General features: G+C 50.1%; 1 protein-coding gene and 1 long non-coding RNA gene across 2 annotated transcripts; both read left to right on the plus strand.

Moving 5' to 3' along the window:
* The first annotated feature begins 15,361 nt into the window (after window positions 1-15,361).
* On the plus strand, window positions 15,362-21,089 carry LOC122153182. Its single transcript, XR_006165035.1, has 2 exons — window positions 15,362-15,604; window positions 17,878-21,089. It is a non-coding gene; the product is annotated as an uncharacterized LOC122153182 (long non-coding RNA).
* Window positions 21,090-30,905: 9,816 nt separating this feature from the next.
* NKX2-2 (NK2 homeobox 2) lies at window positions 30,906-39,605 on the plus strand. Its single transcript, XM_042789642.1, is given in 4 exon segments — window positions 30,906-31,123; window positions 37,758-38,306; window positions 38,308-38,539; window positions 38,870-39,605. Coding segments are annotated over 3 exon segments (819 nt in total). The 5' UTR covers window positions 30,906-31,123; window positions 37,758-38,279; the 3' UTR covers window positions 39,430-39,605.
* The last annotated feature ends 30,705 nt before the right edge of the window (window positions 39,606-70,310 follow it).

A 70,310-nucleotide genomic window follows, 5' to 3' on the forward strand; every position in this document is an offset into this window, starting at 1 on the left:
AGTTCCCCTTGTCTCCCTGAATCTACAGGGCTGGCAAGAGATGAAAATAAACAAAAAAATAGTTATTTATGTCCCTATGCGTTATTTTCATTGAGTCTCATTCCAGCAAGGAAAAAAAAAGTCCTTTGAGCAAAGCGGGTCTCTTTTTTGCAGGGGTATGGGGTTAAGTAGAAATATTTTGAGATGCAAAAGATGGTTTTCTGACTGTGTTTTTTTGACAGATGAGATAAGATAAAATGACTAGTCCTGTATGTCAGGAAAAAAATTATTTTCATTTCAGGGAAAAGCCAAAATAGGTTTTGATCTCTCTGGTTTGGGTTTGATGGGAGGTGTTCTGTTACTTTGCTTTGAAAGAGGAAAAAAAAAAAAACCTCCTAGCTTGTTTCATTACAAATTCTTCCTGGAAAACAGACACACCATTTTGCAGTAAGCTCTTGTAAAAATCATATTTGTGGCACCGGTCTGCAGCTGTGAGGGCATATGGAGTGGGAGAAGAGCTGCTGAATAACATGATAGAGTTTTCACAGCCACTTCTTCAAATCAGGACCTCACTTTGTGCCCCAAAACTTTCCATCTCCTCCCGACCCCTCATTGCCTCTGCCTCTGTGTTGAGCCCTGCCAGGCAGAACCCAAGCCCAGACCTGGTTTCACTGGCACGCATTGGGATCTAGATAATACAGACATCATTTGAAATCAGATGCGGTGTGAGACTTGTTGCAGCAAGTCAGATAAAAGATGCACAGCCCCCTGTCCCCAGAAATGGGCACAAAAAGGCCCTTTCTTGCTCTATACCCTCCCAAACAAACTCCAGAATAGAAGGACTTTCTGATTTTATTTTTTTTTTGAGTAACACACCAATGGGTTTAACCTATGTAAATTTGTCTAATTGTATGAGCATCGGTGAGGAGTGGGGAGGGAGCTGCGAGATGAAAGCAGACCCAACCAGAACCTGACTGGGACTTGCAGTAATTTCATCGTGTAGTAAGCCAGGCATCTTCCAGGGAGCCTGCACGGACCTGTCAGCTCCTTCTTTCTGTTGAACCTGCACCCATGATATCAGGTCCAAAAGATATTCAATAAGAAATGAAACATGTTGTATGTTATGTGAGCACTGCCGCTGCTTTCTGGTAGTTTCCCTGGAGCAGCGGCAGTGAGAAGGAGCGGCGAGCCTTGGAACGGGAACATCTGCATCGCTGGCTGCCATCGTCGGGATGGGGACCACGGACCGCAAACAAAGAGCAGCTCCTTTCTGGAATTCCCCCCTCTAAATCAAACGCCGCTCCTGTAAGGAAAGCGTACGGGTTATTTGAGTTATTGTGTGTTATTAGACATATGCAATGCCAGAAGCAACAGCAGTCCAGCCATTTGCTGTTCCTGAATCTAACCTGAACAGCTCTGCTCTTGATGTTAAGATTTATTTGTGCAGTACGTACAGTCCCGTCTTCTGGCACAAACCTTATTTCCCTCCGCGCTCCCTCTGCCTTTGTTCCTTTCCTCCTTTTCCAAAAAGGACTTAGTGGGGTTTAATAGCACCCCAACCTCGCTACCCCCATCACCGCCAGGATCAATAGCTGCTGGCTTGGGATGGGCAAGGCCACCCCCAGCCCCCATGACATGCACCAGGTGCCAAATCCTGCCCTCACCCTTGCACCCCAAGGAAATTCAGCACTGCCATCACAGAGTGGGGCTCCCCCTCAGCCCAGGACTGGGCGAGCAAGATCCTCATGGATGGACAGGCCAGTAATTCGGATAAAATGTAAATAAAACAATGTAAGAGGAAAATGGAAGTACAATTTGGAAAGGCTGCACACAAACAATGCTTCCTGCTATTAATTCAAAGGCATCAATAGCTGAGTGCTTTCAGGGCACAGTATCTATTCTGTTTTCCATTTATATGCTAGGATTGTGGTAGATGTCAGGAGAATTTAATACACATGATGTAGGCATATGAATAAGCTGGATCCTTTTCTGGGAACAAGTATTCATAAGTCTCCATGTGGTTCCACATCTATAAAGACATGGGTATTTATTTCATGAGATCTGGACTCCATTTCAGGCAAGAAAAATCCCACTAAAGCCAATGGGGAATCTTTCTGTTCACGTCAATGGATCTCAGAGCCCCGATTCAGGAATGCACTTAAAACACATGCTTAACTTGAAAGCCAGGCTTAAGTCTCACTGAAGTCCATTAGACGTAAGCGTATGCTTTTGCTGAAAGATGAGGAATTTAAACAAGCATTTATGCGCTTACCTGAATCAGAGCTTGGCTCAAGCTCACAGCAGAGCAAAGCTGAGACTCGTAAAAGAAATATTACAGGAATAGCACGCATCTGAAGTTTTACAGGACCAGGTTGTCGGTCTGAGTTATCTGGCTGGCGTGGGGGGAAAGGCTTTTTCGCAGATGAAGACAGGGCTCTGATTTCCCAGGATTGTCTGGGTAAACACGGCAAATTTGCATGGCCAGCACCAGCCTCTCATGGTGGCCCCATGCACTAGCCAGCAGCCCAGCCAGATTTTGGGGAAGTTGCCCTGCTTTGCCCTTTTCTTCTCAGCCACACGAGTGAAGCTTAGTGGGTGATTTTCAACACCCCCCACCGCAGCCCTCCACTGTCCTCTTCAGTGTTTATTTGTGGGTTTTCATCAGAAGAAGGCCAATTTGTCCATATGGGTGCACTCCCCTACAAAATGATGGGGCTTTTGGGGGCTGGGGGGCAGGGTAGGGGGAGAAGGTCCTACTGACCTGTGGCTGAATGTGGGCTGATGCCTTACCACTGCACGGCCGAGCACAGAGCCAATGCTGCCCCCCCCAACTTTAAGGAAAAAAACATCTCTGCCTTCCCCCAACAAGCACTCAGATGTCCTGGGTTCACTTCTTGCTGGCATAAAACCACCAGATCCTCCCCAAAATCCTTCCTCCAAAGCAGACTGGCTTTGCCCAGGAAGAAGCCCCAGCAGGTGCCACAGTCCCCCCCTCCCCCCAGGGAAACAGTCTGGACCAGGTTATTGCTCCCCCCCATGTACATGATATATTTCTGAATGAGTAAATGAAAGTCTAACAAGAGCTCAATGGCTTTGCATCCCCACTTTGGGTACAAGCTGCTGCCAAGCAGGTTGCAGGGAAAAGGGACATTATCGCTACCAAATAACACTGGCAGATTCAAAAATGAGTCTCCAGCTCAGGCAGGGAGAGGAGCAGATTCCCTGGGGTGGCTGTGGGGTGGGACAGAGGGACCAGGAATTCCTCTAGAGAGATGGACTTCCCCTTGTCTACTTCTGCCATGTATTTATTTTCCCTCTCCCAAGCCCTCACTCTGGCTTTTAGCAACCCACAGCTGAATGAGTGACCTGCTCTAGGCTCCAAGATTCAACATCTGCAGTGATTAATTTCCTCAGGATTAAGTTCCTCTGATTTAAAACAACAGATAATGGCTAATAAGGGGAAACATCCCTATCATAAACACTGCTTTGGCATTTACCATTTGAAATAATTTACATTCTCTGGTCTAGTGGGTTTGTATCACCAGACTTAATGACTGTTTCTGTTTAATTTTCAGATGCTTAATTGCAGTAGAACACTTCAACACCATTAAATTAAAACAAGCTACCAGCTTTTCCTTGCCTATACTGCTGGCCTGTCTCCAAGTGACATTTAAAGCGATCTCAGATGTTTTATTCCTGCCACACAGGCTGCTCACTTACCAACAAAAAGTGTGTGTGTGTGTGTCAGGGCTGGGGGGGTACCTAAAGCCACTGACACGGGAGCATTAAAATTGATTTCCAGGCAGAAGAAAATTGGGATGAAACTTGGTAATCGCAACTTCTTTCCCTCCTCTGGAGCAGATCTGTCTGTGTCGATGGCTGAGCTGCCGCTGGGTAAAGGGTTTGGGGGCACGGGAGGATCCCAAAATGGGAGCAGACCCCAGAGAGTAGCTGTCAGCCTCCAGCCTTGTCAGGCCCCCCGTCCTTGGCCTGACACAAGCTCTGCTGGGGCTTTGCTGGAAAAGATTCTGTTAAGCAGCTTTATCTCGGGCAATTTCACATCTTTGAGTGAATTTTCCAATGTGGAAGTACTTTGGGTATCAGGTACCTATTAAAAAGGAGTAAGAGGAAATGGAGTTCCTCTATAAGTTAATATTCTTTGGTAATGGATGTTTAGAGTTAGTATGTGTCTTTACAACATCATTCATAGGGGTATTGTTTGCTTCTGACAGTTTTTCTTTTAAGATTAATGTGCTTATGAAAACCTTGTGCACTGCTCTATGAGGCAAGCTTGAAATCCATCAGCAATACCATCGCCATGACACAATGCTGGGAGAGCAAAGCAAATGACAAACAGAATCTGGTTTTTCAGAGACCAGTGTGTGTTGAAGAGAAATGATCTGAAGCAAAATTTGGCTTCTCTCCAGCCACCCTTCCTGTTCTGCTGTTGGCACTACCAGAGAAGAGGGAGAGAGTAAAAATACATGTGAGGGAGTGAAAGAAAACAAAATTAATTGGGGGGAAAAAATAACTCAAACCTGCTAGTGTTTGGTCTCTTTTTAGCAAACAAGCATATGGAAAATTCATATAAAGTTTAAAGACTATTTCAGCCAAACATGCTTGTTATACATATAAATAATTTCATCAGAGATCAGCGGAAACAATGCAATTAGAGGCGAGTTGCATTTAGCATGTTGGGATTGCATCCAGTTGACGTGCATCCTTGTGAAAATTCAAACATCATGGACCAGACCCTGAGCTACTCTCAACTGCCAAAGCTGTGTTGATTTTATTTAATTTTTTTTTTTTTTCATAGTTTTTTTACATTTGCTCGCCTGACCCTGATTAGACGAGACAAGGGTCTGGCCTCACTGCTGCAGGAGACAAACCAGCGTGCAGCAGGAACACGCTGGGTTAAGTGTTACATGCTGTAGTTGGACGCAGGGGAGCTGGGAGCCTGGCAGGAGGTATGGAACCATCGCTGGCAGGCGATGGTGGGACTCAGCCTGCCCTAACAGGGAGCTGCAGAAATATGGGGTGCTGATGTGCTGCTCTGGGGGGTCATGCCTTTCCTGCAGCCACACAGACCATTCAGAAGCTTTGCAGAAAATTGGGTGAAAATGGGTGATATGTGGAGGGGGAAAAAAAAAAAAAAAAGTTAAATGTTGTTCTTAGATGTGCAAAGGCAGCTTTGTATTCACAGCTGCGTCCTGGTCATCTGGAGGAAGGAGAAGCCTGTCCATGTCCCAGACAAGCCAGGGGCTACGTGAAGGCAGCACCCTCTGCTCAGGGCTGGGAGAGACTGAAAAAGCCTTAAAACAACATTTGTGCCCGGTTACCTGATCCCAGCGCTAGGACGAATGTAAGAGCAGCCTGGATTCAGCCTCTCTCTCTCCTGTTTTGATCATTATCTCAAAAGGAGACACGATGCCCTATTTTTCTTTCTTTTACAAACATCTGAAAAATAACACTTAAAATTAATTTAATTCTCCCTAGTCCTTTAGCAGAGCAACGAGCAAACACAGGAGGCACAGACCTAATCCTGTGCACCTCCTTGCATTGAATCTGTTTTCCTGATGAAAACTTGTGACGCTGTATTTAATAAAACCTCTTATAACTCTAATAGTTAGAATGGGATTGCCTTCCCATCTCTTCTAGGAGCCCGGGAAAGGTGAGAGAGTGCCCCAGGATAATCTATTAGAGGGAAGAAAAAAAAAAAAAATACAGAGAGAACACAAGCACCCTGGCAGGGAAAACTCCCTTTCCACCAGCCTGTTTTATCTCTCCATGGTCAGCTGCTACTGCCTCACACAGCACCAACATCACTGTCTCTTATTTAAGATGCTTGAGTCCCAAAATACAATTTGGTGAAGCTGCAATGTCCATTTTCCTGGACCCCTTTCCAGGGTGGATCGGCTGCATGAGGGTTCTGGTTCCCCCGTTATCACTTCTCACTGTCACCATCGTCATGTCTAGGAGGGATGTTTGCAAAGCTGGACTGGCAAAGGCAGGGGAGCACGAGGAGATGAGAGCCACCACATCCCCACCTCCAGCTTCTGCTGAAAAACAGCAGCAAGCAAATGTCGATTTGGTAGGAAAGAAACTCCTGAAGGGGATCTCTTTCACCTCTTTGTGACTTCTTCCACAAATACATCATCCTTCAACACCTTTTTGTTGAAAAAAATCTCTGTCAATACAGCCTGAACTTCAAACTTGATACCATCTCCGTGTCAAGAGGAACCGGTTGCACCAGAAGTGCTGTTGTAGGAGTGTCTGCGTGGAAACCCAGGCCCCTGCCCCCAGCCCCACTGTGGAGACCTGGAGCCTGCCGTTGACTTTGTTTTGCATTTCTCATGTGCAACCTCAACCAGCCTGGGTACAGGGTGGCCGAGGCTCTCAGGAGAGGCAAGTGATGCTGAGCTGCTCCGTGAGGGTGTTTCTAACACAGAATGCCTTTAAAGTACCCTGTTTCTTTGACGCAGCAGAGCACGGAGTCAAAGCCCATGGCTTTGAAGATCCTATTACCATGGAGGCATTTTGCAGAGCCCCAGGATGGATTCTCAACCTGCTGGCAGCACCCGGAGCCTTCCCTTCAAAAGACAAAAGCCAGCAGCAGTTCAAATGCATCCATGTAAAGAAGGAGGTAGCAGAAAGCTTATCCAGGGAAGAACAGCCTTCAGCACACCAAACACAGTGCAATACATTAAAAACCAGGCTCTAACCTGCTGCTTGAGACCATTCTGGAACAAAAATACCTGTATGCTGCAGCACCTGCATTCCTTGGACAGATCTGGGTAGTTTTAAGGGAGGCACAACCCACTCTGTACCTACAGGAGCTTGGGAAATCCACGGCTGACGACAGGTATCTGCTACACATCTGAAATCTTGCACTGACCTCAGTGCACACTGTGGCCACATACCCACGGAGAAAAGTTTTTGCCCAGCAAAGCATGTGTCTCTGCTGGACCCCAGCCTATTCAGTCCAGCAGTACAGGGGAAACCTCATTAACCAGCCAGTGACAAGATCAGAGTGAAATAGCCATAGCTTGGTGCCCAGAGCCAGGAAGGACTTCTAGGAACTGGGACACCCCAGATTTCCTATCAAGATTTGCCCAGGAAGCATCTCCAAGGAGCCACAGGTGGTGTAAGACGACCTGGCTCTCACCCTGCATGCATTTTGTCACAGGTAGTATGTGACAGCCTGGAGGCAGCCACGTGTTGGGGGGACCAGCTCACAGTGGCCTAACACCACAGCGAGCCCACATCGACGGGAGCAATGCCAAGGGAAAAGTCCACAAGAGCAAAAAAATAAAGTTGCTCATTTCTTTCAACCCTTATTCAAAAGCTCGCTGAAAAAAAAAAAAAGTATATGTATTTACATTAAAGCTTTTTTCTTTTTGGCAGTGTTACGGGATTTAAGGGGAAATGACAAAGCAGAGATGAAGGAGGTGCTTTATCTTATCAGCCATCGTTTTTAGAAAGGTAAAGGTCTGAAATTTGAAAACAGAGATACAGTTCAGCAGGGTTTCTTTGGCAAAAATTAGAAACATTTATGGATTGTCAGCACTATCCCCCATGTGCATATTAAGCAAAGTTTTAAATTTTTCAAATAAGGAAAAAAAAAATATATTTTCTCAAAAAATAATCTCTCAGATAAAAAAAAAGCTTGGGGCTGTGGTGGTTTTTTGTCTGGGGGAGTCATCAGGATGGTTACCAGCCCTGCGAGTCAGGTTGTCTCCACGCACATGTCTCCAGAGCAGGTCAGGGCTTGCCGAGCTGCTTGTCAGAATTGACCAGAACGCCTTCTGAACTGGGAAAAGAGAAAAATATATGGGCTCACAGCATGGCCTGGGGCTTGTGCAGCCCAAGGCTGTGCCGGCGGCTACTCCCTCTAGCCCGCTCCCCCAGAGGTGCTGGGCTGCACTGGGTACCAGGGGATGCTCTTGCCCCACATCTTGGAGCAAGAAAACTTTCTTTGGGGGCAGGGGAGCAATAAGCAGAGCTCATCCCAAGGTGTGTGCAGACGCAATTGCTCTATACAGCTGGTAACGTGGTTCCATTCCTCAAACACCCTTTCATTGACCCATTTGTCAACTAGTGCAACAAGGTCACCTGGACTAGGGTCTGCAGGGCAGCTCCTCCAAGAGGAGGACTCCCTGCCCTGGTCTTTCTGTGACAATTCCAATAAAGTGTTAAAAACCATAGGAAATGAGAGGTCCAAGCCCCGGTTTGCATACCTTAATAATACCTGTGTACTTGCCAACACACACAGCAGTGCTACATGTCAAATATTTGCCCAGGGAGTCTGATTCAGTTCATCTACAAAGAGGAACTGAAATAAATGTGAAGGGCTCACGTGTGCTGTCAGTACAAACCGCAAGCACTGCCTGCACCTAAACAAACCCTGATTTACTGCTATGGGACTCAAACCCAGCGCCCAACGAAAGCAAAGGGGGCTGCATTGCCCTGCCCTGCACGCGGCCTCTTCAGACCCATCAACGTCCCCTCTAAGGGAGAATTTCACAGCCACCAAGGCCACCACCTTGGAGCAAGGGATGGTGTGAGGTACTAAAGCACGAGCCCACCAGACCATGGGCAGAGTGTTTGGCCAGCAAGTCAGAGATTGCCACAGATGCTAAATCTCCTTCCCAGTGAGAGGCAGCCTCAGCCCACTGCACCCTGGATGATTCTGTCACAAGCCACCACCTTTCCCCGGTCCAAAAAGTGCTCCTGCTCTCTCCCGCTGAGCCCGGGGGGCATCTGCATACACACAAGCAGAAAAGCTTGTGGGTAGAACACGAAGCCAAGAGGAGAAACAAGGGGCATCAACAGAGCTCCTCGCATCACGGAGATAAACACAACTGTTTGTGATGGGTAAGGTTAAAAAAAAAAAAAAAAAAAAACAAAACACACAACACAGGAGAGGGATGCTGAGTTCTCCTCAGACCGTTGGGGCGGGGAAGGTGGGTGCCCCAGGGGATGTGGGCCCTGCAAGGGTGCTCTGCCCAGCAGCGATGCTGCAGCAGCACCGTGCAGCTTCACAGCGTGCCGGGAGATGGCAATCTTCATCTTCCCTCTTCCTCCGCCCGGGAAGGGAGCTGCAGGCCTGCCACCGAAACACGCAGGGAATAAAGCTATTAAACTCAACAGCCTCGCAGATAAGTCCTGCACAGGGAAACACCTCTTAAACATTTTTAAATGAATGGGGATTTATTTTTGTATTTAAAGCAATAACGTGTATTTGCCCTGCAGCACATTATCTCTCTCTATATTCTCAAATAAACTACAGAAAATTAGAGTGTCTCTGTTATCTGTTTGCTATCTGCGGTAGGATTAGAGGCGTCATGAACTAAGCTTTGAATCAACAATGTTTTATTGGTTCATGTCACTAAAGACTGGTTATGACCGAGCTAAATAAGACATCAAGCCTCCCTCCCTCCCTCTTGCCCGCAGCCTGGGCTGAAGCACTGTGGATGCTCACATGGGAGGCCATGGCTCCTCTTTTTGGGGAGGGGAGGGGAGAGGAGAAAGGAGATTGTGCCATGATTTCCAGGATTCCCTCCCTTCTGCAGGGGTCAAAAGAGCAGACAACGATTTTCCTCCTGGGGAAGGAGAAGGGAATGGCCACGATGCGCTTGCATCTGCCATGGCCAGGCTGAAAAAAAGCTTTAGTTTAATCACTGCTTCTCTATTATGTTTCTAGAAATAGACTTAAATACAAAAAAAAAAAAAAAAAAAAACAACAAAAAAAAACCACAAACAAAACTAAAAACCCAACAACCTGGGAATCTGCAGTCCACCTTGCAGAGGTACCCCATGATGCCAGGTCCCTCCTGCCTTGAAGCTGGAGGAGGGGGACATGCCGCTGGCACAACTGCTCTAACTGCAGCAAAACAGGAGGGCAAAGGGTGGGGATTTGGGACCTCTGGACACCTCTCTGACTGCTGGCAGCCATCAGGACCAGCAGAGTGGGTCTGCCAAAGCCCAGAGCTGCATGGCAAGCTGGTGGTCTCACCCTGCTCAATTCAGAGCAGGATTTGGCCATTTTTTAAAAAAGATGGTGAAAGGGTCATCCCCCAGCAAGGCACCAGCCCTGACTTACCTTTAGCAAGCAGAACTCCTAAGCAGGCTGCTTTTCTCCACATAGCAGTCATGCTTGGTTTTAAAGGATCATTTTTAACTGCCCAGAAATGGGAAGATGGCCCAAAAAGGGCAGCTAGGTCTGAGCCAGGATGACTGTGGTTCCACCAGTACCACACAAGCTTCATGGTCCAGGAGTGAGGAAGTGATAAAACCTTGTGTTTGCTTTATTCAGCTCTATTTGAGCAGCAGCGAGGCTTGGCTGCCTATCCCAAGTTTCTGAGGAGAAAAGAAACATGGAGATTTGATCTTCCAGAATTAAAAAGCAAAAGCTCAAATTTTTAAAAAGGGAAACAACATCTCTACAAAGGAGGCCCAAATTGCACCCCCAGCTGGACTACCAGCCCATTCTGATTCCTATGATGCTCTAAAAGAAATTCGCTTTATAGCTCCAACAGACACAGCCCACCTCTGCACATGAGAAAACCCAGGGATGTGTTTGATACAAGGTTTGGGTTTTTTTCCCTAGAGGCTCCCAGAGCTGATGGCTGCAGCACAGCAGGGAAAGGGACCGAGGACGTTTGGGACAGGAAAATGAACAGCTCATGACAAAAAGAAAGGAGAGAGGGAAAAAGAAGAGTGAGGAAGGAGATGTGCCCGACTACCCCATTAACCTGGCAGAGCTGCTGCCATTTCAGTGCGGATTCCAGCTGGAATCTTCCTTCCTCCTCCCTCCTGGGCCACACTGGTCCCATTTTCAGGCCCAAAGAGGACAAATGATGCATCAGGAGTGTGGTAACTCATTTCCTTGCAGCCAGAGCATCTCCCTCCCAGCAAAATGAGATTTACGGTGGTTGCAAACGTAAATTACATCTTCCTTACCTGACTGGTGAGGGGAAAGGGAACACTTGTCCCCAGAAAAGTTGGTGTGATTCTCCTTTCCTCCTTCCTACTCCTTTTTTTTTTTTAATTTTATAAATGCTGTTTCATGACCCCATAAACCACCTGGAAAACAAAGTCAATTGAGGGGCAACAATCATGCACAGGAACCGCAGTGTTACTGTTGGGGTATCTGTGCTCAGCGCGTTGTACTAGATAGTGAGTTTTACTTCGCACTAAATAACCTTTGGTTCTGTGCATATAAGAAATGCAGCCGGGCTGTTTCCTCAATAAGATGTCCTTACTTAGTTTTTCTATTACTGTTATCAGAGAGGATCAAACCAGACAGATGCATTTACTGTTTTCCATCAAAAGATAATAAAGAGAAACAGTTTATAAAATCAGATTATATGAAAAATTGCCTAATGATTATAATTTCTAAACCCATTGCTGAATAATGATGTATTCAAGAGTTGTCATCGAATGATGAAAGAAACCTAATATGAAAGATTTTCTCTATGAAGAATGACTACAGATGAATTGCACAGAGATACAATCCTCTGATAAAGGACAATAAGAGCCTCTAGAACACTTAATAATAGACTACTCGGGATGAATTGAGTATTGCAATAAAAGCCCATAAATTAAAAAGTTTCAAAATGATTTCTGATAAAAGACATGCCAAGGTGAAATAAAAAAAAATCCTTGAAATCAACAGATATACTGGCTACAGCACATTAGGTAATAGAAAATGCACTTTGTAAACTCAAAATAATTGATTTTAAAGAGAATGCTATCGCACCCTATACACATCAAGCTTTTCCTTGCAAAAATCTTTTTGATACAAGTCAAACCAGGGAATTGAGGTACATGAGCTGGCTGCCCGGGAGGTCCAGCAGCTCCCAGGGGTGGGAGTGGATGAATTTCTGTTGTGCTGTCGAGCTACCAGCCTGACCTGGGAGCTCTGGGGCTCTGCAAGGAAGAGCCCAAGCGTGAAGTTTAAATCTGCAAGCAATGAGGAAAGTGTGGTTTAGGCATCTACCAGCCTCTTCCCAACCCAGGGTCCCCAACGCCCCCTCACCGCTCTAACCTGCCCTCAAATCACTGAAACCCATTAGGCATCACTGGCTTTTAACATTAAAGAGCTTCCCAGCTCCCTAAATCTTTTCAGTATCATCTTAGGCATCGGGTGGGCTCCCTCAGCAGCTCTGGGATGCTCCAGGCCATGGTCTGCCCCAGCACTGGGGAAAAGCCAAATGCAGCCACATCTGTGACCCCACACACACCAGTGATGGACCCTCCTGGCTGTGACAGCCGAGGAAAGGCCAGTGCTGGATGAGGAGACAGAGCCAAGTGCCCACGCTCCTCAGTCTCAAAGGCAAAGAAACCTGAAGAACGGGGTTGGAGATTTACCCCTTCCTTGGGCACCTCCTGCCAGGCTGATCCCAGCACAGCGGGTCTGGAGGCACCCGGCTGCAACCTGGCTCAGGGAGGAGGTAGGAAAAGGTTTTACGGTGTTAGACGTGGTCTGTAATGCAGATGGCTGTACCTAAAATAGCCCTGCTCACTCGCTGTTGCACAGGGAACCAAGATGATTTATTATAAGCTGTGCCATATATTATTCATGTTGGACGCAAGGAAAGATCTTTGATATGTATCTGAAAAAGCCTCAAATCCATAAAAGAGATAAACTTGTATGAAGTGTCGCCCAGAGTATAGATGAAACTCTCAGACACATCTTCATATCACATAACGTAGTGTAAGACGACTATACTTACACAATCTGTGCATTAATTTCACTTAGAAGAGAAATTCATTACCTCTACAGACGGAGAGCTGACCCAGCCAGGGCTTCCCGGGCATGTTATTAAGGCTTTGTTTGCTTTTGACACACACCACAGCCCGCACTGGTGTGCGCACCCTGGGAGCCTTGCTTAGTGCAAACTTCCCTGTCAAAACCACCAGTTTGGGCTCAAAATGACATCGGTCCGCCCCAGGCTCCACATCATTTAGGCAGCAAGTGAGGGAATGAGAGGATCTGTCAAGGAACCCCATGCTCCAGATTGTGTCCTTACATCCCCACAGGTCTCCTGCCAGCACTGGGATTAGACTGTGACTAATTACATCTTTATTTCCTTTATTAAAGAGACACCCAAGTGTTCGGCACAATTGCGGCAGAAAACAATAATCATAAAGTGTCCCACTAAATGTCTGCAATTAGAGCATTCACTATTAATCGTGCTAATTAACCTCACGCACAGAGCAGCTGCTGGAGAGGGCGCAGGGAGAAGCGGCTCCAGGGAGCTTCCCTGGCCAGCAGCACCACGGAGCAAAGCTCCCTGAAGCATCCCACTGCCACACGAGACCGTCCCAGCCCACAGAGAGCGATGGTAGCGGCTTCCCCAGGCTGCACAGACAGAGCTGGGGAGGGAGGGAGGGAACAGGACCGAGGGGGATTTTGGTGCTTCTTATGGCTAGGTGATTTTTGCCATCACTGGTTACATGGGGAAAATGATCACTTGCCTGTGAGCGTTTGATAAAAAGCAATTATTTATGGAAACAAACTCAGGCCTACAATACCTGCAAAATGGGCTGGAGGCCCTTACAGAAAGCAAGCCCCAGGGGAAGCAGAGTAGGGCAGTGCATCCCCACCCAGCCCAAACCCCCGTCAGACACCCCACAGCTCCAGCTGTCTTTTCATAGCCTTCCTTTCCTTCAATTTTGGTTTGCTTGGGTTTGTTGTGTTTTTTTGTTTTGTTTGTTTTTTCGGGGTTTTTATTTTTGTTTTTGGGGGTTTTTTGTGTGGTTTTTTTTTTTTTAATTTCTCTCAAATTATTTCTATTTTTAACTTTCTAAACTCCCAGAAAATCCCTTAACTTTCCTGTAGGCTCTCCAATTCTCACAGCTCATTTCCAGAGTATACAACACAATAAAAAGACGACAAATGAAAGTCAGGGAGACCAAGAGTCCAAGCATCTCTCTCAGTAAAGTAGCTGTTGTACTTCGAGTGAGAGCACAGCCCTGCTTCATCTGGCAGCCAGGGTCAGAATTAGAGGAGAAGGAACCGTTTTCTAATTTTTCCTGTCTCCAGAAGAATCTATCTTTATGTCACCTCATTATTGCTCCTGAACAAAACTGCTACCAAATCACACCACACTGAGTTGCAGGCAGGCAGCAGAACAACACGGAAAGGGAACAAGAGAGCCCATAACTTTTCCATCCCACACTTTTTGCCCTTTCTTGCGCTACCAGACTTAAGTCACAGCACACAGCCACAGGATTTGCTCCAGCCAAACGCTCTTAATCCAGGGGTGCCCGAGACACAGATACCCCCACACTTCCCAGTCCGGGGGGCAAGGCACTCCACAAACAGTGCTGGGCACAGATTTCAGCTTTCCAGACTGCACCAACTCCACCACGTCCCTTCCCAAGCCCCCAGTGCTCTGGGAGAGGGGCTGCCCTGGCTCTCCAGCTTCAGACCAGTCTCAGAGCCATTTCTGGGAGAGCTTCAGTCACTTTCTGCTTGGATTTCTTAGCCAGAATATTCATATTTTCCCAACGGTGCCTTATTTTAAAGCCCTTTCTCTCCTTTCCTTCCTTTTTGACAGCAAACGTGATGCTTTTGTTCCCATTCTTTCTCTGCCCCTGATCCTGTGAAAAAAAAAAAAAAAATGCCACAGCATCTGAAGTGGCTGCACAGTGGGTAAAATCCTGGCTCCCTTGAAACAGAGAGTAAAACACCCATTCATTCCCCTCTGCCGTGGCTCTCACCCCGTGACTTCAATGGGACAAACTCACAGGGCATAAAGTTGTTTGTTGTCCCTTAAATGGCTCCATTGTCTATTGTTGGGGCTCTTTCCTGAGCTTTAAATCTTCTTTTAGCTCTTCTCTCTGCCTGTCCAAGGGCCCTAAGAGGAGAGGCACCCTCCAAACACAGCAAGCGCCTTCTCAGGGTCCTGGCATTGCTCTGAGCAAGGGGATATTTGTCCTAAATACATTTTATGCCCTGAGAGCCATATAAAGGTCTCCCTCCTTTTGGTAATGGTTTTGTGTTGCAGCAATAATGAGTAACTTTTTTGTGGTTTGTTTTTCCCCCGCCCCAGGAAAAATAAGGACTGTATTTCAGCAGCCAGCTCGGAGAGTCCCTCCCTGCTTTGCTGTCCCCCTGCCCCATCCACCTGCAAACCAAGGCAGGCTGGCTGCAGCGGGGCTGCGGGGGATTTCCCTGCTCCAAGGGCCCCAAAACAGGCAAAGCTGAGATTTGCAGTGCCAAGTCCTTGTGACTGGAAAGGACTAAGGAGAAAGAGCTTTTTCTAAGAATACACATCACTGAATACATTAGGCATGGTTCCCCTCCGGAGCCTCGTGCCTGCCGAAATTAGAGATAAAAGGTCCCTGTCCTTCAGAAATAAGCTTGCTTTCAAGACTGTGGCACTTGTGATTACTGCAAGGAGGGGGAAATAAAAATACCTCGGATCAGTTGAGATGATCCAGGCAGGCCTTTCTGGGAAATAGCTGGATCTGATTCATTTCAAGGGACTCAGGAAGCTGGTAGAGCTGTTTTCAGTACAGCTGTTGGGGAGTGGGGAGAAGAGAGATCCGCCGCCTGCATCCAGCACCGCACACTCTGTCCCTCCACTGAATGACATTTGTCTGCACTAAGAAGGTATTTGGAGAAGATTCAAGGCTTGGATGTTTGTGGTTGGGTTGTTTTTTTGGTTGGGTTTTTTTTTTTTTGGTCGTTGCTATTATTGTTGGTTTTGGTGGAGGGTTTTTTTTGTTTGTTTGTTTTGAGGGGTTTTGGTGTTTTTTTTTTTGTTTGTTTGTGTTTTTTTTGTTGTTGTTGTTATTGTTGTTGCTATTGTTGGGGGCTTTTTGCCTTTTTTTCAATCCCCATTGTTGGGCGGCCGCAGCCGCCGGGCGGAGATGCGGGGACCTGCCACACGGTGTCAGCGGAGATCGCCGCATCCCCGGCCCCGCTCCCCCACAGCCCCAGGACCACCATCGCCGGCTGCCAGGGGGTTTCGCGTTGGTTTCAGGCTCCCGATAAGCCTCCCCGGCCCTACCTGCCACATCTTCCTCTGTCGTCCCTTCGGCTTTGCTCTGCCTGCGCTGGAAAATCCCAGGGTGCCACTGATGTCCTTTGCCCGCGTCCAGGGGCAGATGCTGCTGGCAGCTTCCCGGTGCCCAGTCCTGCCTCAGGGAGTGCCCTGTCCCAGGGAGCCCCAAAACGGAAAGGATAAGGGACCATTCAAGGTTGTCCCAGACAGCTTTTTGGCCCCAGCCTGTGCCACACCAGTGACACGGACGGGGGCCAAGTGGCCCCAGATCAGGTAACAGGCATTTAGCAACGCACCAATAACCTCTGCTACTATTGTCTCCTCTCTGGTGGTTTTTTTCCACCCTCTTTCCCTTTTTCTTCCCACTTCTTTCTACTCATCCCTCTCCTCCATGCTTCTTTTTCCACCCATTTTCCACTGCCAGCATCCCCAGAACAGCCCCCGCCCCAGCCTTCCCTCCACGCACCAAAAGGCTCCTCAGCGTGGGGACACAGCCCACGTGGCACAGCACAGCGTGGGCTGTTTATTTGCTGGGCAGTCTCACTTCAGTGCTTAGCTTTTAATTCTTGGGTACTTACATTTTAAACTGGCTGGTCAGTTAGATTATTGAGCCTATTTTAATGGTGCTACACCAGCATGCTGAGTGCTAAAGATGCAGCCCTCTTTACATCATCACTGATTTGCTCCAGGACTGCATGGAAATATAGGTTTGAAATATAACTTCCTGGTATTTATCCTTGCCAAACCATAAGAGAAGCTACCAAATGGACAGAACTTTCTAAGCAAAGTGTTGCTTTATGCACTGGCTTTATTCTGACACCACTAAGGCAGCATTAAGATGAAAGGTCAAATGTTGCTGTGATACCTTTTTCTAGGCAGAAAAAACTACAGTTGCGAATGTGAGTTTCAGTGGATATTTTCCTTAAATAAGATTTTTAATAGCACTGAGCATTGTCTACCACAAGCACTAACTCAGAGGCCTACAGGAAAACTCTCCCAACGCCAACATTTGAAATGAATAAAATCTTTAATTTGATCAGTGAGAGCCAGGCCCCCCTCTGCCATCCAGGGGAGATGTTCAGAGAAGCCCCCCGCCAGCCAAGGCCTCCTTTGGCTTTGCCACATGGGCCAGACAGTGGCTGCCTTTTCCATCCCACTTTTCCAAACAAGTAATAGAAAGCCCTGAAAAATAATGAGTTCTGCTTCAAACATAATGCCATTTTTAAAATGCAGTAGGTTTCTCTACACTCATCTTCAGGTGTCCATGCACTTTGAATGCACCTATTTCAGCTTTCCTACTACAGGCAGCAGAGCTAGCAATTTTTATCCCCCTTTAAACCAGAGGAGAGATCACACAAGAATGTAATATCAAGAATTCAACAAATGAGGCTCTAGAACTAAATGCGTATTCTGGAGTTTCCAATAAAAGGGATCAATAAGCCCCAAGTATGATTTTTATAGCCTTCTGGAATATGAAACTGGCTGAGCTATTGTATCTAAACAGACACTTTGCAATTGTAGAGACAATTCCTAAGAACAATTTCAGAGATTAAGTAAAGGCAATGACTCCCTTTGGCCAGAACTGCACTGCTTCCAGCCCAGCAAGGTCCCAGTTCATCATACCTGGGTTCCCAAGTGATGACAAATACAAAAGCCATTAGAGCAAATGGTGACAAATGGCAATTGGCAGCACAACCCCCCACTTTGCTATAGTGAAGCGGCACACATTTACACCAGGTAGGAGTGATTTGTGGACTTTTCTTGAGGGTCTGGAGTTTTCCTTCAATTCAAACTCCCCTTTCCATGCCAGCTGCCTTCTCCTGTCCTACAGGCATTTTTGGAGTCTGGTATTGACCAAAACACCATTTTCCTCCCAAAGGACCTGAACTGCTTCATGGAGGAGTGAAACATTGAGATCCCAGCCCACCCCTCACCAGCCTGGGAGCAGCCAGGGCACTAAAGGCACTTAAAGACTCCTGGGCACAAAACATGCCGTATCACATCAGACCCCATCAGCCATTCCCCTGTGTTACTGCTGCCCTAGCCATCCCCCAGAGAACTCTGTTATGGACTGGGACCCATCCTACAGCCACCAGACACAGAGGTGGGCTGTGCCAGGATTTCCCTCCTGCCTCAACAGCCAGGATGCGAGAGCACGGCCACTGCCAAGGGCTCCCCACCTAAGGGCAGAGGGAAAGGTGACCAGTCTGCTCTGAAGCATTCGCTAGAAACCAAAATTAAAAAGACTGTATAACTTTATGGAAAAAAAAAAGAGAAGACGTTTTGCAGAAGAACAACTGTTTCAATCAAAAAAAAAAAATTTTGGTTGGAAAGTTCTCCCCACATAAATTGGAATTTTCATCTTGGGGCAGGCAAGTGGTCTGGATGGTGTGAAACACTGCAAAAGGAGACAAGTGGAAAAATGAGCTAAGCCATGGCAGAATAATCTTGTGGTGTATCCACTGGGACTCTCCTCCCCGACGCCAGCATAAACACACTTCACATGATGCTGTTCTCAGGCAGGAGATTATCGGCATGCTCACACGGGCATGAAGAGGAGGTCTGCTCCACAATGAGACACCTTGAACAAACAGCACGCTGAACCCTCACCCCTGCCGAGGATCGCTGAGCGCAGGTCAGCCCCGCTCCGGCTCCACCAGCACCACCTCGGCACAGAAGTTACAGCTCTGCCCTCAGCAGAGCCAACCGGTGGGAAAGCGTTTGTACCAGCGAGCATGAAAACATCTGCACTCGTGCAGGGGAGGCTGGTATTGCTGTGATTGGAGTTATACCGTTGTGGCCATTTCAGTGTGTGTGTCCCCCCCCCCGCCCCCGAAAAGTGCTCTCCAAATCAAAGTTGTTATAGCACTACAAAAACAACATCCAGAACATATACCTGTTTATAGGGGGCAAGAATTAAATCAAAGTGCACTGCCTTCGCCTTGCAGAAAGCTGTTGATGTGCTGGAATTAAACCCAAACAATCTCCCAGGCAGTAAAACAGTATCTTCAGTTATTAAGGAAGAATACAGCTTTCTAAAGCCTATATTATATGACAAAGCATTGAGGGTAGAAGATGGCCAGAGCCAACGGCAGGAGATTCATGCCATCTTCATGGACCCCATACAGCTACTTACAGAGCAATTACACGTCTACTAGAGGGAAAAAATTTGAATGTGCTGTAATTAAGAGGCAGCAGGACTACTATTGGTTTTCTTCTATTTACACGAGTGGGTTCCCAGTCACTCTCCATCCATCCTCTTTCTCCCACTCCCGGCCTACGTCTGAGCCCCTCACTGCCCGCCCCCCCCCTCTCCCCACCGCATTCCCAGTGGCAGGGACTTACGGGGAATGTGTCAAAACACATTTCAGAGTAATATGGCTGGAGAGCTGCATTCAGATCGGCATGTTCTAATGTGTCTGACAACATTATATTCCGATCCAGCTCTTCACGTAACCTTCAATTTATTTCTAAGCCCCTGTGTTTATTTAACCGAATCTGTCTTCCGTCGTTTGGAGCAGTAGCACTCAACCTTTAAACAGCCCAAGAGCCACTTCAACCTCGAACAGATGCAGAGAGCTCCCGAGTCAGGGAGTCACAAAAGAGCCCGGCGCATTGTGCCGCGGGCGCTGAGGCGCACCGAGCCCCGCTGTATTCACTGTGCCGGCACCGGCACCTCGGCAGAGGTTGTGGCTTTGCTCAGCGAGGGAGCAGGTGTTTTGCAGCAGGAGAGAGTGGGCTCCAGCACAGCAGGAGCTGGGGGGGGCATTGCGAGACCTCTGGAGCCAGCCGGTTGTAAGATGGGGCTTCAATGCAGTGCCATGGCTCTCTGCTGCAGCCTCGGCGAGCCAACCCTTCGTGTTTGGGCATGCTAAGGTGTCCTTCGCATGGTTACAGCTCCGGTTGTGCACAGACAGCCCCGGTGTACCAGCACCAAGCCACAGGCAGCTTTCGCAGAGGTGAGTTGCAGCATCATCGCCTCCCTCTAACAACAGAGGAGATCGCTGCTTCCTCAATCATTCACGAGCATCACCGCATCCTTGCGATACGCTTGTCTCAGGAGAGGACCCCTTTCCCTAGTATTTCTGCTACCCAGTATTTCCCAGCTTCAAGACCAGTGGGAGCACCCAGTGGGCCTCACCGATGTGCCGACATCCAGGAGCTCCCCCTGTCCCTGCCAGGGCACCCGGGCACAATCCGTCAGGATTTCGGTCATTTGCTGCTACATTTCCTGAGAGCACAGAATCACCAGGAGGCCCAAAAAGCTGGGAATCCTCCCCAAGTGTTTTCCAAAGCCAGGGGTTTTGGGCACTGGGATCAGCCCTTCCTTCCACAAGAGGACAGGAAAACTTCAGCTGTGACAAACGCACCCACCCGTGTCTGCGCACTTGTCACCCTGAGAAAAAAAAAATGATGATTTCCTATTGCTTCTTCTTTCAGTTCACCCAGGTTTTGTGCTGGCTTTGGGTTCACTATGTATCATTTAGAAACCTAATGCAATTTATAGGAAAAAACCTTGGCTTGCTTTTCTGTTTACTGTTCCCAAGCATAATGAAAATGTTAAAATGCTAAGTCACTTGACACCTGCCACCCCAGTAATGCACTTGCTTTACTTTTTTTGTAGTTACAAGAGTTGGTGAATATATTTAAAGCTCTTCAATTCACTTAAGTTGAGAAAGACATGCTGCATATTCAATGAATTGCCACAGTTGTGACATGTTCCATATCCTCCGCTGTGTTAAGTCTCTTCATTTATTCTTTTACAGACAGTCACAGAATTTATTCTGTTATGAATAAAATTATCTCTGATGTCCTTCAGAAAATAATGTAAGGCTTTAGACTGAATGCAAGAAGTTCAAGGAAAATATTCCAGGTGTCCAGGACATGAAGAACAAGTCATTGAACCTCTTTCATTGAGCTGTCATCTCTTCCTCCGGCTTGCGTGCTGCACCCCCGGTTCCAGACAGGCTTCTGCCTTAGTGAATAATGATTAACAGCACTGAAGCCTTTAGCCTGCTGAATTCCAGTCCTGTGCACTGGAGTCATGTGGGCTACTGCTTAAAAAAAATAAAATAATGCCTGTGGCTCAAATTCTCCTCTGGTACCAACGAAGCAAGTTGCCCTGTAAAACCACAGGGACTGGTAAAGAGGAGGAAACCATCTCTGTTACCCCACTGCAGAGGACACCTGATGTTTTGTGTGAAAATAGTGCTTTGGGTTGGCTAATTTCTTCTAGATCTTTTCAAGAGGCAGCCTGATCTTCCTGGCCAGGGGTGGGAGCCAGTCATTTTGCATCTTTCCCCAACGTACCACTCTCCTTTAGCTTTGGTTTGGTTTTAGTACTAGCACAAAACGAAGCGCCCTGAGAACCAGAGGTGGAGGGGAGGCACCCTGAGGCTGGGAGCAAACCCCCAGGAAGAGGAGGGAGTGGGAGCAGGGTAGCAAGGGGAAGGCTGTCAGCTAATTTAATTAGCCATGCTAATTACCACTCTGTTGGTCAGGTAGTGCAATTCACCAGGGACTCGCATAAGCTTCTTTCTCCCAAGGAGGGGACACCACATCACCTAGTGAGGTACCTACCCGGGGAGTCTGGGATGGGGGAGGAAGCAAACGGCCCTGCTCCCCAAGGACTATAACCCCTGAGCTTTGAGCGTGGTCACCCAAAATGTAGGGATTGCAAGAGGGAAGAGGCCAATTTTGTGTAGTTGTGCTTCGTTCAGGAGCTCAGAGCCCTGCAAACACGAGCACAGGGAACTCGGGGTAAACCTTGCCTGGTGACTGCAGAGGGTGAGGGGAGTGATGGTTTCACTTGAGTTTCTTGGGGGTTTTTTGTTTGGTTTGAGGGTTTGGGATTTTTTTCTTTTTTTCAAGTAAGGATCCTGATCCTGTTTATAAGTTTGGTGTCAGCCAGGAGGGTTGAGAAACTCCCCGAACAAGCACCTGCATCCCCCCAGGGTGTCCCCACTAGGGATGCACTGGATGAAACAAGTGCCTAAACATCTTTAAGCTTGGACCAGCTTTATAAACAAGAAAAGTGAAGCTTCCAAGTACGCTGATGCCTACAAGACTTGCTTTGGTTGAAGCACTAGCAGCTACAGCCTCCTGGAAGTCAGAGCAAGAGTGGCTGGAGTAATGGGAACCAAAGAGCCTGAGTCCTGGGCTTTAGAAACATTTTTGCTACTGCCTGAAGCATCCCCTGTCCCAGAGAGCCTCTGCTTTACACACTTGCATTCATGCGCTTTCCTACCTGAGGTCACAAGTCTCATGGTGCTTCTAATTATTGTGAACATATACTTCTGTCTTTTGTAAAAATCTGAGCAAAAGTAGCCTAAAGAGAAAGTTGATCATTGTATTAATTTGGACTACAGATACATTAATGCTCTCTGAACAGCAGAATAAAGATGGGAATATGGACTCGTTTTTCTGTGCCTCACAATGTAATTTTTTCCTCTATTGTCAGCATCATTGTTGATCCTGAAATTACAGTGTCTGAGGAGTTATTCAACAGGAGACGTTTGACATGAAAAAAGTCTCAGAAAATAACTGCAACAAGAATATTTAAATAAACCCAGAGATTACAGAGGCAAAATACAAAAATTACTCCAAGAAGCTCATTTGGTTTAGTTTCACTACATTTGAGTGTTATCTGAGAGTGGGAGAAAAAAATCCCAAACTGGTTAGGTACAGTGAGAAAAAGCCCAGGCATCTCCCTACCTACATCACAGCCTATTAATTACCTTCAGATTATAACATGGGTCAGGCATTCAGCATTCAACTAAACTGCTAGTCAAAAGCTTTATCAGCTTGCCTGCATTTCTACTCTATGCAAGAGCCAGGCTTTTGTAGAAGACTAGACTAGAATTGCTCTTGTATAGCTCAGAGTGGTGGGGGGGCTTTTTTCTCCCCCCTTTTTCAGCTAATCTCCTAATTTTTAAGGCCTGCCTGCTGATTCTCTTTGCATGCTTAATAGTGGAAGTAGAACATAATTCCCATTTTCCCCCTACACCCCCAAATAGTTGCAGGAAACATAAAACATATTTGGTGAGCCCTGGAGACAAAGCTGGGCTTGCCTATGCTGCTCTCCTCCCAGCAAAGACAAGCAACGAGCACCTCCACACACCCAGCAAGGAGCATTGTAAAGGCACCCAAATTTTTGAAGAACCCCTAAACCAAAGTCTCCAACTTGGCCAATTTCTGCCCAGCAGCAGTTTTGCTCCTTTCTGCTTCTTACTTGCATCAGGGTTTTTTTTAGACTACAACAGAATACCTTCCAGTCTGCTGTGGGGGAGGAAATCAGACTGCTGCCATGGGTGTGAATAATATTTTGTGATAAGTAAATCTTTTAGGTTTATGTCCAATTATTTTTTTTAAACATCAAGCTTTTATCTTAAAAAGAATCAACATTTCTCTGCCTTTGAAGAGCAGAACCCTCCTGATATTCATTACTTGACTCAGCTGTTCACTCAGGTCTTCTCCTTTGATGAAAAACTTCGGTTTACAGACAGTATTTAGCATCCTGATTAGTACATAATGTGACCTACTATTGGAATATGTGGAGTATGTAGCACTATCTCATAAGCAAAAGAGTTTACTTAGTTGTACTAAGAGGAAAAAAAAAAATTACAAACAAACCCTTGAGAATCATTATCTAACATAGGTACTTTTAAAAAAGGGGGGGAACAACAACTAAAATGGGCACTTTCTCTGTTCCATCTTGCTTGAAAGAAAAGGAGGCTCACACCAGAACTTGCTGCCTGCCCAAGACCTGCCAGCCAGTAGCTTGTCCTACTTCTTCCTGGGCTTGGAGTCCCAGTTACTTAAGTCTTAGTGGGGGGGGAAGTGCAAATCAATAAAGGCTTCTCTACAGCAAGAAAAGTCAGAGTTTCACCAAGGAGAAGGACCAATCAATGTATTTTTTAATTATTACCATGGCAAGGCTATGATTAGGAATAGCTACAACAGTGCTATTAGTTTCTATGTGCATATAAACAATAACGATGCAGCACCTTGAGCCTCAGCATCCAGAGGAAGCAGCACAGGTCCACTGCACCACTTGCAACTCCAGCAGCTCAATGTTTGCAATTCCCACCAAAGACATGACCCCACAGGCCAGGCACCAGCAGCCCAAACATCTCAAGCAGTCCAGCCGAGCAGGTGGGGGAAACACTAATATCTCATTAGCCAGGTTTTACCAGGAAAACAGACTCAGTATAAACTGATTTCAGTGCAAGAGCTCCCCAGGGTTGCTTTATGCCCACAAGGAAATATTTAGGGGCACCAGAGGAATATTTCTCCATAAAGATCAAGAACATCAAATACTCTCCCCTGCACATGCCACCTACCTCCATGGGCACAGCCCCCACCTCACTGAGCCACCTTAGCTACTGGGACATCCTCATAGAAGGCAGCAGCAAATATCTGGGATTACACATTAGCCAGAGCAGCCGCACCAAGGTCCCTGGTAATAGGAACAGTCACAAGACAGAAGGAAAAAGCAGCCGGTCACACTGTTAATGTGTAACATTCATGCCACCTTTACCTTGCCTTCCGCTTGCCTGCTTTCAGGTATCAGCATCTGCCAGAAACCCCAGGGATGGAGCAGCCTGGGCAGCAAAGCCCAAACAAGCCCCCAGGCAGGGCTTATGTAGCCCGGGGGGGGGGGCGTGGGGATGGGTAGAGGGCAGGGCAGGGCAGGGCAGGGCAGGGCAGGGCAGGGCTGGGCTGGGCTGGGCTGGGCTGGGCTGGGCTTGGCTTGGCTTGGCTTGTTTGGCACCTAGCCATGCACCTGCCTGCAAGGAGGACCCTTTTCCTGGGCTCAGGAGGGGCCTTGATGAGGAGAACCTGGGGAAGGAAAGAAAAAGTCCTTCAGATATTCTTCTTGGGATGGTGCTGACGGTGCAAACTCCTGTTGGGGCTATCATAGACCTCGGAGCCCCCTCTCACCCTCTTCCTCCTCTTTGCAGACCCTCCAGCTCCCCAGCCCCTCCCCAGATCTGCTTTCCTAGTGTTGGGTTTCAAGGTGCAGAGCTGTAGGTTTTGCCTGTCCCGCCTCGTTGGGGCAGCCCCGACAAGAGCTGCACTGTTCCACTGGGGACAGAGCTTGACTTTTCTTATCACTAGATTTTTATCCTGTTTCCAGGGAGACGAAAGAAGCTGGGCAGTAAGCCCCCTCCCAAATCCAACTTTGAACAACCCTTGCAGTATCCTCTGTCACACTGTCACCTCGGATGCATCAGGTTTTTCCCAGGGAAGTCCTTGAAGCTCACGGTGCTGCTGACCTGCTCCAGCTGGGGTTTCATTGCTGCACGCCGGCATGTCAAGCACCAGACGTACCTGGGAGCATCGGCAGCCAGTGCTTCCACTGTCACTGGGGTTTTGCGTAGGGAAGCCCGGGTAACATCATTAGTGATGGGCCAACTCAGCTGAAAAGTGATGAAAACAGATTAAATATGAGCTAAGCAGCACTTTATTTCAGCTCCCAGATCATCCAGAGTAGCCCTGTGGCCAATGAGTCCCATCTCCATCAGAGTATTGGGGATGATATCAGGTCAAATCCTCCCCGGGCACTTCCAGGGAGGACACTGAAATGGGGGATCCTGCTCCGCTCCTGCGATTTCTCCTCCCACACCAGCCAGCACCGCAGCCCGTGTCAGCAGCATCCCCGCCAGCAGCCTCCCTGATCCCAAGTGACAGTGATGCCACAGCCACGCTCCCGCCCGCTCCCACCGCACCGGGGTCCAGGCGCCTGGAGATGGACGAGTGATTGATGGGGTGCCCGCGATACGCCACGATGCACTCCTTATCTGTGGCTTCCCAGTTGGTTCCCACGTCGCTTGCAGGGTTTATGGCATCAGTGTCACTTTCTTTCCCTTGGTTTCCTTTTTTTTTTAAAATCTGCTTTGGTTCATTCACACCTATTCACCTACCCCAGTGAATCTGTTTCATCTTCAGTAAAGTTGGACAGACTATCCTAGGCAAGACTCACCTTTCCCAGCTGTGCATGGCAGACAGGTCAATTTGAACAGATGGGTACCTATTTTTCATGGCAGGTCCACTGAGAGCGAAATCCATGTAAAGCAACTTCCATGGGAATTCTTAGTCAAACGTCACGATGGCAAATATCATACAAAAACTTGGGTGCACATAGAAAGATCAAGGTTAGCTATGGAGAAAGAGAATTGGATGAACAGGCTTGGTTAAGAGAGAAGAAAATCAACCTAAGTGGGAGCGTCACTGATATCACCGGGAGATCCCTCGCTCTCCCCCTTTCTGAAGCTTCCCCAGGAACATGGATCTTCCCTTGAAAACATAGGGAACCTGCCCCTGGTAGGAACAGCTCTGGCCTTGCCGGGTGGGTGACACCAGAACAAGCCCACAGCACCCCCAGGGAGTCCCCAAAGCTCATGTGAAACTGTTGACATTGCAGGACCCCACCACTCCCCCAATACACCATCTTCCCCAGGCAAGGGCTGGTGGCTGAGCACAGATGTCATGACTTGAGGCTGCTGTGTCCCCATCTGCCCCCATCCCGGCACCAGCCTCAGTGCCCCACCAGCTCCCACCAACAATTGCTCCCGCTCCTCCTCATTTCAATCCCCAGAAAAAAAAAAAAAAAAAAAAAAAAAAAAAAAAAAAAAAAAAAGAAACAATGCCCACTTCCAAATCAAGCCTGGACAAAAGGGATAATTCACATCTACCTCTCCATAGCCTTCCTCCTTCCCCCCCCACCTCTTCCAGCCAGCTGAGACACGGTGAAGAAGAGCCAGAGTGAGCCCCAGTCCAAGGTGCGGGCTTTGCTGCTGCCAGATTGCGCTGTGTGCTCAGCCCCGCAGGGACAACCCACAGCCATCTGTTAATCCCAGGTGTGTACACGCCGTGGCTCTGCTGGCACAGATAGTCTTCTCCTGGCTCCTCAAACACACCAGTCACCCAACTCAGAGTGCGTGAAGGTTGTTAAAGCGGCGTGTGGGTGTGCTCTCTCATCCCCTCTCCCATCTCCTCCATCACTCTCCCCCCAGCATCAAAGGTTTAGGTGGTAAACAGGTTGTCTTTTTTATCCATTATAAAAACCAGGCTGGAACAAGGGACTACTCAGTCCAGACTTAACAGAAACTGTTCTTGCTCTTCACCAAAACCCGATGTATCCTGACACATGATGCAATATGAGCATCTTCCCCTAGTTCTCATCCTCTCCTGGGGAGGACCTTCTGGTCAATTTGAATTCCTTCATGTTTGTGAAAGGAGTAGGAGTGTGTGTACAAAAGGTGGAAGTATATTCCTTCAGCCAAGGAAATCTCGGGGTTTTTTTTCACCCTACCTGATCAGCCCTGAGCATCCCAAGCCCAGGAACCAACCCTTATCATTTCCCTTTGATTTGCAAGAAAAGATTTATCCCAGGATTTAGAGACTTCTTGGGAATGCTTGGGCTCACGTCTGCCCCAGCTTGTGCAGCCAGCCCAGGCTCTGCATCTGGTCTTAACTGGCACAGACACCCACGCTCTCCAGGGACCACAGCCCAAAACTCCTGAGTGGGGCTCTCCCCGGGCTCTGTGGATGCACAACAGCAGCCCACACGTCTTCAGGCCCCCTGGGCCATACCTGAGGCTTCCCCTCCGTGCACCATCAGACCAGCTTCTGGACAGGCCAAAGCAGAATCAGCAGGTTCAGAAACGCTGGAAACGGGTCCATCCTGCGTGTTGTGCTGGTGCCATACCCTGACAGCCTCAACCCAGCCTCCAGACATTGCTTCCCGGGGGGGGGCACTGAGGTCATGCACATGAAGGGGGTTATTAACAGGGCCAAGGTAGCCTGAACTGGCTCAAAACCAGCACCAGTAGTAACCAAGGGATGTCACTTTACCCAGCTGGAATATCCTGCTGAGGAACTGAGAAAGCCTTGAAATGTGAAAAGCCCTTTTCCCTCCTCTGGGGCACATGGCGACTCATAATCCATGGCCCTGCCCAGAGCCAGAGGCACAAAGAGGTGCCAGTGGACTCTGCGCAAGAGAAGTTGAGGCTGTGGCTGCAGATGCTTAGAAATAACCATCCTGTGACAAAGTGGATCCCAGCCCAACCTCTCCAAACTGGGGTCCAGACCATCCACCTCACACCTCTCTGAGAGGCTCTGCGCAGGATATTTCAGGAACAGGGTTTTCCACTCTTGCCTCTTGGAGATGGGCAGCGTATTGGGTGCTGGGAGGAAGGGTGACAGGGATGGATGGGGGAAGCAAACACCTGTCCCACAGAGCTGCTCAAGGAGGAGAAGATGGAGAGGGCACAACACCACGGGGAGGGCTGAGCTGAGCAACAGCTTATCACTGGTTTGGTGTCATTTATTCTCTCCCTGGAGCTGGAAGGGATCTGGCAGCCCTTCCCAGTGCATCCTTCTGGTTTGAGAGTCCAGCCTTCTCCAACAAAATTATTGGAGCTGTTTAAGGAAGAGAGAACAAACCCGCATAGGAAAGGCATCCTGACCTCTGCTCTTCCACCTTTTCTCCTGAAGCCACATTTCCTGATGATCCTACAAACCACTAAATACCTAAAAATCCTCCCCCACCTGTGAAACATACCTTCCGATAGAACCTCCCAGCCTGTTTGCACTCACAAATAAAGCTTTAATTTCCACGACTGAACAAAACAAGGCCACGTGGGTTTGATGTGGCTTTACTCTGAGCCTGACAGTTTGGCTTTCAGCAGTTCTAGGGGGTGGTGGGACACACGAATCAGGTGCCAAAAAAGCCCTCCGAAAAGGTTTGATTTCAGTAATGGACACAAAATGGTTTTATTAATAAAACAGTAGAGGCATGTTTTACAATACAGTCCAAGGGACAGCTTGTCACGGTCACAGGGGACATCAGCAGGGCCCGGAGTACCGTGGTGCTTTTCACCTGGACCACCATCAGCAGGCAGGTCCTGTGTCACCCAGCATCGGGCTGGGGCTGGGAGAAGTTCCCTGCCCAGGGGGTTGCTCTCCACGCTTGGGCAGGGGCAGCAGCCCTGAGCCCAGACTCAGCTCAGCCTCTTGAAGGCACAGCTCGCTGCTCCTGCAGCAACGGACCATCCTCCTCCTCTCCCAGCTTCACCCAGCTGCTCCCAGCCTCATTCTCCCTCCCTCCTCGGGTCCCCTTTGACCCTCCCTCACCTGCCCCAAATCCAGCTGTTGCACCCTCGCCTTTCTCCCACACTCCTCCTCCCACTGTGCCGTGTGGCTGCCGGGGAGGCAGGACCCGCAGCTGGGGGGGCGGTGGGACCACAGCAGCTCTGCCGCAGGGGGATTCGCACCCACAGGCTCGCACCTCCTGTACAAGTTTACAGCCAAACGTATACAAGTGCAAGCTCAGACCCCTCTGCGCAGCTTTACCTGGGGACGTAGTAAGACACATCCCAGACATCCAGACTGAATTTCTTGTTATGAAAGCTGAGGACTTTGCAGGTATGTAAATAGAGAGCTAACTATTTACATTTGTATTTTTATGTGGGCAACAGGATATTTTTTTTCCCCAATTTCACTGCCTCAGTCAGTAATCTGGGCACTTCTTTATCCAAACAAAACAAGCTTGGCAAAGTTATTAATTGCTCAGAACAAGATCTTTATTGATTAGTGTAAGGATCAATCACTTTATCTATGGGCAGCTCTGTTAGATCTGCCTGTGACCGGGGTATTTAGCTAAGAGATATCTGTCCTGGGCCCTGGGGAGTTTCACAGAGGAGTCCAAGGTCTCTCCAGTGCTTTTAAAATTATGGCAGGTGATGGAGAGAATTCAGATGAGGTGAGATGGAGAAGGGCCCCTGTGACCTTCCCTGTAGCCCCAGCAGTCACCAGTGACATTCCCTCCACCTCTTCAAGGGGACTTTGTGCTTCTATTCAGAGATATGTGGTGTAGCAGCTTTCCTGAAAAATGTCTGAAGCATGCCCCGAGAGTTACTCCATTTGCAGACCCCTGTGGATTAAAATGAGGCAGCACCAACTTTTGTTGCATGGGGCTTGACTCCCAAGGAAATGCCCCAATTTAACCTGAGCCCGGTGGTGTGGACGGCTCCTCAGAGCTGCAGGGCTCCTCGTGCAGCAGGGCTGCGTTGGTGGGGTTTACCTGAGCCACAGTCTTTGGAAAGGAGGTGGACTACCAATCTCAGATGCCCAGAAAGCCCTTCTGGCCAGCTCTAACCTCTTCATATTTCTGTCTGTATTTGTGGAGAGGGTCGTAGCTTTTGCAGGAGCCTCTTGCAACCGGGTACCACTTTTCATCTCCAGCTTCAGGAAAGTCAAACAGTGTGACTCCCCCCCGCCCCCCTATCACCTTTTCTTTGCCTCCCCGTTAAAAAACAAAACAAAACAAAACAAAACGAAACAAAAAGAAACAAAAAACAACCAGCACATAAATAAATAAAATTACAATTTAAAAAAAAAAAAAAAAAAAAAGGAAAAAATAAAAAGGGGCAGGGGAGGGAGGCTGCAGCTGGAGCCGGCTCTGGCAACCCAGCTCTAATCTCTTGCAAACCCCTGCTATCAAAGCTCGGATCAGCATATCTAATGTAAACGAGCTTTCACACATAAATAACGTGCCACATCTGGCTATTTGGTTTTTATAGCGTCTTAGCTACCGAGCGATTTATAGAGGGCGAGCTTGTTAAAGAGCAGCCCAGGCTGGGCCGGGGAAGTTGCGGGCTGCCCCGAGGCGGAGCGGGGTGGGAGGCGGGAAGGAGCGAGGTGGGAAGGAAGGAGCGGTGGGCGAGGGAGGATTTGGGCAGCGCCGGGGGGGTTGCGCGGGGCCGGAGCCCCCGCGCCGGCAGAAAGCGGCTTCTCCGCATCTTTGGGGAAGGGGGGCCGGGGGGAGGGCTCTGCCCCCCGGGGGAAGAGGGGCCGGCTCAGCGGCAGGGCCGGGGCAGGCTTAAAAGAGCCATCCAGGAACCGGCGTGTTTGCGCTTATAACCAATTTATTACCGCTGAACATATGGCCAGTATTTCGCCTGGCGTCACCCGCCGGGGAGGAAAGCAAACAGACCGGGCGATGTAAAGCCGGAGGAAGGAGCGGCCGCCCTGCACTCGGCGGAGACAATGCGAGAGGCGCGGAGCCGCCGCCGCCGCCGCCGCCGCCCTCAGCCCCCCCCCGCCTAGGGACCCCCCAGGTGAGCCCCGCCGCGATGGGCAGGGGGGCTGCGGGGGCTGCCGGGGAGGGGGTCCGCGCCAGGGACAGCGGCAAAAACGGGAGGGGGGAGAAACCCGGGAGAGAACCGGGAGCAGCAGGTGGGAAGGGGCTTGCGGGGGGTGGACGGAGACACACACGGTGGGGGGCGGCGGCGCAGGTAGAAGTTGATACCGAGCGGCCTCCGGAGAAACGGGGAGAAAGCTGGGGGAGCGTCTCTCCAGCCCCGACGGCGGGGCTCCGACGGCCCGGTCCGCCCCCGGCCCCGGTCCCGGTCCCGGGTGAGCGCCCGGCCGCCCCCCCCCCCCGAGCAGCGGGGCCGGGGGGAAGCGCGGCCCCGCCGGGGCGCTCCGCCCGCCTGGCCTGGGCAGGGGGGAGCCGGGGGCGCGTCCGTCCCGTCTCCCGTCCCGTCCCCCATCCCCTCCCCGCCCCTGCCTCCGGCGGCGGGACACTTCTCGGCTGCGACGGCAGAGTCCGCCAGAGGACCGGGAATGGCCCCGGCCCCCGCCCGGCCCCGACTCTGCCCGCCGCCCCGCTCCCCCCGCCTTCCCTCCTTCCCTTCGCTTCCCCGGTGTCGCCCACGCCGCGCGTGTGCGCCCCGACTCGGGCCCGACCACTTGAGTCAGGTGGCGTCGTCCCGTACCCCCCCCCCCCCCGCCCTCCCTGGGTGGACCTTTCCCCATCTTTCTCCCAAAAAGAGCCTGGCACCACCCCCCCGGCTCCCACCCCTGCACCGGGCGTGCGGGCACCGCAGTCTTCCTCGGAGGTTTAACGTGGATCCCCGGCACCCCCCCACTCGCGACACACACCCACCAGCTACCCGCGCGCACACGCGGGCTCCCCGCTAAGCCCTCCATGTTGTGCGTGCGGCTGGGAGAAGTAAATTCAGATAAGAAAGTGCTCTCGGCCGTAAATCCCCCGCAATCCCACCGCCCTCGGCGAAACGGGTCGGGTTTTCCTTCCCGAGGAGAAACATTTCTGACAAAGCTTAATCTCATTGGGACACGTTTAATCATTAGAGAGACGGGACCGAATACAGCCGGGGGGCAGGCTGGAAGGGGCGGGAGGGGGGGGGACACACACACGAAACGTTTGCCCGGCAAATAAAACAGTTTATAATAGACTGGAAAGGGAAGGAAGGCCCCGGGCCGGGTTTACAGCTTTGGGCGGGGCGGGGAGGAATTAAATAAGACAAGCAAGTAGCTGGGTCGGGGGGCTGCGGGATGCGGGGGGCTGCGGGCTCCCGGCTTTGTGCTCGCACGCATGGCCTTAACAAACTGCCTCCGCCACTATTGGCAATATTTTCAAAGATCTCATTAAAGTGCATTTATCAAAGCCCTAACATGTGCCCTCCGGCTCTGACATAACCCCGCTAGCCCCCCAGGGAGGAGGGGGAAAAAAAATTCCCAATTTCTATTACAATTCACCACCTCGGGAGGTTGGTTGGGGGCAGGCTAGATCTAGATCTACAAATATATAAGTAATATCGGTGAATTGGAAGGATTTCTCCGTCTTTGAAGCTTCGGGGGGAAGGAGATAGAGTAATCGTGAGACTAGGAAAGCTCATTTAGATTCCTATGTCCTGGAGAAGATTTAATTGTCTGCGGGAGAAAGGCAGGCCGGCGCCGGGATTTTGGGGGTGGCAGGGGCTTTCTCCTGAGCCTCGGTAGAGAAGGCTCCCTTTCTGTGTTTGGGGGAATCTTCCTCTTTCCCCCCCCATCTTTTTTTTTTTTTTTTTTCCAAAAAAACATCCTTAACGCCTTTGTTAATGCCATTTTTCCAGCTGTGAAAAGAAACGGGAATTTCACCCCGCAGAAACTCCGACCCCCACACGTTACAATTAAGTTATTGCAAGCGACTGAGGATTCGGAGGGGTCTGGTTCCCCCTGATTTCAGGAGATACGATTTTTTTACACCCTTCCCTACCTCCCTCGGCCCGGTGTGCAAGGTAATCCGGTGGCGTGGGTCCCCTGTCCCCGCTCCTTTTCCCACGGCCTGGCGTGGCCGCGTCCCCCCGGAGCCGGAGCCGCCGCCGAGCCGGCAGCATCTCTGCGGAGCTGCCGCTTCATCGCTGGGGAACGCGATTTAAAACCCTCTGTGCGGGGGTCAAGGGGGGGATATTTAGAAGGTGGAGTTTTATTTATATTTTGTTGTTGATTTTGTTTTGGTTTTTGTTTTGTTTTGTTTTTTATCGCCAACAAAAGATGTGCTCTTTAATGACGCGGCTCTCCTTTCCCCCGCCACACTTTAAAACAAAGAGGGTGTTGCTTACAGGGGATGCTCCTGAGGTGAAGCTCCTAATAACAATTACCAGGAGCGACATGGGCTGCGCGTCCCTTTCCCTATTTATTTCAAGTGTAGCTCATTCTGAGAGATAAAATAAACCTATCCCCCTAACAAAGCCTTTGTGTGGGCTTCGCTGATCCGCACCGAGGTGCAGTCCTTTTTGTTTGTTTATTTGTGGTCTGGAGTGAAGGAAAACAATAGCTCGCACCTTTGGTCTAATCAAACAATAAACTAATCCACTTGACGGCTGTTATCGGAGCTGTGGTGCGGGGACGGGTGAGAGGTCAGTGCTAGAGAGCCGCGCAGGGAGGGGAGGGATAGCGGAAGACTCTTGCCGAACACCCTTTCTTTCATTTTTATCTAGATTATATATTTTTATACATAATATATGTATACCGTATCGCTGGACAGAGAAGGGAATGAAGTCAGGGGCGTCGGTGGCTTAAAACAGAGGGAGAGACGCGGCGCTTTGCGGGGCCGCCGGCGAGAGGAGAAGCGCGGTGAAGCAAGCGCAGGCACCTCGCCGTTTAAAAACACAACCCACGGGCACGCCCGTGGCGTGGAGAAACCCCACTACGTCCACCCGCCCGGGCCGTAGGGGCTGCTTTTCCTCCCCGCCACGCTCCCCGTGTCGCCCGCTCGTTTTGCGGGTACAGGGCGGCGGGGCCGGGCCACCCCCGCCACGCGTGACCGGGGGACTCGCGCCTGCCTAGGCACCGTGGCCGCGGAGAGCGTCTCAGAAGGGCTCTTATTCCGCACCGAGTATCTCTTCCGCCGCTTTTTTTTTTTTTTTTTTTTTTTTTTAAATAAAAGCTTTAATGCCGCTAAAATCAACACCCGCTGCCCGTGGGGCGGAGGGACCGCTCCCCACGCGGCTCAGGGAGGGGGGCGACAACCAGCGGAGCGGGAGCAGGGGCGAATGGCGGGTGTTTGAGCTACCTGTGAAAGTAAACAGGTAAATACCCCAAATCCACCCCGGTCGCAGAGACACTCGGCCACAAGTGAGGCCACTCCACCTGTGTCCACGCACCGCGCCCCGGGGGGAGCAGGCTGGGGAGCCGCCCTCCGCCCCCTATCCCACCCCCGCAGGCCCCCCCTACCGCGCCACCCCCTCTCAGTAGTGCTGGAGCATCCTTCCCCCCCCTACCACCACCACCCGGCTGGTCCCGCGCGTGGGGAGGTCCGGGCGGCCGGTGGGCTCCCAGAGGAGGGGAGAAAGCTACGAAGGGTGGCGGGGAGCGGGCCCCCGGGCTCTGTCGCGATAGCCGCCGGGCTGCCGTCGGGTGTTCCCCCCCTCCCCCACGCAGCGCGGCTCCGGACACAGGAGGCGAGGGGCTGCGTCCTGGCCCTGCGACCCCTCCTGACGTCAAAGGACCCGAGCGGCTCTCACGTCACCCCTCGCCGGTGACGTCATGGCGCGGAGGGAGAGCGGCTTCGGTCCGCAGCGTTGCCCGCGCGTGGGATCCCCCCCGCCTCTGGGCCCAGGGGAGGCGTGGGGAGTGGGCCGCGGCCCCCGGGGCTTTGTGTGCCCACAGGAGACCATTGTTCCCCCCGTGTTACCGCGCCGCTACCGCCGGTTCCCCCTTTGCCTCTGGGGTGGGTCTTAGGATTGGCCAAAGCTCCCCCTAACCCCCCACCCGTGGCGGGGGTCGGGCTGGGTCTGTGTCCCCCCCTTCGAGCGACTGAACGGCTCGGCCTCCTCCCGTGGGCATCCCCCGCTGCCACCGCCGTCGGGCCCCACGTCGCGAGGGGGTTTGCAGGACGCTCTGTCCGTGTTGTGGCATTTACGCATCTCTCTGGGTTTGGGTGGGTTATTATTATTATTGTTGTTATTATTAATTATTATTGTTATAATTATTTAAAGCCCGGCTGATCAGCCCGGCACGGGGAGCGGAGCTGCCCCAAGGAGGGGCCGCCATCCCCGGAGATGCTCTGCCCGTTCCTCCCCGGGCTGGCCGGCTTGGCTTCTCCTGGCGTTTTTAAATTCGGGATATCGTGTCGTCGCCCTGCCGCTGTCGCGATTGTCGCTGTTATTCCGTCTCTTTTTCTTTTTTTTTTTTTTTTTTTTTTTTTTTTTACCCTTCGGTTGCCGCGGCGGGAAGGAATTAACCCCCCATCCTGCCCCATCAGAGCGAAACGCCGCCGCCTCCCCCTCTCCGGGCAGGTCGAGCCGGGGCGGGGGGCGAGGAGAGGGGGAGTGTGTGTGTGTGGGGGGGATAAATCAATCGATAAGACCGAGATTTGCTAGAAATTAAAGGTATATGCCTGGTGCGTGTCCCAAGCGCCTCCCCCCGGGGAGAGGGGAGCGGGGGAGCGCCCGCCCGAGGGCTTCCCTCGATATCGAGGAAGGACTCCGAAATGGATGAAGAGATAGCCACTGAGCGGGGTTGAATACCATGACAACTAGGAACAACCTCAGATTTATTCCCAACAGTTAGGACACATTGAAAGAGGGCGTCAATCACGTATTATTTCGCCACTGAAATAAATGCAAAAACTGCGCCGAGACAAAGGGTTCCAACAGAAGCCGGACATTTGTCTACATTGCGGACATTGTTTCCAGCTTAGCCATAGGGTTGTATTTGTGTTTGCGCGGGTCCGACCACCCAGGATGTGCTCAGGGGCTCGCTTAAAAAAAAAAAAAAAAAAAAAAAAAAAGGGGGAAAAAAAAAATCCCTGAGCATTGTCAGCCACATCACATACTTTATGGGAGGCAGGCTGGGGGCTGGGGGAGGAAAGATGGGGGGAGCGGGGAGGGGAAGGTGCGAACACATTGATCGGCAAATCGGGGGATGTCTGAGGGACCGTCTTCCTCCTCTTCCCACCACCAGCCGCCCCGTTCCCTCTCTCTCCTCTTGGAAGAGAAACTCGGTCAACTTTTCCTTCCCAGAAATAAAGGTGGTGGTGGGAAGCCCCTTCACAGATTATAGCCCCCCCCGGACCCGCAAGCCACCATCATCCCCGGGCCAAGCCCGTCCCGGGCCGGGGTCCGGCTGCAGGACGGCTGGGGAAGGGGAAGGGGAAGGGGAAGGGGAAGGGGAAGGGGAAGGGGAAGGGGAAGGGGAAGGGGAAGGGGAAGGGGAAGGGGAAGGGGAAGGGGAAGGTCCGGGCCATGCCCGGCGAGGGTGCGCACGGCCAAAGGTCCTCGGCGGCTTCAGGAAAGAGGAGGAAGAAGGAAAATTAAAATAAAAGTCGGTGGCAGACAGATATAGAGTTAGGGAGGGGGCGGTCTGCAGCCCCGCGCCGGGCAGGGGGAGCCTCCGCGGCCGCGCAGCGCTGCACCGCTCCGCCGGGGATGCTGCGAGGCTCCACGGGTGCCGGCGCCGCGTGTGTGCGTGGGTAACACCTGGAGATCCGGCCTCCCAAAACGCCCTTTTTGGAAAGCAACCCCTTCTTTATCCCACTCCTTCCCCAGGCCCTGAAAAAGAAAGAAGAAAATAAAAAAAAAAAAAAAAAGAAAAAATTTTAAAAAATAATTCGGTCATATTTGAAATTCTGTTGGGCTCTGGCCCATTAAATTAACCAAACGGACTAAGTTTTATTCCCCTGGAAGAAGGAGACAAAATCAATGAGACCTCTTCAAATAACGCCTCCCCCCCACACACGAGTAATCACCTCCCGGATCTCCCCGGGTCGTGACTGACGATCGCATTTTGCCAGTTCGGTTAATTTCGGAGCAAACTAGAATCAATTACTTGCTGTTTAATTTCCAGCGTTCATCCCTAAGCCTCAACCAAAATATTGACCTAGGCGGTTTAGATAAGTTGGTCTCTTGCCATCTGAGCCGCCTCTCGTTTCGGTCCCGCGCGGGGCTTTGAGCGCGTCCCCGCGCAAAAGCGCTGCCCCCGGGGTTGCGTGGGCGCGCAGGCTGCGCGGGAGGGGTGGGAAACCACGCACGCAGCCTCCCTCGCTCCTTTCCCCCCACCCTTCCCCCCCTCGCCCCCCCCCCCCCCCCCCAATTTTTATTTTTTTTTTTATTTCCTCCTTGCTTTTCAAGGCAATCGGTAGAAAACACACTTTGGAGTGTGCGGAATATCGGGCTGGTGCGAGGCTCTTTGTATGTAAATACTGTGTTTAAAAAAAAGAAAATCACACCCTCCCTCTCTAGCTGACACACACACACACACACGCGCGGAAGGGCCCTCCCCACGCCGGTAATTAACTGACACGTTATACCACTCATCACCAATGGTGGAAGCTCGGAGCTCGCCCAAAACCCGCAATTTCACATCTGCAAACACTGTCTTCATCCACTTGACTTCCAAGACCCGCCCACACGTGGCCAACCTTTCCCGGGTTTAATGTATTTTTTTTCTCCCTCCTCTCGGCAGGTTCATGTGTGGGGACCAGCCTTATATGGACTGTTCGCTCCAGCAATGGCTCGGGTTTTTCAAGCGGCAGGCACGGGTTCGGGGTGTTTAAGCAAGATCCAGAAGTGATCTTTTTTTTTTTTTTCCTTTTTTTTTTTTTTTTTTTTTTTTTTTTTGGCGTGTCTTTCCCCCTTTCCCCTGGAGTTACAAACTATTTCCGAAGCCAGCTGCTGCTCCCGCTCTCTGAATTTCCCCCGTGGCAGAACAAGCCCGTAGAAACCACCACCGCAGAGATCCACCGCTGCGGCCGGGGCTCCGCTCCTTCTTTTGCACAAACCCCTCCGGTTTACTTTTTCTAGAAATCTATAGTATTCTATTTCTTTTTTTAATTTTTTTTTTTCCCTCCTCCACGCGTGCCGCCGCCCCGCAGCCTCCTCCCCCGGCTGCCGGGTGTCGTTGTCGCCGGCTCCGCGTGTGCGCCCGTGACACGGCGGATCGGCGAAGCTGCTCCTCCAACTTTCCTGCCCGAAATTTGGCCGGAACATGTCTCTGACCAACACAAAGACGGGTTTTTTCGGTGAAGGACATTTTGGACCTCCCCGATACCAACGATGAGGACGGCTCCGCCGCGGAGGGCGGCGAGGAGGAGAGCGAAGCGCCGGAGCCGCCCAAGAAAACGGGAGTTTTGGGACAAACCCCCTTGGACACTGTTCAGACGCTGCCTTTGAAGAGCCCTTTCTATGATAATAGCGATAATCCCTACACGCGCTGGCTGGCGAGCGCCGAGGGCATCCAATACTCCCGTGAGTACCGCGGGGACGGGGCAGCGCCGCGCCGGGCTGCTCCGCGCCCGCGGGGGCTTCCCCCGGCGGCGGGGCGGTGGGGAGGGAGGGGGGGTATGGAGGGGTGGGGGGTATGGGGGGGGGGGGTGCCGCTCGCCACGGCTGGCTGAGTCCCCGCCGGTGCCTCCATCCATCCCCCCCCCCCCCCCCCTCCCGGGGGAGAGCCCCCCGGGGCCGGGCGGCGGGAGGGTGCGGAGGGGGGGGAGTGTGTGGGGGGGTGGGGGGTGCGGAGCGCGGAGCCCCCCCGCCCCCCCGGCTGACGGAGCGGTCTCTCGGCTCGACTGTCCGCAGTGCACGGGCTGACGGCCGGCGGGGGCGGCCAGGACCCCTCGGCCAAATCACCGGAGCCGTCGGCCGACGAGTCGCCCGACAACGAGAAGGAGACGGCGGGCGGAGGGGACGCGGGGAAGAAGAGGAAGAGGAGGGTGCTCTTCTCCAAGGCTCAGACCTACGAGCTGGAGCGGCGGTTCCGGCAGCAGCGGTACCTGTCGGCGCCGGAGCGGGAGCACCTGGCCAGCCTGATCCGCCTCACCCCCACCCAGGTGAAGATCTGGTTCCAAAACCACCGCTACAAGATGAAGAGGGCCCGGGCCGAGAAAGGTATGGAAGTGACTCCTCTCCCCTCCCCGCGGCGGGTGGCCGTGCCGGTCTTAGTCAGGGACGGCAAGCCCTGCCACACGCTCAAAGCTCAGGACTTGGCAGCCGCGACTTTCCAGACGGGAATCCCCTTCTCCGCCTATAGCGCCCAGTCTCTACAGCATATGCAATACAACGCCCAGTACAGCGCTACCAGCAACCCCCAGTACCCCACAGCACACCATTTGGTACAAGCTCAGCAATGGACTTGGTGAACGCTGGAGGGGAGCGCGCACACACGCACACACTGCCCACACACACACACACACACACGCACAGAAAAAAAAAAAAAAAAAAAAGAGGAAAAACAAAAATAATAAAGAGAGCGAGAGAAAGAGACAGACTGATGCTCCAAAAATAAAATCAAAACTGCGGGGGAAGGAATGGAGAGGGAAACGCTATTATTATTATTATTATTATTGCTATTATTATTATTATTATGGTTTCTTTTCCCTCTCCTGTTTCTTTTCCCCTCCATTTTTTTTGGGGGGGGGGGACTCGTTTTCATTTCGGGGGGAGGCGGGGGGGAAGGGAGGGGAGGTGTTTTTGTGCGTCATTGTTTACAGAAATTTTTGCGCCATTCAGAGTGGTCCTGTCTACCTACAACTAAAATAAAAGGGAGGGAGGGGGAGGGTCGTCAGAATTAAAAAAAAAAAAAAATAAAGAATAAAAACCCCCCCAGCTGCTCCTGTGGTTTTGTGAGGAACGTGCGTGGGCCCGGAGGGCGGCCGCGGTACCCCCACGCAGGGCACCCCGACACGGAGAGCCCCGTTGCTCCCCTTCTAGGACAGTTTTCGGCCGCGTATAACCCCCGACAACTATTAGCGGGTCTATTTTTATATCTCGTTGTGATTATCGCTGCCGTGAGTAGCAGCCAGGGCGTTCATTTTGTTTTATCTTATTTGGGGTTTTGCGCACAACTATTCCCGACTAACCGCGAGCGGAGGAAAAAAAGAAACGCAGATTAAACCCTCTCTGCTCACCGCCGCAGGACTCATTGTGTACAAACCCAGGCTTTCGATAATTTAGTGAGATTTTTAATGAAAAAGAAAAGAAAAAAAAAAAAAAAAGCTGTGTTTCAAGAAAAAAAAATAATAAGAGAAGGAAGCGATAACAACGACGAACCGGTTTTGTTCGACTTCTCAGCGCGGCCGGCGCCCGCGGCCGCCTCCCCGCATCCCCCGGCGGCGTTTCGGCCGGGCTCAGCCCGGCGTGGGGCCAGCGAGGCCCGGTGGAGGGGCTCCGTGGAGTGACACGGCCGAGGAAGGCCCCCCGCCCCCCCCCCCCCGCCGCCCCCGCAACTTCTTTTTTTCGGGGAAAGCGTATTTTTTTTCGGGGCAGTCGGCTTCAGCCCGGCTCCTCAACACCCGGAGCTGGCGAAAAACGGAGGGGAGGAAGAAATATTTTATATCTGTGACTGGGCTTTTAGACACCCCAGTGCCCCTCCTCTCCCCGTGCTGCTGGGGTCCTCTGGCTGCAGAGTTTTTTATACCAGCATCATCTCGACGCCCCCCGCCTCGGGCTGGGGGCCGTTTGCACAGGGGGGTGAGCGCGGAAACTTCGGGTTCAGCCCTCGGGGATGCGCCGGTGGCTCAGGCAGGTCGAGGGAAAGGGTTAACACCTGGGGTTCTTCCCCCCAAAAAACGGGGGAGAGGGAGTAAGGAATAAGAGAGAGGCGAGGAGGAGCTGGGGTAGTCTGGATGGCTCAGCCGGGGTGAAACGAGGACCGAGCCCGGCCCGGGTGAAGTTAAGACTGGTTTCAGGCAAGCACAGCCCCGGCTCGGAGCGGGTTTGGGCAGAGCCGGAGCAGCTGTGTGCTCCTTTGCCCTCCCCTGCCATTTTAAGCCGGTAAAGGTGCTTAAGGGGAAAAAAAAAAAAAAAAAAAAATAATGGCTTGTCCGTTGTGATGGGGCCGGGACCGGGGCAGCTCCCACCCCGTCCCGCCGGGGCCAAGCAAGGCCGAGCTCAGCCGGGTCAGTTCAACGCCCAAAGCCAAGAGATGATCGGTACCGACGCGCAGCACCCCGGCCCCGCCGTGCCCCTGCGCGCCTCTCCGCCCCCGCGCAACCTCCGCCGGCCGCAAAGCCCCCGCTGCAACCTCCGCGCTGCGGCTGGGTTTTTCCCTTTTTCTCTTTTTATTTTTTTTTTTTTTCCCCCCTCTCTTTAGTTGTTCCTCCCCCCACCACGCCTCCCCGCCGGGCTTGCCTTTATCCACACCACCCTTGGCCGGGGAGCTTCTCGGCCAAACCTGCCTGCGCACCGGCGGAGGGGCCGCGGCTGATGCGCCGCGGGGAGAGCCAGCCCCGCAGGCGGAGCGGCCGCCTTTCCAACCCGGGGAGCCTTCGCCGGGGTCCCAGACCCGCGCCCCAGCTGCGGGGGGGTCCCCGGCCCTGTGCAGGTTTCCCCAGCCTGCGAGCCAGGAGCAGGAGAGAAGGAAAAATATTACTTTTTTCTTATTTTCCACACACCCCACCCCCGCCAGGCTCTGCTAAGTCTATAAAACCAGTTGTGTGGCCCTAACCTCCGTGGCCTTATATCTCCCATGCTGCCGGGCCAGCTCCGGGCAGTCTATCTTTGCACAATATACAGTAGACTTCACAAAACAGCACAATGGGGGAGGCAGGGAGGTGAGCATGTTAGAGGCGTGCATATTAAAGAGACGGAGGCAAAGACAGCCAGGGCCGGGCCGGGCCGGGGAAGGGGGGAGAAAAAAAAGGAGAGACAGTATGGGGGGGGTGGGCGCCCTCCCTGTGCCTTCCCTCTCTTCTTCTTCCCCCCCCCCCCCCCCCCCCCCCCCCTTTCTCTTTAGGGCCATTCAATTCATTTATGGGAGGCAGTCCATCTCGGAGTCAGGGAGCAGTGTCCTTTGCGTTTTGTTAGGGCTGTCACTCGTGCTCATTGTTAGGCATGTTCTACATGTTGTATCCCATATGGCCAGCTGGGCCGAGGGACCCCTCACAAAACCCAAATTGTGCCCAGCTTTCAAAAACAGCATTGTTGTCTGTGAAAGGAAGACGAATTAAAAATTCGTGCTATATCTATTCTGGAAAAAAAAAAAAAAAAAAAAAAAAAAAGAAGGAGGGGGGGGAAACAAGGAAAAAGAGTCCCTCTCTCTTTCTCTCCCTCTCTCCTCTCTCTCCCTCTCTCTTTGAAGACTAACAGAGGCCCTCCTCTTCTCCCGGTTCCCGCTGACAAGTTTCTCTCTCATTTCACAGGAAATTAGACTCCCCCCCCACCCCCCCCGGCAAAGACCCAGGCGCATCTCCCCCGTAAAACACAAGGCGATGCCCGCTGCTGCGCCTCCAGCCGAGCTCCGCTGCCTGCGCTGCGCTGCGCGGCGCGGAGGCCGGGCCGGGCCGCAGGACAAGGCGGCATTCAGGGCCGGTAATGGGATGCAGGGCCGGGGCCCGGCGCGGCCCGGCCGTACCGTGCGGCGGGCTGGCACGTCCCGCTTCTCCCCCGGAGAAACGGCTCTTTCTTGTCGTGGCTCCTCGTTGTGCAAGGCAGGCCGTCGAGGGCGGGGGGGAGGGGGGGGAAAAGGGGGGAGGGAGAGAGACACAGAGAGAGAGAGAGAGAAAGGGAGGCAAAAAAAAAAAAAATAACGAACAAGAATAAAGAAAAAAGAAAAATCAAAATATTAAAAAAAAGAAAAAAATAACGAAAAATTAAAAAAGGAGTAACGAAAAATAAAAAATAATTATGAAAAAGAAAATAGAAATAATGGAAAGAAAAAAGAAAAAAAAAAAAAAACGAAAAAATGAAAAAGGAAAAAAATAACGAAAGAGCAAAGGAATAAAGGAAAAAGAGGAAAGAGAGGAAATAGGGGGAAAAAAGAAAAAAGAAAAAGAAAAAGGAAAACAGAAAAAAAAAAGAGAAGAAAACAAGAAAAAATAAAAAACCAAAATAAAACCAAAAAAAAAAGGGGGGAAACACTCCCCCAACCCAATCATTCCTGGCATCTTCAGCACCCCAAGCAGAGGGGCTGCGCACCGCTGCGCGGGGGCGTTGGTGTGCCCCGGGGCTGACCTGGGGTGGGAGCGGGCTCGCAGCGCAGAGATGAGGCTTCAGATGGGGGGTCCGCCCTCTCCTCTCGCCGACACCCCTCCCGCCCGCAGTTTTGGCAGCAAACCACCCCCCTTGCCCCCCAGTTTGCCCCGCTGCCGGTCGCCAGTTCCCCCCGCGTCCCCCTCTCCTCGGCCCCGGGAGCTGCGAGGGGAGCCGCCCGCCTCCAGAGTCGCCCGTCGGGTTTGCATCGCGACAGGCTCCGCAGGTCGCGACGTGGGGCATGACCGGGCACTTGCTCGGGGAGGGCGAGAAGCTGAGCCGGGCTCCTGGGGTTCCGCTCCTTTTCCTTTTTTTCCCAATTTTTTTCCCCCTTCTTCCACCCTCTTGTAGGGAAAAAAACTATTTAGGCGCCTCAGATAACCCGATAATGAGCTGGAAGCCCCCTTAAGCCCTGGAAATAACTTACTTTCGTCACCTATTGACTGTTTGGCTTAGTTTGGAACCGGTGTGGATTTTTCGGGTCTTTTCAAGAGAGCCGGTCAATGAAAAGCTAATCCAATATTTACAAAGTATAAGGGCAATTCTCGGCGGTGTTTATGAAGGGCCCGGTGGGGAAAGGCTGCGGGGGGACACGGGGCGGGGGAGGGGGGGGAGGGGCCGCCCCCCCCGCGACGGGCCCGGTGCGGCAAGATGCGGCCCCGGGCGGGTTTTCAGAAAGCGGGCACTTGTGGCTGCAGGAGCGCGATGCTCCCGCCGCCGCCTCCCCTCCCGTCCTCCCCGCATCCCCAAATAACGCCCCCGCAGCTCTTCCCCAGCGCCCCTACCCACCCCTCCAGCCAAGCGGCCCGCCGCTCCCTCCCCGAAAAGGAAACAATCGAGAGGTTTATTGCCTTTTTTTTTTTTTTTTTTTTTTTTTTTTTTTTCCCTTTCCTTTTTCAGCAGCAGCAGGAAGGATGTATTTGATACTATCCGCGTCCCCTCCGCCCTCCCCGCGGAGCGGCCGCATGGAGGCAGCAGAGCCCCGCGCAGCCCGGCGGAGGCCGGGGCGGAGGCCCGCTACCCTCCGCGCTCCTCCGGGGCTGGGGCGGGGAGGGGGGCAACGGGGAGGCGGTGGGCACCGGCCCCCGACACCCCACCCCACCCCACCCCCCCCGTCGGGGCGGCCGCAGGGAGGCGCTACCGGATAAGGGACATGCCCAGGCTCCCCCCTTCCCCCCTCCCGAAGGGGTCCCGGGAGCTGCTCACGGCGTCACCCCGGGGGAAAGGGGTCCTTACAGCCCCCCGGTGCCCCGGACAGACCAGGGGGATGGATGGGGAGCTCTTCAGAGGTTAATGGGGAAGGTCCCGCCAGCACACTGGCTCTCCCCGGTGTAGGTGAGACCGGCCCTGCGTCCCCAAGCCCTCACCTGGAAACACAGCACGGAGCTCAAGGTGGGAAGTCAGGGTGTGAAAGTAGCTGTCCCCTAATCCTTACATGGGGCAGGACAGCCCAGAGGTGGGGACTCCTGCTACCCACACTTGGGGGTACTGCACCCTTCCACCCCCAGCAGCCCCAGGGGTCAAGCAGACCCTCAAGCCTTAGGAAGTCATCTTTTGGGCAAACAGTGCATCTCCAAAGTCCTAAGCAGGGTTTGGTGCAGAGCAGGGACCTGTTTCATATAATTATGAGTATCAACCCCAGCAGAAGAACAAACCAACCAGCATTTTGGAGAGCTGAAGGTGAGGGGGCAGCACAGGGACAGTTTCCTCCCAGACCTCCCTCTCTCCTCAGCCCTGCACCATGTCAGAGCAGTGGCAGCCCCAGGATGGCCACAGCTGTCTCACTGATCTCGAAGGCCCTGGGGGCACTTACAGCTCACACCCTCAAAGGTAGTGAGGTATCTAAGCGTGGCAGGTAGGTGCTTAAGGACACTCCTTTATTTATTTATTTATTTATTTATTTATTTATTTATTTATTTATTTAATGATCCACTTAAAGTGCTTTGGGAAAGGCCAAATAAGTGGTAGCCTCTGGCTCCCCGTGCTGTGCCTTTAGAAAGTCTCCCCCCCCCCTCCCCCCCGCAGCAACAGACAGCCCACTGCACCATCCAATAGCCACAGAGAAGTTCAGCTGAGCTTTTTTTCCTCCCTGTGCTATTCTGCTTGCTCTATCAGCCAAAACAATCTTTAAAAGAATGTCAATACTCACAATTCTGTGTCAAAAACAAAAGTCCAAGCTATGGTTTTGTCCCCACTTCTGGCATTTGAAATTATCTGAGCATCATATTAAAGCTCATAGCAAGTTAGGACACCTTCGTTACAAAAATAAACCCCTCAGTTCTGGGAAAGTGTCAGCTCTCATTCCCGAGAGCAGCGTTGCATGCTCACCCCACCTTACCGTGAGCCCCCCCTGGTTGATCCCATTAGGAAAAGCTTCAGGAAAAACAGATACACCCCTCACTTAAATAAACTGTGAGAACAACAGCCTGGCACTGCTCACCCCCATGCTCCAGCGGCATGGCCAGGGCTGGACCACTGTTCCCTGGGGTGCAGCACAACAAGCGGTCTCCAAACCAGACATCTCCATTTCTTCCCCAGGAGAGAACCCATTTGCAGCCTCAAAGATCTTTTTTTCTTTACAGCCTTAACCATTCTGTGCTTATTTCTCACCAGGTGATGCATTGCTGAATTTTGCATTTAATTCAGTAAACGGCAAGACTTTCATTCAGCAGATTCAACATCCAATGACAGCAAATTTACTGGTTTGTACAGTATCATTAGTTAATGATACTTGATATATAAAGAGCCAACAATTCTGTCTCTCTTCATTTTTGTAGAGGTACATATATACATAAGAGCACCTATAAACAAAGACAATAGTGCTAGATGGCTGGGGTCCTTGGGGTGAAGACCTCACTGTCCTCTCACCCACTGAAGATGCACCCCATCACACGCAGCACTGCTCCCCCCTTTGCCCCGTTGGTGCTGTGGCTTTGCAGACAAGCTGGCCTGGCAGCTGTCACTCACCTGGGGTGACACTCAGGCATTTGTTTTTCTGCAGCTCCTGGGTGCTTGGACCTTACCTGAATGGTGGCTGTCACCCCACTTCCCAACACCAGAGGCTTCAGAGGCAGCTTCCAACACCAGCTCAGCACCCCAGGTTTCTTCATGCTGCCCACACTGCCTTGGATAATGTCCCCCATCCCACCCCCATGGCTCTTTCAGGCAGCAGCCTCCCTCCTCCCTCCCTCCCTGGCCATACCCGTGGCTGGGAGGGGTTGGTCCCTCCCCAAAACATGTGACTGACCAGCAGGTTCAGAGCACCTGGGATGCTCCAGGTGCAAAGGACAAGCATTTGGTTGGAAAACAAAGGATTTAAGCCTGAAGAGTTGGTTCTAATTTGGGTGCAGCATCCTTCCCTCCTGCAGGCTCCCAGGGTGACCACACGCTCCACAGGTCTGGCCAACCACAAAAATTAAAGTCTGTCCCATGGATAAAAAATGAGTATCAAGGTAGTTTCCTCAAGGCACTGCAAGAACACACCAGCATGCAAATCTGACAATAAATTATTTAGAAAAAATTTTATACATCAGGCAAAAATTATTTAAAACATGAGTTATCACATCTCCATTTTGATGTCAAACATATTTTATTGTTTTATACAATTAAAGTTTGAGCAGTTTGAGGCAAGTGGGGTGTATATAATAGGCCCTACTTCCACTTACATATTTGGGATTCAGCTGCTAGAAACCATGTCAATGTTAGCAATAGAAAACATTCAAAATGGGATGCAAAAATCAGAGAGCTCAGAGAAACTTGCCTTGAATTGTAGCAGATTCACTGAAACAGAGTCCCTTGATTCTGCATAGAGATCTGCTGTATTTCATGGGGTTTAGCACCATTTCAGGGAGAAATCTATCTGTGAGATAAAAACTGCAAGCAAAGCTGCTCAGAATAAACTGTGTAAAATCATATTATCAACACAACAGCTCGGGTCTGATCAAACAGACTGAACTATTTCACCTATTTAAGGAAAGAGCAGTTTTAAAAAGTGTATGTGTATTCCGATTTTGTGTGTATGTGTGTGTGTGCAAAGAACACAAAAATATACAGGCCAACTCTGAGAAACAGACACACAAATAATTCAAGCATCTCCACATACCAAACCCTATTCTGACCACATGGAGTATATGGGATGGGGGAGGTCTGGGGGACTTAAAGCGCGGGATCATTTTATCATCTAAGGTTGTATCTATACCAGTAAACTCAGCGGTACTGGTGATCGCTCTTGACCAAACTCCCAGGAGAGTCCCTGAGTCTTCCCCAGGTTACTGGAGCACCATTTCAGTGCCATTCCTGAGGTCGTGGTGGGGGCTGTCCCCCCCAGCCCCTTGCCCCGCAGTCACACTGCCGCTGTGAGGGCTCACCAAGGCTGATGGAGACGTGCAGGCTGACAACATCACACAGGAGAGCTTCTCTCCCTCTCCAACCTGCTGGATGCATTGTACATATCTTTCAGGAAAGAGGCATTTGCAGGAAGAGAGTTCACCTCTTGTCCAAGAAAAAAAAAAATCTCCCTGGATAACTTTCCCAGTCATGGAGCTTCCCAGCTATTTTCTTATTCAGACACTTTTTCTCCTCCTCTTCAGTTAAAGTTGTCTTGCAAAAGCCTGAAAGTCACTGACTAAAAAAAAAAAATTACAACATACGTGATTTGTTACTCAAGATCAGACCAAATAATTCAGCTTCTGTATACTTTTGCTAAAAATGGCCTTAAACCCCTCAATATCCTCTATCCAAGGCTCAGCCCAGCCTTCATCCTCTGCTACACCATGGAGGAGGACTTGGCACCACACCTGCAGGGTAAAACAAGCTCCAGCCCCTCTCCAGAGCAGCAATGAGCTGCCCAGCTCCATGGTCAGCCGGGCGAAGGGGTACAGCATGGTGCTGCTCCCAGGACACAATGGTGTGGGATGGCAGAGGCAATGGGAGGGACGCTCTTTAAAAACACCTCGCTGCTGCCAGACCCACTCCTGACAGAACCACGGTGTTGGGGTGCATGGCTTGCCTCTGCATCCACAGCGACAACTCCCCCCTCCTTGTCAGATAAGGAAGCCTATGTCATGCAGCAGATGTTGGGTTTGCTTATTCCTCTTCCTCCCTTTTACGCTTCTGCTTTCTGGAATTGCTGCAGTGGTTGGGAAAGTCCTGTCCGTGGTGCAGCTTCCCTGCCACCACCTGTGCACAAGCAGAAACAGGCTTAGTTCAGAAAATATGGCAGGAATCAGCCTGAAACATGGGCTTTCAAATAAAGCTGCAGCAAAGCAACCCTTGAGGCTTTTATTCCTCCAGGTGTATTCACAAAAGCCAGCAACAGCCATAAGAATCTTGTTAAAAGTGTGTTGTAGCCCCCTTGACTGAACTGGATATAAATCACAGGCCATGGAGTGGCCCTAGAAGACCCGTTTATATACAAGTGACTCCTAACCTGACCTTACTTTGCCCTAGAAGTGAGATGAAACATTGTCTTTGCCAAGACACATGCAGAGCTCAGCATGCATCATGTACATCCAAAGATTTTTAGAATTTGCATTCCTCCTTGGTGAAGAGAGGCAGTGGCTACGTGTCAGACCCATCACCTTCACGCTCAGATACCATGATAAACGAGGAAGGAAAGGGAATTACTGGTGATTTTAGAGGTTGACACAGAGCCCAGATCAAGGGAATATCACACCAGCCCTTTCCCCTCTTGCACACTGCTTGCATGTGAATGCCAGGTAACCACATCTTCAGCAACTCCAGTAAAGTGTTAGAGATGTTTGAGAAAAACCCTGGGAAACCAGCCCACGTTCTAAGGGGTGAGATCTCCTCCTTCCTTCAGCCCATCTCCTGGGCACATGTAACAGCCAGTGGGAGGAGGACACTGGCCAGCACCGCCACCTCACCTTGCATCGCCACGCTCGGCTCGCATCACCGGCAGCAGCCCGAAGCCCCCGGAGAGCCACGTGCTCCCTCCTGGGCAGGTGGTGGGAAAAGGTGTCCTCAAACCCACTGAATGGGAGAGAAAGGGGAAAACGGTGGTGCACGTTCACTGCCACCCACTCCTCCCTCACAGATCTTCTGCCCCACTGATGCTGCCTTCACGCACACATCCATCAAGACTGCCAATAATCTAAGTGTATATGGGCTTATATGTGCGACGTACATGAATTTACATACACGTTTAAGAAAGGCAAGGAAAGGGTTGCTGGCAGAGCTAGACTTCTCATTAGTTTACTCCTGCCACAGTAGCATTTTGGCCAGGATGAAAATACATTAGGTTCATGCAATTCTTATGACTGATTTCCAAAGACAGAGGTTTTAAAGGTCAAAAGAAAGACTCACTCATGGCTTATGTGATGCTTTTTGAAGTGATGGATAAATGCAGAACTTGCCTTTGATGATCCCTTTCAGAGTTAGGTAACAGCTGGATGAAAATCCACTACAAAAGAGAATTCGATGTTATCATTAGCAGTGACTTTGGATAGCAGCTGTTTGCTGCATTTTTCAGAAGACTACTTGATTTGTCCCTCTCAAGTAAGGCCACTTAAAACTCCATATTATGGAAAAAAACAGCAACTGAAACATCCCCAGCTTTTTGTATTTTGGCTCTCTTAAGTTAAGTGTTTCAGAATAAGGCAAAAATAAAACTCAACCCAGAGTCAATGAAGAACAAGCTGACTAAGACAAGGAGGGAGGGAGAAGTGAAGAAGGTATGGTCACCCAGTCTGTACCAGCAGGCATCTGACCACTCTTTGTGCATTTTGTGCTGGGTACTGCCCATATATGGCAACTATGACACCCGCCACATCCACCCCCCCAATATAAAGACTTGGGAAAATCAATTAGCATACACAGGTTACAAAATTAATTTCAAACAACAGAGGAATGGTAATATTTAAAGCAATTTTGCCTTTTTGCAGTCCAGGACATTCAGGACGTTTTTGTTCTTTTCCATTCTTCTTGAACCAAGTACTTCTATGTTTGCAAGCTACAAATAATAATCTGATTATTAAACTGCAGCCTCAGTGCTGTGTGGTCCAATTTGACAGAAACCTGGTCAAAATTTGGTCTGTCCAAACTCATTGTAGAACAAATTAGTAGCAAATTAGTGATTGCCAGCTGGTACACATGATCACAAAGTCATGACCTTGCTGCCTTCAGTGTGAGCATAGGTTTTCAGAAGGGATTTAAATGAGGAAAGGATTACAGCAGTGATATATCAGCTCTGGGAAAATGCTTTGGCAAAACGCATATGAACATCAAGCTCCATCTATACTGATATGTAGGGGTCCATCTTCTGCTGATCCCAAGCTCACCAAAATCTGGAGACACTTATTAACTTCCTTAAAGAATGCTTTTGCCTTTGGAAGACTTACACTTTGGAAAATATTTTTTCTGGACACCCCAGCATCTGTAAAGGAATAAATCAACTCAATGGCATGTTTTAAGCCACTTGGCCTGACATATCATCAGGTTTTTCTACCACTGTCATAAAAAACCCCTAAATTAGTCTAGACTTTCCACTCAGCTAAAACCATTGCGCAAGTATTCAAATAGGAACCTAAAAGTAATCACCCTAAACTTTATCCCCCTTTCAATTCAAATGTAAAGCTGAAACTTGTCAGTAAACAAGATAAGACTGTTTTTCCATAACCAGTCACTTTTGTTTGGCTTAAACTAAAATTCTAGGGCTGCCTTTTCATTTATAGCCATGCTTTGTATCTGGGTTAAGGACTTTAAAGTACGCTAAAGATAAGCTTTTGTTCTCCATCTACTTGCTTTTACCTCTCAGTTACTACCGAGGTCAGATCTTCAGCTAGTGGAAGCCAGCGTCTCTCCATTAGAGCCCGTGGGGTGTAACACTTGCTTCAGCTGAGAGCAAGCTGCTACGAATGTGCTCTCTTCTTCACAAATCACCACAGGTCACAGCTCCGGAGGGGCTCCTGGACAACTTTCTGTGTAATTCACAATCGCTTCCTGGAGTAAATAATGCTTGCTGCCCTCCCCATGCGCCTTTGGTTATTGTGCTCCTTCAAAGGCCTGGACAAATAAAAGTTTGATGCTTATTTTATTTTAAGAATGACTATTTACCCATCTTCCCTATTCTACCTTTATCTTGTTTACTACCTCTTACAATAGCAAGAAGTCACTGCCAGGTAACCCCTTTCATGGGTAAGTAAGGACGTGCAGCCTTCGGTCGCGCTGTTTGCTCTGCAGCTGAGCAACGCAGTTTCACTGCGAGAAAAACCTGCCACACTTCCTTCAGTTCTTCAGGTAAAGTGCTGATATCTGACCCCTGTCCCGCCTCCAGCTTTCCATCGGGTTTGATCTGCCGCCTTACCCTTCAATCACATCCACCGTGGACACCAGTCAGGACTCCTCATTTGCCAAGCATCCTGCATCGGCCCGGGGGAACGCGTGTGGCCAGGGGCCAGCTTTGTGCTGGTGGCAGAGGTGACCAACCACTCAGGCCACAGGGCTGGTGGCTGGCACTGGAGGTGCTGGCCAGGGATCCGGGGCCAGCTCAGACTAAGGACCCTCCATCAGGTGAGTGCAGCTCCACCATCGCAGCTCCAGCAGTCATTATTTGGGCGTGTTTGAGGCAAGGTAAATATGAATATAAATCAGAAACTGAAGCAGAGGAGTCTTTGCATATATTTGAAACAAAGGGTTTGGAAACACAAAGGACCTGGCTTTCAGTAGCACCACCAATAATGTTTAGGTCATTGCATCTTCTGAAGAGACACTTGGCTGCGCAAAGCACAAGAAGTAGTTTAGTGCCAATGTCATCCTCTGCTCACACTCTGGCTACGTGAAGTAGGTAAATGCAGAAAGTGGCACCTACCCGGGTTTCGGGAGGTTCCTGTTCCTCCTCAGCTAAGGAGGAGCTGAAGAACTTTGTTGTTTCTGCTCCAGAGCAACGGCAGAGCTTGGATTCACCCTCAAGAGCTGTTTTCTTGTCTGTTGCTGCGCTGATGCAACTGTGGCTCTCGCCGTGTCTCTTGGCATCACAAGAACAGGATAAACAACTTTCTCAGCATAAAGATTATCTGTGTAAGTTTACCCCCCACCCACTTATCCATCTCTAAAACATTTTTCTCAAAGCTTGTAGAACATATTAATAAACAGTCTGGAAAAATAGCCCTCTCCTTAACAAGAAACATCTTAGTCAATCCCACCGCAGAGGAAAGCAGCACTGTAAGGTAACCCCTCACCAGAAACATGAACAAAACCAGTTTCCTCCCTCTCTCTAAGAGCTGGTAGTGGAGGGGGCTAACCAACTCTATCAAGTGTCTTTTGTTCACATTAAATGACTACTCTGAGTTTGCTGGGTAGGGTGCAAGTGCTCACTGGCGTTTTGGCGGGATGCAGCCCTCTGTGGCTTCCAGAGAGGTAGCACTGCTGACGTCAAAGCCATCATACCTCCTCAGCTTGGCTGCTCACAGTTGGTGCGAGGGGATGGAGGGTCTGGTCAGCACCTTGTGCTGCCTTCTGAAGCAGAGGTACTGGGCCTTCACGAGTTGCCCAACCTCATGAGTGAGAGAGCCAGTCGTTCACACAACGTGGCTAGACTGAGTGCAAGTATCCTTACTTAATTTATGATAAAGCATTAGGGGGCCAGGCTGAGGGAGAACCCACACATGCTCTTCCATCAGCTCCTGCTACTGGGCACTGCCAGGGACCGTAGTAGATTGTGGGGACCCTCATGTCACCCATGCAAAAAATAATTATGTTCCTAAATATTCAGTTTCTACTTTTTTCAGCTCAAATTTAAAGGCAAACAACAGCTTTTCTAGTTTTCATCAATTATTCATGGGCCACTTCAGATAGCCATCAAATATATAATCAAATTAAATTAACATATCTTGAGTTTTGTAACCCAAGATTTCCTGTTTCAGCCCACAGGACGCCTGCTTCTGTTTGGGTTGCCACTTAATCATTGCATAATATTTGTTTTGGCTTCGTTGTGTGTAAGAAGAGATTTATACCATTCCATCTGGCTGCAGCATGTTAGTCATCAGAGGATAAAAGCTACTCTTAACTCCTCCTTAGGCTGTGTTAGTGTAACACTGTGCTGCTTTATGAAGCTTTGGAAATGAACACCAGAATGGAGTAACTAAAAATACATATGACTATCTAGTTTGCCACACTGTTTATCAACCTTATCAGTCTTTACTAAATAATACATGCCACTCGAGTCTTCTCCCACCTTGTAAGTTGCCTACGCAAAAATACACATGCAGGCACACACTCTACACAGCTCTCAAAGAGGTAACCTGTAGTTATAGTAATCATAGTTTTGTCTATGTCCCTTCAAAAACAAAATATAAGATGTGGTGTGATACATGGGTTTCATCTGAATTTATTTAGGATGGTTTCCCCATCATTGTTAAAATAGCTCTTAGGGGCCCCAAGATGAATAAGGGTCCCATCATACTATATGTACGACACTCAAAACTGATTCAAAGACAGTGCCTGCCATCTCAGTCTAAAAGAAGAGCTTGGCCTGACATCCACTGGAATCAATGGAAAGACTCACACTGACTTCAGAAGACACTAATTCAGGTTCTCAAAAGGAAGACAAGCTATAAGAAGTGACTGATGGATATAGGCTTCACATTTATTGGCACTTGTAGATGTAACAAGGAGTTCTGACAAGTCACAGATGTAAAAAAAAATAAAAACCAACAATAAAACTCTACAACACCATCTATAATCAAGTGCAAAATAAGTGGAAATAGCAGCAGTTGTAGCACAAAGTACTTCCAGTGGTACTTGTTGCAGATCTGCTATCAACACGTTGGGGTTACAAAGGATAAGAGCAGAGACACTCTCACAACAGATCTGGGCTTGCAATGATTCAGTCCTTGCAACAGCTCATCTGGGAGGGAAAAAAAATAATCAGAGCAGAGGGAACGTGCCTTCAGTAACCCTCCGTGCCTCCCCTGACTGATGCCCTGCAGCCAGCTCCCTGGGTCCCCGGTGTGACCTGCTACCGACACCCAGACAGCCCGCGGGCACCCACGCAGCAAAACAGAGGCTATTCCAAAACCATCCTCACAAGGCCCTTCCCACTCAGTGTGACCCGTGGGGGAGGGGTACGTGTCCCTGTTTTTTAGCAGGGCCATTTTTCCCCATGTACCCATCATTAGCAGATTTCCAGCCATGGCTCTGACACAAGGGAGAGGACAGGCAGCCAGAGGCCATTTTAGCACTTGCCACGTCTCTGAAGTCAGCACGGTGCATTTGCAGGATGCTTTCCCCCACCACCATAACACGCACGTGACCGACTGACCTACCTGTGACAGCACTCTGCTGCCACTTGAAGGCAACCTGTCACCTTCTCCTGCTGTTGGCCGTGGTATTTGCCATCGGGTCTGGAGCAGCATGGATTTATTTCTCTCCAGCCCCTGCCGAGGTGGGCTCCTCCTGCTGATACCTTCTAGCAGCACAGTTGTGAAGTACTTTGGATAGCATCTTCCCCCTAGCATTGGCTCCACCTTCCACCAAAGAGGCTCCTCAAATGTGAAGCCAAGCCAGGAATTTTGCAGCCACTCTAGAGGCTAGGATCCCTCCTCCTCGCAGACTCCTGCAAGATAAACACACAAGCTTTCCTTGCAGCAAGTCAACCCCCTTGCACGCTGGAGCAGTCCAGCCTTTGCAAAACCACACCCTGGGAGACACTGCACATCTCCATCGGCTACACAGAGGCTCCCCTTCCTTGATCATGTGATCTGGAGTGATTTTTGGGGCGTTCAAGGATTGCTGGGCTCCGCCCAATATTCCCTTCCAACCTCTCAGCACTGTACATGCAGGGATTTCGCTTTTTCGCCCACTCACATCACTAAGACAGTTGCACTGGCCATTGCGTTGCATAGATGTACACCTGATAAAAGGAGGAGCAAGCCAACCTACACCAAGCCAGTGGGTGAAGTCCAGATGATGAACCAGACTCCAAACTAAGTGCAAAAAACCCCCAGTGGAGCATGCACCCCAGTATTTTTCTCCTGTGGGACCACTGGCACCTTCCTCAGGGGCTTTGCACATCACATCTTTGCGTGGATAGAAACATTTCTGGAAAACCTCTTACCATTGGTATGCTTGCATGGGTCCTTCCAACCAGCACTATTTCCTGGGGGAGGCAAAAAATAGTCAGTTTAAAATCTTATTTTAAGGAAGGGAAAGTAGATATCACCAGAAGCCAATTCACTGAGCTGAGTAACAGCTGAACAGGAGAAGCTGTTTTACTCATTGAGTGGCATTTTAGGCACAGTGGTTTACATTTTAGATAATTCAGTGTATCAACTGTGCAACAAAAGTAATTCAATGATACCATTTTCAGCCTTTGAGCAGAATGGATCTTAATTGCCAAAGAGACATTTTCCTTCATATCTCTGGATCTGTACTTCATGATTTTTGTACCTGGAGCCTCAGAAAATTGCAGCTCTCTCCTGATTAAGTGCTTAATTGTGGTCAGTGCTTTTCAAAGTATTTTTAGCAGTTAGCTTAAGTTCCACTTCAGACACACACCGTTATCGACGTCTTTATCAACTTGCACCATTTCCCCACATCAAATGCTTTATGAAGTACACTTGGTGGGCCTTGATCACATCCCTGTTTCGCAGGGACTCAAGTGGAGAGCCAGATGCCCAGAGAGCCGGACAGAGCTTGCTGGCTCAGGCTCCAGCAAGATGTTTTCTCACCTTCCTTCAAGGCCGTTTCTCATCTGAAGTGGCAGAGTTGCACTTTACCCCGTGAAGCACAGGCAGAACTGGCAGGCAGCTGCCCGACAGGCACCCACGGCGAGATTGCACTGTGCGCTGATGTTGCCTGCCCTCTGCTCACAGAGCAGCCACAGCTGAACCCCAGCTATTTACCAGGAAACCAAAGGAATTCAACCATGATTTTAAACTAGGAAATAACAGGCTAATATGGGATGTGCTGGACAGCAGCTAAAGTCTATGGATGCAGTGCTGAAAGCACTCCCCTAGTTTTAAAGGTGTTGCTTTAAATTAAGAAGTGTAAGGGCTAACCCCCTTTTTTCCCCTCGATTCTGAGGCAGGTGACCAGTTAATACTGTCAGTTCCTTGCTGTGTGGGAGCTTTTGCAGATGACCATCAAGTCCAGTCTCCAGCTGCCTGCTCCAAAAGGTCTACATGGACTCGGAGTGCCCTTTGGACAAGGGTATGGGTAACTCTCACCCAAAAGCCCCTCTCAAGGTAAGTGATCATGTTTTTTTTTTTTTGTTTTTTTTTTTTTTTTTTTTTTTTTTTTTTTCCCAGGGATTTCAGTTTCAGGCTAATGGAAGAGAATAGGGAAGGTGGCACCTACCACTTCATCCAGGGTGCTGTTCCAGGGCCAACTGCCCCCCTCAATACACATAGTCCTGCTGTCACCACTGTCGTTGTGATGGTCCAGCTGCGGCCAAGGATGATCTACAGCTGCCCAAACAGCAAAGTCCAGTTAGCACCAGCCTTTCAGGCTGATATCCAAAACGCTGGCTGGACCACAACAGACGGGGCTGCATCAATGTCATTCCTACACTTTGGCACTGTGGATGTCTTCCTCCATGGAGGAGGACAAGCGAGAGCCACTTCCCGAACAGTGCCCAAGGACAGCACCTGCTGCAGGCTCGGCAAGCACTGGTTCAGCACCCCCTCGATGGGAGCAGACCTCGCCACTGCCGTTGGCACCTCCCAAGGCACAAGGACTCACAACTTTATCCCTGCCTCTTATGAGACCATGGGAACATGCCAGTGCAGGGTTTGGATTCCTAACTTCACCAGCTCTAGAAAATTAAATGTGATGTTGGAAGTCTTTTTCTGGAAACCTTGCATTAGGTCTCCACAGAGCACTATCACATTTTAAAACTTCGATTGTGTATTGTAACACTGTGAATATCAAATGAAGATTACTGCTGGGGTGAAACTCTCACAAGATTTCCAGTCTTCCAGTTTTCACAGCTATATGGTAAAAATCTGCCAGACCTTAAAACCAAAGAGTATCTCAGCACAGTTTAGAAATACCTATGTTTGGACAAGTGTATTACAAATCAGCCCAGATCCTTACCTCCGGGTGTGTGAGTAATCCCCTTGCAACTGACAGAAGTGAAAACGGCTCCTCGTCTCCCCCCAGTAACTCACAGGAAACGAGACCTCTTTGGCAAGAAACTGTTCAGGTTATTTACCCACCGTGAAAGCCAGTACTTGCATCTGTTTCAAACACAATATAAAGCCTGTCAGCATTTTGCTTTCAAGCAGCGTGAAAGCCGTCAACGCACAGGAGTGCTCAGGAACACACAACAGTGTCAAGCCTCGCACAGCCACAACTTAAGCCCTTGTTTAAGCTCAGTCCCCTCAGGCCTCTGGTTTGCACGAGCAATGGCTACAATTGCCAAGGTGAACTGAACGCTTGCCCATGCATGTGGCCAGCAAGGACCAGTGGCGGATCTTCTGCTTATATAATGCTATTAATCGGTGGAAATACAGCAGCTACTCACAGCCCCGAGTGAGATGCTGGACCTCTGTAGCGCAGGGCTCACTCCGTAGCAAGGGCTGGGTGTACCTACCTGAGCTCTACCTCGGCCAGGAACAGGCTTCTCGCACCACCGCACAGACAGGCACACAACGGCTGGGAATAGCTCCAGCCTTGCCATGCAATTAATTGCCTTCTCTCCATTTTATGAGAATTTGCAAGAAGCTCTTGAAAGGTTTAATGGCTTCTTTGCGCTGTGGTTTTAAATTTAGTGGGTCAAGAAGCAGCCTCAGCTAAGATCAAGTCTCACTCTGGGCACCCCGAGGTGTCTCGAGGGGCTCAGTTCAGCTGCACAGCTCTGAAAAGTTTTCCATAAATTAGGTGTCAGGAATGGAGTTAACCAGCTCTCAGCTACATGCTCAGCCATGAAGTCTTGAAGAGCCTCATCACTTCATGAGCACTTCATTATACTTCAGCCAATTATCACCTGCTAGGAAGAGCTGCGCATCTTGTATGTCATGGTTCCTGAATGAGGATCACCCACAGCTCCCCAAAAAGTTTCCAGCTGTGGGAAAACTTGAGGTTTAAGTCTACAGAAGCAGTAGATGACACTGCAAGTGGTGGCCCCAGCCAACATTCAGACAGTAGAGCTGCTAATGGTTAATATAATATTTTCATTTCATTGTACATGAGAAAAGATAATTACTTTCAGGATTTAAGAACTGAATGTGTTGATCCAAATGTAATCTCCGTATTTTAGCATTTGATTATTACATTAGAAATATAAATGTCAATGGGCTGTAGTAACCTAAGTCATCAGAAGAAAGAGAGATGTGTTACTTAATTTACAGTACAGAAGGGAGAGCAGAAGCCAACAAGGGACTTGTAACTTTTGTTAATTAAAAAGATATCACATCTGAAAAGCATTCTCGGAGCAGAGAGCTTTTGGTTTTTATAAATGATCCCTTTGCTACACCCAGAACAACACAGCTAGAAGGGAGAACTGTGAATCATTTCCAACTCTTGATCACCCAAATTGGAGATATGAAGACCTGAAGAGCTCATCTTTCCCAGCAAGGAAGATCCATGTTTTATAGCCATTTAGTGACAGTGTAGCTGTAGCCACCTACTCAGTTATCAGGACTTAATATGGGAATCCCAAAACACACTCTTGGATATCGAGATCTGAGCAATACTTCATCAACTGCTCAGCTGATTGTCAAGGGCTCAAAGACTGAAGATGTTTTTGTGTTTCCACTCAGTTTTTGTTTGTTTGTTTGTTTCCCAGTCCACTTGGCATCTTGCTCTGGCACCTTCTTTCATCTTTGTAAGCCCAGATGGGCTTGTTTGTCCCTCTTATCCTAAACCTGCTCTAACAAATCTGGCATGCCAAGAATTTTCTTTACACCCCAGCCCAATTTAATGCAAAAGTGATGCAGTGTCTAACCAGCGGCCCCAACAGAACAAGGTCCATCTATTAACTAGTTCAGAAATAAAGCATTGTCCTCCAGAAAGAGATCCCTATTCTGAACTTCTTGCTAAAAGCATCCAACACAAACTGGAAGCCAAGACCGTGTGCAATAGTTAATAATAAGAGTGTGCTGCCAAGAATTGATTCAAATTGTTATGATTTGCTGTTGAACAAGCTATTGCCTTGATTTCTCAGCAAAGTTCAAGTTTACAGCAGACTGATTAGTCCCGCTAACATTCCTGAAGCACCTACTGTTGTATGAAATTTTATTAAATTGCCAGCATCGACGGCTGTTCAAAGTTTGTGTGCCTTATTGCAATTGATGACAGCAAAATAAGGAAATAAAGAAAGGAGGAGGGAGGGGAACTCTGTTTGTTAAGGCTTTTTCTTTTTCCTTTTCAATAAAATGTCAACTCCATTATATAGATGTCAACTCCATTACTGTAATGCTCCTTCCGTAACCTCAACATGTAACTATCTACTAATAAAACAAGTTTCTCAAAGGGACTGCTGAGGGCAAGCATACCCGCTGTACGTTTCAATCTGTTTAAGAAAATGCCTGTTTATCCCTATAGACACAAATGCCATTTTCATTATTCTGTTCTCCTGGTTGTCTTTGTCACCCAAAATTTAAAACCTGCTCCTTATCCCAAGGAGCCTGCAGTGGTCACGGACCTGTTGTTGTTGTTGTTGAAGCCGGAAAATATGAAGAGCAACACCCAGCATGCTGGTGCGGCCATAAAAAAAGCTGCATTGGACAGCAGCAAAGGTGGGAGAAATAGAGGAGCAGCTGCCCCAGGGTCCTGCTCCAGCTAGGAGACCATGATGTGCTGCCAAACCCTCTCTGAGGGACATGTCCTAGGCAAATGTCCCCCCAAACCATCAAGATCCGAAAGCCTGGGCAACCCTACAAGCAGGATGCACTGTAACCATCAGCTCACCAGCACTTAGCCGTGTCATGGAACCCCTTGAGGGGCTCAGACGGGTTTGGGTGTTCATGAGGCCAGGGTACATTTGGGAAGAGAAGAGGGGTGTATGAAACCCATGGCTGGTTATAAGCACCATTTCCCCACAAATCTTTTTTTTTTTTTTTTAATTCTGGTTTTAAATAAACAAAAACATGATTTGGGGGAAGACCCTCACCTTTTCCCAGGCAATAGCTGTGAGGAGCCTGGAGAAGGACAGATTTCCTCCTGCAATCTCAGGTTTGTTGGCTGTACACATCAATACGAAGACAAAGATGAGTACATATTTAAAAAAGAATAAAGAAATCCATTCCAGAAAGGGAGCTGTTTAGATAATTGATTTCCCTTGGACTTACAAGCACTAAATAACACCCACTGAGCCACATCTCTGAGATAACCTTTTCCTTCAAATCTCTCTTCCAAAGGATTGGCCTTTGACAGAGGCATCTTTCAAAGTGCAAATCTAGCAAGCTTTAAGCCAGCTCATAGGTAAGACCTTTCTGAAAGAACGCAATGATGATTCCTCAAGCAATTATTTTTTCTTAGTATCTTTTGCATAGAGAGAGCTAATTAACTGCCTGCCAGGTTCTGCAGATTCACAGTGAAAAATGAAGTAGTACAAATGTCATAATTAATTAGCAGTTTAATGCTAGAATGAACATAGCAAAGGTGCTATAAATATTCAAGCGACAGGACCTCCACACCAGCGTGCACTTGCTGTGCAAGCCTGCCCCAGCAGGGATGCTGTTGGGTATTTTGTGTGCCAGGGGCCACACAACGGGGCCCCAAATCACCATCCCTGAGCAGTAAGCTCGGCCGGAATCACAGAGGAATGAGGAATAAACCATCATCTCCCACCTTCGTGCTGGTGGGTGTCTTCCCCCCGGCAGAGCTGTGCAGGAAAAGCTCACGCCAGGCAGTGACCTCCGCTGCTTGGACCCCTCCTCACCGCAGGCTCTGTCCCAGTGGGTCCCAGGGCTGGGGCTGGTTTGCACAGCTCAGAAACCCTCTGCTTTCCAGAGAAGTCATGTTGGTCTTACCTTCCCCCCTCCTGTTATCAGGATGTTTTGTTTCTGCACTTCCAGTGAGCACAATGGGGACAGTGGACATCAGCCTGCTTCCCGGGGCCGGTCACAACACAGCTCCCACTTTGCATGGCATAGATGTGAAGACACAGCCGTTGGTCACACGTAGACTCGAAGCCTTCAAAGGCCTCACGTGGGTAGCAATCCCGTCCCACAGACGGAACAGGAGCACATCAGCACACGGAGTTACCAGCTTCCCTGTGGACCAATGCAGACAGCAGTGCTTAGACCTGGGTTAAACCCCAGTGCCTGACACCAGACATGAAATGTGAATTAAAAATATTTTAAATCATCAAAATTGGCTCTTGGGAAGAATAAACCCCCCAATAAATGCCTTGAGAAGACACTCAGCCCCACCCTTGCCTCTCGAGCAGACATACCCAGCACTTGCAGGTGCTGGGGAGCATACTCAGCCAGACCTGGAGCCCAGCACAGGACACCACGCACACTGCTGCAGGCTCTGGACCTGCCCTCCTAAGCCCAGGAGGTGTGATGGAGCAACCCAGGCACAGCTTCTACCCTAAAAATAAACGACCCTGGGACTCAGGCATAGTTCCCACCCTGAATGGCCCAAGAGCTCTGGAGCAAAGCAGGCTCCTGCCAAAGAAAAAAAAAAAGCCAAGAAGGGGGGAACTTACAGGTGCCCATGGCTCCTCTCATGCATGGTGCCCAGGCACCCATGGCTCCGTCAGCTCCACTCTCTTCCCCATCCACCTGCAGGAGATATTCAGGGGTAAAGGGTAAACAGGTAAATGAAACCATTCTGCCAGGCACCTGTCTCCAGAGCATCCTCAGCAGCGGTGCCATCACTGCCATCTGCTCAGCTTTGCTGGCTATGGAAGGCAATGCTGCTTTTTAAGTTTATTTGGGGTTTTTTTGGTTGGTTGTTTTGTTTTTTTGTTTTTTTTTTTTTTTAATTTTATTTGTTTATTTTGTTGTTGTGTTTTTTTGTGTTTGTTTTTTTTGTTTGTTTGTTTTTGTTTTGTTTTGTTTTTTTTTAAATGCCACTATTGCTTTGCAGACTGCAACTCCATGGTGACAAGCACCACTGGAAAACCTGTGACACTCACAGGTCAGAGCCTGCACAGCACGTGCAGCAGCAAGGGAAGAAAACAATGAACTGGAGCAGTAACCCAGGCTATGAAAAAGAGGATAGCCTTGAGGATGAGAAAACACAGAGAAGAGAAGATCCTTAAGTTTCCTCTTTTTTTAACCTAACGAAATCTTTTATTAACACAATCTGGAAGGGGCCAGCACCTCTTAAACATCTGCTTGGATGATTTGTTCAAGTATCGAACTTCTCTTTCCTTTGCCTCTGCTGTTTTAACATGCTTGGCCTGTCAATGGTGTATTTCAGCACTTCAAAAATGCGACGTTTCCAGGTTTGGGTTTGTTTTTTGGTGGGTTTTGTTTTGTTTTGTTTTCCTTCCACAAAGTGCTGCCTCCTGCAGGTGAGAACAGTGAAATAATGGCTCTGTTCTGTTCGTCCATCATCAGGGTGCCCTGCACCATGGAGCTTAGCCTGTGAACACACCCTTGTGATGCAGCACCCTATTCCAGAAGTTGGGAAGGCATCAGCAGGGCACTCACCCCCCTTCAGCCTTCCAAACCTCAAAGGTAACATCCTTGGGCAACAGCTTTGTATCTAGGCAAAGGTGGCTACAGTGATGGGGGTTTCTACGGCAGGAGTCTGGGAGGTGCCTTTCACCACCACTTGCTCATTTGAGAGCAGAATTAATCTCCTCCAGGTTCATGTCATTCGTAAAAACCAGTTCAAACAACTCCTCCTGACTCAGTCTTGGCCTGGCCTGTTATTCCCAGCTCTGGCTGCTCACTGCACTGCTCTGCTCTCCCGGATTCACACCACCTCCCTGCCAAGCTGTCCCCCAAACTTCCACATGCATTGAGAGCCACAGGATGCTAAACTATAGACTCACTGGACACATAAATCAGATTCAAAGAATGTCTACGTGGCCTTCACCAGCCCTGTGCAAGAAGCCACCCCTTCACAGGAGCAGCACAGTGTTCTCATCAAGCCACTAAATCTGGCTGAGCCAGGCAGCAGAGACTGGTGAGATGGTAACGTGGCTGCCCAGTGCTCAAACCAGAGCTGGCTTCACCCCAGTGGCATTTATAAAGTTCTTTCAGTACCTGGAGATGCTGACAAGCACCCAACAAGACAGAGGCGAGTCGGTACCCGAGCGCAGAGCGCATGGATGCTCTGGTACGTTGGAGCGGCCCAGCGGCACGATGGCAGCTTGGAGTGCCCTTGCAGAAATGCCTCCCCAGTTAAGAGCATGACTCCCACTGGTTTCTCATGAGGGTCTGTGGTCCTTCATGAGGTCTGAAAAACCCCATTAACATCACACAAGTTGTCAGACAGCCTGAACACCCCCAGGCAGGCACAGGGTAGGCTAAAAGGAAATCTCCCTCTGCACAAAAGGGCAGAGAAATGAGGTGTCCAGGGCACAGAGACCACCTTGCACCCCACCACCAGCCACCCCCTCCCATGCCAGCCCAGCTCCGCTCAGTCCGTGTGACAGCATTCAGACCCAAGCTCAGTTCAGTTAATTAATTTCAAGTGTTGCCTCTTAATTCCTGATAGCCAATACTGTAAATCATCTTACATGCATTGGCTTCCCTCAGTGTAATTTAATTAAAAGAAAAAGCTCAGACATTATTTCTTCTTTAGAAAACTGTCTTTCTGGTGGCTCCACTATCCCCTTTTGATTTCTTGAGAATATTTTTTCTTTTATTCTGCATATTCCAGTCCTCCCATCACAGGGAGCATCGCCACCAGTAATTACCCAATGCCAGTGATCCCGGGGACCTGCACGCAGAAGACACAGGCAGCTGAGTCAGAAAAGCTGGCTGGGGTGCCGGCATGCCACATGCAAGTTCAGATGCCCTTTGCAAGGTCCCAGCTTGGGCTTACATCACAGCTCCTGCAGGTCTGTCCCAGGGAGAGAGCTCTGCCGTGCCTGGTCTCAGGCTCCTTCTGCACCAGGGGATGGGCAAGCAAGCCCCAGAGCTGCTGCAGGGGGTGCAAACCCCAGCAGACACACCACACCCCCACACCCCCCCCCGGGTAAATGCACACTGAGGGAGGGAAGATGCTATTTCTACCCTATTCCCACTGCTTTTGGCAGTCAGCAAGGAGGTGAGCCCTCCCTTTGCAGGGGCATAAACACCCTTAAAGCCCAGTGTCCCAGCTGAGAGCCATTTAACACCAGCACCTGCCCACCCACATGTGCCACTGATGAAGGAATCCCCACAGACCAGCTTCTTTCTCTCCACATCACTGGGAAACAAACCATCTCCCCAAGCCCCAGTCTGTGCCTGGTCTTGCACCTACACTGCCCATCAGACACTCTCCTACTCCACAGGGCTTGTGCAGAAACTCTTCCTCCAAAAGAGGCATTTCCTCCCTGCTCTGGTTGCCACCTTGCTCTGCTCAGCCTCCTGGAGCCAGGGCTCTGAGTAACTATGGCTACTTCTAATTGGACAAAGAATATTATTCTTACTTCAAAGGTAATGGAGAGGACCCTTCAGGAAGTCTCTCTATTTTGTGATTTCCTCACACTGTATCTAAATCCAACCCGAAGAGTCACCTTGACTGACCCAAGGATGCCAACAAAAGAAATCAGGAGATGTCATCCTCACTGTGAGGGTGGTGAGGCACTGGCACAGGGTGCCCAGAGAAGCTGTAGCTGGTAGGTTCAAGGACAGGCTGGACGGGGCTTTAGGAAACCTGGTCTCATGGAAAGTGTCCCTGATGATGGCAGCAGAAGATCTTTAAGGTCCCTTCCAACCCAAACCATTCCAGGATTCTATGATCAAATGAGTATGGAGTTTTTTCATCTTTTGTTTCCTTTCCAAAGAAAACCCATGTGTTACTAAAAGCCTATCAGGGGTTTTGTGGAAAGCTAACTCTGTCTAAGGACTGTCTAACTTCTCAACCTACTATCCAGGCTGGGTATGGGGGACCTTTGACTAACTCTCTCCCTGTTAACACAGAACATTTTGTACAGTTTTCCAAATAGACTGCAACATGGACTCCTGAACATTCATAGAGAGCAGTGTCTGAGGGCTTTCCTGTGCTCCAGAAGTTTGGCTTCTCGAAGTTTGGCCTCCCGAAGGGAAACCAACACACAGCCATAAGACCCTTGGGCAGATGAGGGCCCAGCAGATACAGCAAACACCAGTACAAACTAGCAATGACGTCAGACCTGACAAAGAGCTCAGCTCAGCTCTCCAACCTGGGCATGGGAGAGAATGGATACGAGGACACGAAAAAATTAATGTTAAATTAGTAAAATAGTTCAGTAAGGGGGCTCAGGGGAAACACTGAGCCTTATTTGACAGAGGAAAGAAGCCCCATGGATTTGGTCAGCCTCTACATCAGCAGAAAGATCTCTCCTGGGTGACAGAGTAGGACAGGAGAGACATCATTAAAATTAAGCCCAACACCACATAGGTATTAGAGAGCCTGAGCATCCCACGCGTGCATCTAACTGAGCTGCCAAGGACCATAAAGACCTTTAATAACCCCTTTGCCAGCTCTAAGCTCAACCCAGGCCAGCTACCATGTGCGCACAGACAAACAGACATGTCCCCTGTGAAAGGGCTCTCCTCTTCCCAAGTGAGAGGCAATGATGAGCAACATGAACCCGGGAGGAAATATTTAACAGCGACAAAAAATAACCTAAGCAGTAATTTAGGACCCCAGATTTTACCGGAGTTCCCTCACAGAGGGATCGTTGAGCCCCACACAGTGCAGTGACAAGGAAAGGCAGCCTCGTTATTCAACTCTACTAATTAAAAAGGAAGGGAAAACAATATGGAATAAAAGAACACAATATCGACAAAGAGAGAAGGGGAAGTTGGCCAGGAGTCTGCGGCACAGCACAAAGGAGCCAACAGCAGCCCGAGCCCGCTGTTAGCCAGGAGCGGTGAAAGGTTCAGTGAACCTCGCAGAAAAGGCTGGGATGCCAAATAAATATTTACCTTCTGTTATTTGAGGAAAAGCTGGATGAGATGCCACTGGCATGTTTGCTACTGCATCAATAATTAGGAAACGTTCAAAGCAGCTCTTGGATATTTCACTTAACCGGGAGGAGCAATGTTCCCTGCACTTGAGAGCCCCACAGGAGACAGCTCTGTTCACATCCCACACTTCTCTTGTCAGAAGCTTATCCCAGCCAGATCTGAGGAGGAGACACACTTAGCTGGGATCTCTGTAGCTGGAACCATCCCCTTCCACAGGCAGGAGGAAAACTGGCCTGCGCTCCCACAGCCACAGAAGCTGCTGCCCCAGGCAAAGCAGAAGGAGGGCAGAACCCACGGCAGCTCTTGGGGAACACTTGGCCTGCCCACGGGCCTTAATAAACTTGTGTGTCTCCACACAGGAGTCAATCAAGGCTCCTAATAACAGCCTGCATCTGTGCGAGAGGCAAGCAGCTGGTCTGTCGTGACTCAGCCCCACGGGCTGCCAGCAACCTCCGGCAAGAACCGCAAGAATCGGGAGCAGGCAGCAGAGTCTGTGCCCGTTAATGCGCAAAACACATCGGGATGAACAATCTTGTCATTATTTCAAGGAGAGGAGAACATGCTTAGCAGAGGTAACCACTGATGATGTCTAACCCAGGCCCAAGGGATTCACTGAATACATGACCAGCGCCCGGTAAAATCAATGTAACCCTCGTTAACAGAATCAGCAACTGATCTCAGGCAATACCTGCCCACCGGCAGGTGTTTCTAGAGGGGTCTTGTGCTACTCAGCACCTTCTCCAGTGGTTTGGAAAAAAATATGAAAGGGTTGCTAGTGTTTTCAGCCACCCCCCTCAAATTAAGAGTGTGGTAAAAGGCTCCGGGAAGAGTTTACTTCCAAAAGGTGACTGGAGCCACGTGGGTTTAATGCACCCACAGAGGTGAAGGGGTAAGCACTGCCCCAAGGAGGGTGTGAGGATGGGGCAGGCACAGACAGCCAAATAAACGTGTCCTCTCCCCGCAAGGCTGGGCCTCCCGGCAGCAGCAGGTATGGGACGGGCAGGGGGAGGTTCGGGGGGCTGATTTCAGCCCTACATGCAGCACCTGTGAGGCACCGCAGGCACCCGGCCCGCTGCGGGAGCTGGGAAAAGGGTGAGGAAGGCTCCTCAGGAAAAAAGCCCCAAGGGAAAAAGATCCATCTAGCAAACAGGGCTTTCGGGGAAGGATTGGAGAACTCCAATGCATTTCCTGTTTTTTTGGCCCCCCAAAAAATAGTAGCGTAAGGAAAACCTACAGTCATGAGGAAAAATATTGTAAAAAAGCCTGCCGTTGACTTTAGTGTAAGCAAACCCCCCAAATCTGTGATAATATCTCCTGCAGTGACCGTGTCCCCTGTGGTAGCACCGCCAGGCGTTTCTGCCAGTAAGCACCGCTCCCCCCGAGCAAACACCCCGGCCACTAATTCCTGCCCACAATTACTTTTTAAGTGCTTGATTTGCCCTGGAAAGGGAGACGCGCACCCACCCGGACACAGGCAGCGAGACCAACATCTGCAGCAGGAGCAGAGATCTCTTTATGCCGCATAAATATCTTTCCCTGCGAACAGGCCATTTAGTGACACTTAAAACTACTAAATCTGGGGTTTATGTGGAAATGATTTTAGAGTGCACTGGAAACCCCAGGTTCCTTTTTCAATCTAACAACGTCTTTAGAAAGCAATTCTTTAAGCCTCCATTTCCAAGACCCTTTTAATCTCTGCAAATTATTGGTAAGAGCTGAATCAAGGCAAACTGCCATCAACTGTGATCACAACACTGTAACTGGGCAATGAGCGACTATCGCTGATTATTTAGAAGAAACTATTGCTTTCAGGCAAGCTGCCACAGAAATAAATTAGCATTTATACTGGATTATTGAAAAACGTCCCCCCAAAAAAAAATCAGCTTCTATCTATATGTCAATTGTGTCTTGCCAAGGTCAATATCTTTACTGTAATAGTCACGGTCTCAAATAGCAAGAACAACTTATGTGTGGAAATGAGCACCATACGGCCAAAATATGTCATTATTATCAGAAAGAAAAACTGATCTCTGAAATAACATCTGCACTCCCACAGCTTTAAATAAAGTTGACCTTCTGTGGAAGGTGTGTAATCAAGAAGCTAGGAAAATAATTCAAAAAAATTAAAACCTAACAGTTTGGCTTCTTAGTAGGTTCTTTCCTATCACTGTCAGCCTTATTGCATTTGTTATGTCTTTTTTGAAAATCTGCTTTTGAGACTACTTTGCTTGAAATCTGCAGCTTGATCTTCACAGGCTATGGGAGGACATGGCCCGTTTTTGCATGGCACTTCCAGGTAATGACTGATTAAGTTAGAAAAATATACATTCTGTAAATGACGGTAATTTTAAGGGAGGGTTTTTTTTTTTTGAAACATTTGCCACATCAATAGGATTTTATTTCCCACAAGTCCAGCAGTTTCTAACAAAATGAAACATCCTCTCCATGTCAGAAAATCTAGTCACTGAAGTTGCACTGGAACAAAGGAGCACATTGGGTTTCTGCTAAAGTAAAACAGCAAAGGGAAAAAAATCACCTCAATACTCCATTTCAGTGAGGGCCAAATATTTGATACCAACTCTGCCAAAAGGCTCTGTTTCAGGAAAACTACGATGCCCGGTTTAAGAAATTATGAAATCTTCATGACAATGTTATGCTTTTTATAAAAAAAAAAAATAAAAATAGTCATGCTACTGATATTGGAAAAATTCTGGGGTGTTTTCAGTGCAAAATAAACATAAGGGATTTTGTTGGCTGCATTTCTTCCAGCCCCTCTCCCCAGGCTGTGCCTCCCCTTTGGCTTTGTAAGGGGATGCAGGGAGGAGCAGCCTCTGCCCTCAGGGAGTTGCGGCGAGGGGTGTCCCGGGGGTCTCTGGAGGAGCCGGCGGGCAGGAGACCCAGGTCAGTCCTTGCTGTGCCCCCAGGGACCCAGCACAGGCTTTGAGAGCCCTGTCACTGGGGAATCACCCCGCATCATTCCCCATCCCAGTTCCTCTCATGGGACTTCGGCCGTGGCTGTTGCATTCAGGGTCCTTTTCCCACCGGCTCAGCCTTCGCGGGCTGCTCTCCTGGGCAGACCCGTCGTATTTCCCTCCTTGTGCACAAGGTCCCCAGTTAAATGTCTCGGTGGTGCGTGAGTGGAGGCCGCAGGGGCTGGAACCGTGCCCATCGCTTGAGTCCTAACGGATCACCTCAATTGCACCAGATTCCAAAATCCTGGGTCACGCCTGCCAGGCTCACGTGCACGGGGCCAGTCCCGCTCATCCCTTCACCTTATTTCTCTGTCTGTTTTTTTACCATAAGCGGCGCTGAGGCCTCGGTGAGATCTCAAACCTTCTCCCTGCCCCAGCAGTTTGCGGGGAATCATCCTGGGGCTCCGGGAGCAGTCTCTCCCCTCCCCGGAGAGGAGCAGGAACACCGCTCACTGCCTCTCCCGGACAATTGCCATCCATCCACCTCCGGGGGCTCTCCCCTGCACAGAGCCGGGGCTGCTGCAGGGTCCTTGGTTTGCCAAGCTGCAGGTTAACCCCGGGGCTGCTTCCCCGCAGGGCTGACCAGGGTCCCTCTCCCTCCTCCCGCCTGGTTGGGGCCGAGGGGCTCAGACCCCTGATCCCCATCCTCTGGGGCGATGCCACCTGCCCCAACAACAAAAGAGCACCTCTAAGTCTGGGGAGGACGGAGTTTTCAGCAGCTCCTTCCTGGACTGTGACTCCCAAAAAGGAGGGGACATGCTCCAAAAGGGACTGAAAACTCTTCAGGAATAAAATAAAATAAAAATAAAAATAAAGTCAGCCTTTTGAGGAAGATTCTGGTGAAGTAAAAGCAGAGCTCAGATGATGCTCAGCACCGGGGAGCGCAGCGCAGCTCTACCACTGGTGACTGGAAATTCTGGGGCTGGTGGGTGCAGGCAGCGGGGGCTCTGCTGCAGGGCCCTGTCCCTCAGGGTGAGAGAGCAGAGCTCTGTGTCTCATCGTCGTCTGTCCGTCCCCCACCCCACCCCCCCGCCACGGACATCTCGAGGCAGA

This window comes from Tyto alba, unplaced genomic scaffold, assembly GCF_018691265.1.
Source record: "Tyto alba isolate M040663 unplaced genomic scaffold, T.alba_DEE_v4.0 Super-Scaffold_16, whole genome shotgun sequence".
In the NCBI taxonomy this organism is placed as follows: domain Eukaryota; kingdom Metazoa; phylum Chordata; class Aves; order Strigiformes; family Tytonidae; genus Tyto; species Tyto alba.